Source organism: Benincasa hispida, chromosome 4 (assembly GCF_027475165.1).
Source record: "Benincasa hispida cultivar pf3 chromosome 4, pf3_genome.v1.1, whole genome shotgun sequence".
Taxonomy (NCBI): Eukaryota; Viridiplantae; Streptophyta; class Magnoliopsida; order Cucurbitales; family Cucurbitaceae; genus Benincasa; species Benincasa hispida.
In genome coordinates this window covers 30,000,413-30,072,501 of record NC_143481.1, presented here as the reverse complement: position 1 = coordinate 30,072,501, position 72,089 = coordinate 30,000,413, and the positions used below count along the sequence as shown (strand labels likewise).

The window sequence follows — 72,089 nt, the reverse complement described above, 5'->3', positions numbered from 1 at the left end:
AAATTTTCTGTTCATCTTTAACAACGCACTCAGTGGTCGTGCTATTTTAGAAAAGTCCTTAACAAATCATCTATAGAAGCCAGCATGCCCCAAGAAGCTTCGCACAGCCTTCAGCTGGTTGGAGGTGGGAGTTTTTCAATTGATTCAATCTTTGCTTTGTCCACCTTCAACCCTTCCCAAGAGACTTTATGTCCCAACACTATACCCTCCTTAACCATGAAATGACACTTTTCCAAATTGAGCACCAGATTTGTCTCTTTACATCTTTTCAGAATCTTCTCCAAGTTGACTAAGCAGACTTCATAAGTGTTCGGAGAAGTCATCCATAAATATTTCCACATAGTCCTCGAGATAATCTGAAAAGATCGCCATCATGCAACTTTGAAACGTGCTTGGCACATTGCAGAGGCCAAATGGCATGTGGCGAAAAGCAAACGTCCTATATGGGCAAGTGAATGTGGTATTGTCTTTGTCTTCAGAAGCTATCATGATTTGATTATATCCGACATACCCATCCAAGAAGCAGTAACAATAATTCTCTACTAGTTGGTCCAACATTTGATCGATGAATGGAATAAGGAAGTGATCTTTCTTTGTGGCCACATTCAACTTGTGGTAGTCCATACATATGCACCATCCAGTGATGGTCCTTTGCGGTATTAATTCATTGTTCTCATTTGGAACTACCGTCATTCCGCCCTTCTTCGGCACACATTGTACAGGGCTGACCCATGTGCTATCTGCTATGGGATAGATAATGCCTGCATCCAGCCACTTTATAATCTCCTTTTTGACGACCTCCTTCACCGTAGGGTTAAGTCTGCGTTGATTTTCAATTGTTGCTTTGTGGTCGTCCTCAAAACGAATGTGGTGCATGTAGTACGTGGGGCTAATTCCTCTTATGTCAGCGAGCGTCCAGCCAATTGCTCGCACATGTTTCTTGAGAATGCTCATCAATGCATTCTCTTGCTCTTCGTTGAGTGCAGAGGAAATTATCACTGGCAGTTTCTCATTCTGCCCCAGAAATGCATACTTCAAATGGGTTGGTAGGGTCTTCCGTTCAAGTGTTGGTGGTTCCATGAGGGAAGGTTGCGATGTTTTTCTTTCTTATTTTGGCTTTTCTTCTTGTGTTGCGATCATTTCTTCTTCTTTGTTTGTTTTTGCTACGATCGTATTATAGGCAGCTGTGGATGCGTTGGCATCCTCTTCTTTACACTCTTCATCAGACTTTCCTTCTTCAATCAAATTCAGGTCATCGTTAGAATCTTGTAGGTCTTCCTCATCTAGGAATTTCAGGGCACGAATTATGTTAAATTTGAGCTTTTGTCTGTTAATACTCAAAGTGATTTCTCCCTTGTATACATCAATTTGAGCACGACCCGTTGATAAGAAAGGTCGCCCCAAAATGATGGGAACATCTTTGTCGGCCTTATAGTCTAGAATGATGAAGTCAGCTGGCAAAATAAATTTATCAATCGTGATCAGCACATCCTTCACCTTACCTTCTAGATAAACTAGAGATCTATCAGCCAATTAGAGAGTCACTGATGTGGGCATGAATTACCCCATATTTAATTGTCTAAAGATTGACAGCGACATCAAATTTATGCTGGCCCCCAAGTCACACAGGGCTTGCCCAATATAGAGTCCTCCTATGGAGCAAGGAATAGTGAAGCTTCTAGGATCGCTCATCTTTAGTGGAATAATTGATTTGAAACTTTGCGTTAATGCCACGGTGGCAAACTTTCCAGTGCCTCTTTTCTTAGTTACCATGTCCTTCAGAAACTTGGCATAGGCAGGCATTTCCTCAATCGCTTCACTGAAAGGAATGTTAATATGTAATTTCTTTAACATAGATAAGAAGCGTTGGTACTGTACCTCTTCGTTTTTCTTCTTTTTTAGCCTCTGACGGAAAGGTGGTAACTGAACTTTCACGGTTCCCGTTTCATTTGACTTTGAGGTTGTCGCAACCTCAGGTTCCACTGCTTCATTCTTTCTTTTTTCTTCTTGCGTTACCGTAATCTCGGGATCAGTTGCGGTGGAAGTTGTTCTACTCTGATCCTTCTTTTCTCCCTCCACAGCCTTTCCACTGCGCAATGTCACAACCTGACATTGCTCCTTACCTGATCCCCCTGGGTTATGCAGAAGCTCGGTAGAACTTGGCAACGCACCTTGTGGTCGACTCTTCAGCTTATTCGCAATCTGGCCCATTTGTAATTCGAGGTTGCAGATGGACGTAGTCTGACTTTGAAGCACTGTCTCGTTTTTCTCTATGTATTGCTTCAATAGGCTCTCTAGAGAAGAAGATTGCATTAGTTGTTACGAACTACTTGCTTGGTTGCTTTGTTGACTGTTATTGTGTTGGAAGAATCCTTGTGGCTCTTCTTTTTGTGCCACGGATTGAAAATTTTGTTGTTGATTCTTCCAAGAAAAACACCTGGGGTTGTAAGTGTTTGAAAAGGGATTATTCTTTACAAAATATACAGACTGTGGATTTTGTGGGCAATCTTCCATCGCATGCCCATCACCGCAAGTTACACACCTTGCGGTGTTTTGACTTATTGCGTTAATTTGCCTACCTTGCAGTGTTGGGCTATTGATCGCCATTCCTTGAATAAAATTCATCATTGTGGTCATTTGGTTTTGTAATGAAACAATGACACCATTATTTGCGTCGGAATCTTTAAGTCTTAATCTATGATCACTCTCCCTTCAGTCTTCATGGTTTTTGGAGATGCGGTCCGAAATATTCTTTGCCTCCTCGTAAGTTTTGTCAAGCAGACCACCAGCGGCTATCGCATTTGCAGCGGTCTGCGAAGCAGGGTTCAAACCGTGATAGAAAATTTCCATTTGAAGGCAGTTTGGTAGCCATTATGCGGACAATCTCGCACCAACCTTTTAAACCTTGCCGAAGCATCACTGAGCGATTCGTCCATATCTTGTTCAAAATTAGTAATAAACTTTCTTCGTCTTGCGTTATCGGTAGGTGGAAAATACTTTTTCATGAATTTCTCCACTACCTGCTCCCAAGAAGTAATCTCTCCTGGTTCGAGCGAATAAGCCCATTTCCTAGTCTGATCATAGAGAGAAAATGGGAACAACGTTAGTCGAACTTCTTCAGTAGAGATGTTAGGGAACACAAAAGTATTGCAAATTCAAATAAAACTTTGGAGGGGGGCATGTAGATCCTCGCTATGCCTTCTTTCGAATTGACCTGCAGTCTGGATCATGTACAACATCATCGGTTTCATCTCGAATCTACTTCCGTCGAGGGTAGGCCTCATGATCCCCAGAGAGAAATCATAGAGGTTTGGCGATGCATAGTCCCTAATGGGCCTATTGCGATCGTTTGCCAACAGAATTAGATTTGCCATGACATTATTATCATTTGGTACTCCACCTCTAGGCTGCTCCACCATCTCTTCTTTATCGGATTGTGGTTGCTGTTGGCGGTCTCGTAGTCTCCTTCGAAATGTTCTCTCAATATTCGGGTCGTAGTTCGCCAGAGATTTAGAGTTCTACAAAGAAATCACAAAAATTACCGTTAACAACTACTTTGCCGAAGTCCCCGGCAACAGTGCCAAAAACTTGATGCATTATTTTTATGAATGAAAATATGGATGAAATGTGTTGGTGGATTGCATTGTACACTCAAGTTTCCCCAGCGGAATTCAAGTATAAATTCCTCCGAATTTCCTGGTAAGTCCAGGGTCGAACACAGGGACTTGTGAAAATAGTTGCGTTGGTGATTTTTATGAAAACTTGCGGTAACCAATTAAATAAATCGTTGGGTTTGTTGTTTGCGTTGATGAAAATAAATAACGAATGTGGTAGAGTTTGAAAAGAGTTGGTAAACAAGAAATACGATGAATATGTGGTGAACGGGTTGAGAAATATTTCGGCTAACACTCCCAAGAATGCGTTCATGCTTTGCGATCATGCAACATGTATATAATAGTAAACCACCTCTCGGCGTGAATGCTACGACTTCTAAGGCTAGAACGAATGCGATAAATATGCAATAAGTCTACAGGGTTTACACATAAACCTCTATCTCTATTTATGCGATGACAACATGACATTCACACAAATATGCGACCACATAATATCACTCCCATTCCTAGGATGCATGCGATGCAAGTTGACAAATAGAGTTATCTCTAAGTCCCTATCTCTTGTTTATGCAAGCCTAATCTTGCTCTTTCGAGTCCAGATTCTAACCTAGCTCTCTTGAGACATTAGGTTCTTTTTTTAGATTCTCTCTCGAGTAACTCTAAAGGGTATTTTGCACAACATAAAACAAGACAATCGCAAGCAATGAACTTCCTAGGTCATGTTAGCTTTGTTCTTCTCAACCCATTCAACTAGCGAGCTACTTATGCTTATTAAGAGAGTGAGCAAATGTAGAAATAGAACTTCCATTGAATAGATATGAGATGAGTACAAATAACAATGCAAGTATAGTAAAGAGCCTGGAGCAATTTCTTGCTGATGACATAAAATTTGTTCTTATGCTATGTAACAATTATTCACATTTTATGTGATACTACTTCTAGATATATGCGTTATTAACTATATACTTGTAGTATGCTATGGAGTAATGCGTTCTCACAAATTTCCTTGTGCTGAAACCAAGTATAATTCCAACGCAAGTTTCTCAGAGTAATCCGAGGTCGAAAACAGGGATTGTTGTCGTTAATGTGTTACATTTGTGATACTTGCAACCGGTTTTTACAATTAATAAAGATTGTGTGTACAGGAAAGTAAATTGCGGTAAAGTAAAATTGTGCAGATAAACTAAAGTTGTATGAATAAAATAAATTGCGACGAAAATAAACCTAAGCTAATGTGAAACAAGATACAAGATACATGATATACATGATGCTGAGTTCGAGTTTGACTGTGAAGTTTATACAAAGGATCGTGGTATGCGATGACAAGTCTTTATGGATGAATCAGAAATAGAAAAAATAATTAGTACAAATGTCGCAAGTTTGTTAATTGCGTTAAAGATGTAACTAAGGTTCCGCTTTCCCTTGGCATACACCTCTTGGTGATCGGCCGCGTTCCCATATCTCTATGGTGAAACAGGGATGAACGTGGTGAATGCAAGGTTGCTTCCATCTCTGGAAGTACTTCTTGCTTTAGTGAACGCATTCTTCCAACCCTCTCTCGAATGGCAGAATGACATCTTCACTTCTGCTCTCACAGGTGAAGATACCGTTTAGCATGCTTTGACTAAACTTAATTATTTCCTTATCCCAATTAATTTACTTGCTCAATTATCGCTAATTATCCAAGGGATTAAGAAAACATCGTGGAGAAAGTGAATTATGGATGAGCGGAAATAGGCAGAGATATGATAATGGAAATGCTCATAACATTTAATTATAAAATTAAGCGTCTGATATATGGTGTGAATGATAGACTAAGAAGATGAATACAAGTGATGATAAAGAGATAGAAACAAATACAGAAGAGTGTCAATGTCTTGACACAGATCTAGACGGTGGTTTTGTTTGCCGGCGTGTGGAATGAATGAAGAGAAGAGGTTCCCTCTCAGGCTTGCTCCTCTGGTAGAAGTGACCTTCGTACAGAGCTTCAATAGCGGGGATCGGAAGGATTCTTGCCCGGAGACTCACCTCTCAGCCTTGTTTCTTAATTCTTCCTGGATCTTCGCTCATCCAGTCTCTCTCTCAGATCAGTTTATATATTTTTCTCTATATTCAAGCCTCCCCCCTAGTGGAATTGTCGGAGCTATTTATAGGCTAAACTTTGACTCTTTAACTTGTGGTCCCCACTTTATTGTTATAGCAGCTCCTGAAATGGTGGAGTTAATATTCCTTCTGTTACGCAATCAATCCCATCAGAAATACAATGGCCAGCTGTGCACGCGTCAGAATCCTCCGCATTTGTGTTCCTCTCTACATCTTCGATCGTTTTCCTGCATGCGATGTTATTTTTTATTACCGCATGTGGTTGAGATTGCGTTGATTGCTTAACTCTTGATCGATTGTCGCATGCGCCATCATTGCATTGATCGTCTATTCATTCCTAAATGATGGGCACAATGCGACGTAGATGCGTTGTTCTTTTTATCTTGAGCCTTGAGCGCATGCGGTGACTTGATTTCCTATAAAACAAACTTGAAATATTCTTTTCTACCATCGCAATGGTGTCAGTGGGTGTATTGACGACAATTTATAATTCTCGCATTTCTTAGCTAATTTTCATACAATTGACACAACTTTCCTTTCTTACGCCCCAAGGTTCTCTCTCGAGCTGCCCTAGGCGATCTCTGACGTCACCACTCTTCTCTTGCTCCGCTGTAAAATGGAAAAGAAAACTGTGACAGAAGCACTGATGAATTCGTTAATTGATCAAACCCTTTTCTGAAGAATGCACTTGGTATTTATAGGGCATCAATGGTGAAAGGAGGCTTCTCTCTCCCGGTTGTATAGATGGGACAACTTTAATTCCTTATTGACACGCCGAATGATTGTTACCGATAAAGCTGAATGTACTTGGTGACTGTTATCAGCTGTCAACTTAATTTGGATCCGACTGTCATCAGCTTTCTGTCCCATCGTTCTTAATTATCCTTTCACCCTGATGCGTCCACCATGTTGCGTTGACTAAGTTGCGATGATTCTTCTTCGGCGAATGTTGCGAGCACGATCAACGCAAAGTCTTGCGGTGAAGTTGCGCTCGACCAATGTATTCCTATGATCGCAATCTCTGCATTGCGTTAACGCATATTTTGCACAAAAATGTAAAGATCAATTGCTCTAATGCGTTGGATGCATGCGACCGCAATATTATAGAATTTATGCTTAAGTGACGCAATTTAATATATTTCATCAACGCAATCCAACATTGTTTAAGAACTTAGTACTATGATAACGTGCATTTCTGCCCATTATCAGGGCACCGACGGTGTTGCAATATATCTAAAGATCAGAGATTGGCTACCCATCAGTCTTTGCTAGTTTTCTGCCTTGCACACTTGGTGAGGGCATTAGTTTCATGTCAGTCATCTGTAGCTTGTGCAGTAGGTCATCCACATACTGGGATTGATTTATCAGGAGACTGGATTCTAGATAATGAACTTGTATCCCCATTCCCAGATCTTTAAGTGCAAATTGAACATTGAGAATTTTAATGAGTTGCTCTATTAATTTAGAATTGTTACCTGTGATAATGATGTCGTTGACATAAACAAGTAGAAATATTATTGAGCCCATCGTTTGGTAGATAAATAGTGAGGTGTCCGATCGAGACTGATGAATTCCTCATTTTGTTAGGACAGAGCTGAGAGCAGTAGTCCATGCTCGTGGTGCTTGTTTTAGGACATAAATAGCCTTGTCAAGTTTGCAGACATGGTTCGGGTATAGAGAGTTAACATACCAGGGTGGTTGGCACATATAGACATCCTCGGTGAGTTTTCCATTTAAGAACGCATTGTTGAAGTCAAGTTTCCTGAGAGATCAGCCTTGTGACACAACAACATTGATTCCTACTCGAATCGTGGAAGACTTCATGATAGGGCTAAATGTCTCAAAGACGTCCACTCCATGATGTTGATGAAAGCCCTTCACAACTAGTCGGGCCTTATATCGCTGTATTAAGCCATCCATGTTTCTCTTGAGTCGAAATATCCACTTGTTTCCAACTATAATGTGTGATGGAGATGAGGGAACTAGTGTCCAGGTCTTGTTCTTTATGAGAGCTGAGTATTTCTCATCCATAGCCTTCTTCCACTGAGGAGTTGCAAGTGTAGTTGTGATTCTTGTGGTCTCTGTTTGAGACCAATTAGTAGTTTTGCTTATTATCCAGGATTTGGGTTTAAATATGCCAGCTTTAGCTCTTGTTATCATGGGGTGAGTGGGAACTGGTGAGGGGCAAGAGGAGATGGCAGGCTTTGGCGAGGTGGTAAAGGATGGATTATTAATAAGATGTGGTATATGTGGTATAGTGGGGTTGTCATATCGAACTAGACTGGTTTGAGTCAGAGGCACTAGTGAGTGATGGGTAGAGCTCACCGACGAGAGATATTCGGACTATGGTAAGCATGCATAGCCTGGAGAGGATGTTCAGTTTGTGGAGGTTGGAGCGTGGTCGGGAGCAGATGGAGGTGTAGGATTTATTTGTGGGAACGACTGTGACTGAGGCAGGTTATTGAGTATGGTTTGAAGGCTTGGGACTAAGGACTCAGCTATGATGGGGGTTATCACCTAAGCGATCGTACTGGACGATGGAATTTCAGCGATCGTGGGGTTCTTCGTTGTGGTGATCGTTCTGTACGATGGACTTTTGCTGAATTTTCTAGGTGGTGAATCTCAACGATCTTTGTGTCTTTTGCCTGGGCAATCATTCTACACGATGGAGACTGAGCGATCGTGTTGTCTTTCATCTTGGCGATTGTTCTAGACGATGGGAGCTGAACGATCGTGTTGTCTGTCGCCTGGGCAATTGTTCTAGGCGATGGGAGCTAAACGATCATGTTGTCTTTCGTTTGGGCGTTCGTTCTAAATGATGGTAGCTGAGCAATCGTGTTGTCTGTCGTCTGGGCAATCGTTTTGAGAAATGATGACTCAAAGATCATTTTGTCTGTCGTCTGGCCAGTCGTATGGCGATCGTGTTAAACGATGGAGGTTTAGCTATCGTTTTGTCTGTTGTCTGGGCGATCGTAGTACACGATGGGGATGCAAAGGGGAAGTCATTCTCATTGAATTTCACATGTCTACTGGTGTATATTCGATTCGATGGACTTAGGCATCTGTACCCCTTGTGGTATGAGCTGGGACCAATGTACACACATTTCTCTGAGTGTAATTGGAATTTTTGACTGTGGTATGACCTTAGATAGGGGAAGCAAGCACATCCGAATGTCCCGAGATTGAGAAAATCAAAGTTAGAGCCAAACATTACATTGATGGGTGATTTACCTTGTAGCACGGTGGTAGACATTCCATTTATAAGATAAGCTGCTGTTGATAATGCCTCCCACCAAAAAAACAAAGGCATGGATGCTTGTGCAAGTAGAGTGAGGCCGGTTTTGACTATATGTCGATGTTTGCGCTCGACTCTGCCATTTTGTGCAGAGGTATACGGGCATGATTTTCTGATTAAGATGCCTTTTGACTTACAGAGACGATCAATTCTATCATACTCTTTACCATTGTCTGACTAGAGCATTTTTATCCCTGATTTGAATTGAGTTTGGATTAATTATGTAAAGTGATTGAATGCTGATAGTGTCTCACTCTTCTGTTTCATAGGGTATATCCACACATATCTACTATGATAATCCAAGAACAATATGTAGTATCGGTATCCATCAGTAGATTCAATAGGGGCTGATCCCCATACATTTGTATGTATTAAGTCGAACTTGTTTTATGCTTGAGATTGAGAGTTTGGAAATGGTAGAGCACTTGCTCTTCTTAATTGACATGAATCATAAAATTCATTTCCTTCATTAAATTTGAAAGGTATATTACATTCTCTAATGATATAATCTAGTGTTTTAGTCGACGGATGTCCTAATCTTCTATGTCAGACAGCTCTTGACTCAACCAAAATTTTCCTAATTCTTGATAGAACTAGAGTAGTCGGGTTATTATTTTTGTACAGAGCATTCCCTCTTCTCTTAGCAGTGTCTTTTAGTACTTCAATTCCTTATAGGCGGTATAGTCCTTTGTCAAGCTCCCCTTTTAGCAGTGTTTTGCCCATAGCCTTGTCCTTGATGACACAACAATCAGTGTGAAATTCAACAATCACAACATTGTCATGAGCTAACTTGGATATGCTAATCAAATTCTTTGCAATATTAGGCACACATAGGACATCATTTAGTATAAACTTATTTCTTCCATCAGATAAACAAGATTGACCAGTGTGAGAGATATGTAGTTTTTCACCATGACCTATAATGACCAGTTCATTATCTCCATACTCGATTGGATTATTGATGTTGTTATAGTCGGGAGTTACATGATTTATAGCTCCACTGTCGATGTACCAATTTGGATAAGCTATTGTCTCTGGTGTGGCCATGAAGGGGTTGGAGGTCTGTGAGGCTATGAACACAGCTGCGACATTATTGCTAGGGCCAACCGACCCATGATTTCCTTTTCCTTGTCCACTGTTCTGGGAGTACTCTTTATCAAATCGATGATAGCATACCAGGGCTGAGTGACCATACTTCCCACAGTCTAGACATATCGGTCTATTTGAGTTGTTGTTTCATCCTCTTCCTCGACCCCGACCGCCACTTTGTCCATTGAATGGATTATGGTTAGAATTGTTGCCTTTAGAGTTGTTGCCCTGTTGCCGATTCCCATTGAATGTGGTATTAAACTGTGGCTTCCCTCCATTTATGTGCCTATTGAAAGCTATATTAGCAGAAGGATGCTGGGCAAATGAGCTATGCATTTTAACAGAGTTTTGGTGTTCCAAGCGTTTTTCATAAGAAAGAAGTTCAGATTGCATATCTAACCAAGAAATACCTGGTTTGCCTTGGATGCCCACGACTATTGGGTTGTATTCTTCATCAAGGCCAAGGAGAACTTGCGAGATCAGTGCTCTTGTCGAAATAGAGCTGCCTGTTTGCGCAAGGTTATCGGAGTGTAGCTTCATCAGCTTCAGATATTCACTCATTTTCTGATTGCCTTTTCTTGTCTGTTGGAACACCTGCCTTAGATAGTCTTCTTCAGCTCGGGATTGAACACTGAACAGCTCTTGGATGGCATCCCATAGTTCTTTTGCATTCTCGTACCCCATGAGTTGGACGGCTACATCTGGAGCCATCAAGTTGTACGCCATCCTAGCAGTAGTTGATCGACAGTCAGCCATGCTTCATATTGAGGATTCAGACATCGTTCAACTGACAAGCTTACTCTGTCATCGTTTGGGAGCTGGAGGTTGCTTCAAAGGTGGTCTAGACAAACATCGGTGGACAAAGGATTTTTTCTGAGAGGTGTCCTTTGAGCTTGTAGTTTCGCAAGATGGGCAGCGTGAGCATCTTCCATAACATGAAATTGCCGCGTTCTAGCTTCGTGGTGGTGAGCTGATTGAGGAGCTGATTTAGAGGTGGAGTGCTGAACTTCACATGTTCAGTGGTGGAGGAGCTTCCGGCGAGTGTGGGTAGGCCATGGTGGCTTTGATACCAAGTTGAAGAATAAGAAATTTGGTTTTTGAGAATGCCCTTTCGTCTTCCTTCTCTTTGTATTCAATCAATGCTTAGATATGTACAACTTATTTCTTTATATACACATTGTCTTACAATGTAGTTACATAATAATACAAAAGAATAAAGAATATTACACATGACTTGTTTTGGTTGGTGGAGAGAAATCATTCTAACAAATTCTCAGCAGAATATGGTGAATCATTTTTATTTTTCTTCCACCTTCCCTTTACCTTTTTCCTCTTTATCTCTGTTAGGGTAAAAACTGACCTTAAACAGACCACTCAGAGCCCTAAGTCAACGGTTAGGTAAAAGAAAAAACAAAAAAAATATCAACTTGCCCCTAGAACCAATGTGCATAGCTCTTGCTAGACGTTACATGGCGCTGTAAAGCATTAGCTATCAAGATGTCTAGCGAGGCGTTGCTCTTGAGAAGGAACACCAACGCAATGCCAACCCACACAGTAGGGGTGCTGAGGGATTTGCTGACAATATTATAATGCTATTACTTGCATCACGATGCTATCGGTTGAACTATAAATGTTAATTTTCTTCTCTTAGATCAAAATTAGACTCAATTTGACATTCCTCCTCTATCTTCTCTCATTCTCCACCAATTGTACCTATGTTTCATCAATTTGAGTTGTAATTTTAGCCATTCTACTTCGTATTTTTGATGATTATATGGAGACTATATGTTTGGCTAAAGGTAAGTTCTAGCTTAGGGTTTAAGATTTTTTTTTTCCAATTGTTATAGTGTGAGATTGGTGTTGAAATATGATTTTCTACCTTGCTTATGAATTCTCATTTTAAGCTTATACTTATAAATGTATTTTCTTTGAGTTCTTTGATAAATTAGTCAAAGTAGCATGATCAATCACTATAGATTAAGGCTTAATCGAAGTTGTCCAAAGCTCAAGCTATCATCCACGGTTTAGTCTCTCTTTCCTCTTTTGAATTACCTCTTCCTCTTTCTTTAGTTCGTTGAATCGGATGCGAGGGAGGTGGTGCTCTTAATTAACAACTGCTCAAGCGATTTTAGTGAGGTAAAAAATGCAGTTGCTATTTAAGATTTGAGGATTAGGTTGGGTCCTATCTCCTTCTTTTGTTCCTGTGTATGTAATAGGTCTGCTCATTGTTTGGCTCCATATGCTGCCAGGTTTGCTAATCTTGTTGGCTTTTGTATTTCTTCCACTTCCGAAGATGGGGAGTGCAATTGGGTTTCCAACTTCTTGAATTGGATTTTGGATATAATTTGTAGTGACTTATTACTTCCTTTACATTTAAGGTGGGCTTTAATGAAGTTTTTTTTTTTTTTTTTTTTTTTTTTTTTTAAAAAAAAATAGTCTATATGTTGTCTCCGCAATAGTATGAAGTCATAGACTCATTACATATGAAAAGTTGTTTAGAAATGTTTCGAAAATATTAAATTTCCCTTACTATTTGCTCAAATCCTTAGTCTAATAATAGTTTTGATACTAAGTACAAAATCCATAATCTAGAGTTCCTTCAATGTTATTAATGCTTTTTCCAAACATTTTAACCATGTACTAGTGTTTAATATCTGACCTTCTCATGAAAAAACTTTCTAAAAAAGTTCAAACGTCCTAATCCATTATCTTTGACTTACAAAACTAGAGATGATTGAACAAGCATCAAGAAAAATAGCGTTTTAAAGATCCAAGAAATCTTTAGAACCACCCAACTAGGAGAAAATTTTAAGAGGACAAAAATTTAATTATTTTCCACCACAAATTAGAACAGCAGAGCAAATATATATGATGTCCCTTTAAACATTATATTGATATGACTCTTGTACTCTTAAAAGATAAAACATTATATTGATATATTTTTCCTTTTTATAAAATCCCTAGAGATGAAAATAAAGTTACTCGCAATTTTAGCATCGATCTCGCAATTTACCATCGATCTTTGGTTTCGTATTCAAGGTTTTTCAGAGTCTAAAATGATGCATTTCTAGATTTTGTGCTTCCCCTTATTTTCGAAAAGGGGTGATGTGTGTTGTGGTTTTTGGTAATTGATTTGTGTGGTTTTAATGAATTTCTATTTAAAAAAGAAAGTATGAGAAGATATTTCTTTTGGTCTCCTCTATTAATTGGCTGATCCATGTGGAAATCTAATCCACTTAGGTTGGTAGGCCATGAAAAATGTCCTTTGGAGAAAGATGGACCAATAATTATACTTTGAATCCCAAACTTGTGAAGTAGCATGTTTAATTTGTATTAAAAGAAAAAAGTGCAATTTTTAAACATCTTTAAAATTAAGACTCAGTTCAAGGTTAATATACTTCTTAACATATATATTACTACTTGCGTAGTTAAGTTATCTAGCTGAGATTCAATTACATTAGTAATTAACTTTCTTATTCAAGCATTGGAACTAGAACAATTATGTATCTTATTAGGAAGAGTGACAAAAAATAGTATGATTATAATGGTTTGCAAAAACCTAGCTAAAATCATGTGAATAATGACCAGTGTCAATCTTAAATCCAAACTTCAAGACGTTTGATCGTGCAAGAAAATGAAGGTCCCAGTTGGTAAGGATTTCATTTTCAGTTTTTTTTTTTTTTTTTTCCTTCTCTTTTTAATTCATGTTGATTTCCTCTCTATTTTTTAATTATGGTTTGAAAAAATACTTGAACATCTGGTTAATTTTTTTTACATATAAAAAAGAGTTTTTGAAAATTACTTTTTCTAGTTTTGAAAACTTGACTTTAATAATATTGGCACAAAATACATAGCAAAATAAAATAATTCATAGATAAATGTAATGTTTATAAACTTAATTTGATAAATGTTTAATTTGATTTTTTATTTGAAAAATGTCTAACCGTTAGAAGTGGGCAATTCATTAATTTTAGTTTCCGTTTTTACCCTCAAACCAACGGCACCGTGCATGCCTAAATTTGTGGACATCTTAAAAAAAAGTGTTTGGTTAATTTTATTGGATTTTATTAAGAATCTAGTTGGTTGTGAGGTTTTAAAAGTGGTTATTTTTAAATATAACAAACTGAGTCAAAATATTTAGGTAAAATTTCACTGTCTATTCGATAGACTGCGACAGATTTATAGTAGTCTATTACGATCTATTGTTAAAATGTGATATTTTGCTATATTTTTAAATAATTTTAACGTTTTGTCATTTAAAATAATTTTCTTTTTAAAGAACAAAAAAACAAAATATTTTTTTTATTGATTTTATTGGATTTTATTAAGAATCCAGTTGGTTATGTGGTTTTTTTAAAAATAAAAATGAGTTCTATTGATTTGATTGGATTTGATTTATGGTATGTTTGGAATACATTTTCAAATGTTTAATTTCAAAAGTAAATCATTTTAGAAGAAATTTGAGTATTTTAACCACTCAAAATAATTTTTTACATGTATTTTAATTCATTTTTATCAAAACTATTTAAATTAAAATGATTTTTTTTAAAAAACATTTTTTTCTTAAGTTAATTCAAACAAGCCTTAGATTCTTGGATTTTAGGGTATATGTAGTGGTTTTGAAATTTGGAAACAATATCTTTTTAATTAATGAACCTAAATTTATCTTATTTATTCCTATTTTATAGATTTGGTAGGTTTGAGGTGTCCTTTATTGTAATTGTCTTTCCAGATTTTGTATCATGGTTTTTGATATGTAAGTGTGCCATGACTTCAATTCTTCTTCTTCTCACATTCCACTTGATTCTAGTAGAAAAATTGTACCTTAGTGGTAATGAAGTTGTTGGTTGTCTGGTTATGTAGAGAAAAGGTGGAATTACCTTTTGGTATATGTCAATTATTTCGAGGGGTTTGTCAAATAATTTTTGTGTAGTCATTGAGTTTAACAATATCTCAAATACACCATCTTTGCATAGTAATAACGGGTCACAATTGTTGAACCTATAAATTTATTGTCTATGTATGTTAATTAAGAACGAGAATATAATTATTGGACCTACAAATTCACTAACTATAGAAAAATGGTGGGGGCTTCGACGATGAGTCTCTCTGGGAAGTTTTGAGCATCACTTGGGTACTCAATATTAGATTTTACACTGTCATGGTTAAATTCAAGCTCTTCCATACAAGAACAATGCTAACTTGCAGACATTGGTTTTGACTTTTTTTTTTTTTTTTTTTTTTTTTTTTTTCCCTATTACTCGTTTTTGTTTGGTAGATATTTTAATCTTTTTTTTTTTCATTTTAATTTTGTAATCTAAAAATTTAGATTAGATTTGATTTATATGATTTAATTTGACTTTGTTGTTTTAGATTTTTATGCTTAAATGCCTTTTAATATTATTGATTTTTAGGAGGGTATAATTATTCGGATCAAATTAAATAAAATACAAATTTAATGCATTTAGACATTTTTGAAGTGAAGCATAGCATAGGTTTAGACATCTTTCAAAAATGTGTCTTTTCAAATTAGACATTCGTGACATTTTTCAAAAATATCTTCTAAAATTAGGCATTCGTCTAATCGATCTATTCAAAGGATTGGTAAAGGATATATAAATTTTAGAAGATATTTTCAAATTAGGCATTCGTCTATTACTATCAAAGAGTGGAGGTCTATCGACACAATCATCTGAAGTTACCATAAAACTTTAGCAATTAAGCTTTTAAATAATTTTTCAAAATATTAATAAGATAATTTAGGTATCAAAATAATACTTGAAATATAACTTACGTAGAAGAGCTATCCGTTCTAATACCAATTGTAGGATCGTTATGGCGCGCTTCCGTTATTGCTGCTGGGTTGGCCGTCGGGGTTTAATCAAATTAATTAAAACTTTTTACTAATATGAGCCTAATTAAACAAATTAATAAATTTTTTGCTAACATATAATTTATACAAATATTTTCACTTTGAATTAAACAAGAAATTAACCACCACACTTTAAAACACAATTTTTAAATCTAATAAAAGGATTGGTAAAGGATATATAAATTTAAGAACTATCATGAAAATAAATATATATTATCAGTTAAATTTAAGAATAAAAATTGCAAATAATTTTATGCAATAAAATTTAAGAACAAATTAATTGCAAAATTAAATAGTTGCAATATCATGTGTTAGTGCCGCAGTATTTTATTTTGAAAACCAACAAAAAAAAAACAAATGTGAACCATGGTACAAAACTAGCCATTAGACCTAAACATAAAATAATATTAAATTCAAATTTTTTTTAAAACCAATCCAGAAATCAAATATCTACCATGTGTCATTCCTTTATTGTTCCAAGTGGCACCTTTCAATTGGTCCACTTTGATGAGAAAAATCCTGCCATGTCATCCGAGAATTTTCCCGTAAGCTTGTTTCGACCATATCTTCTGCATTTGAGGTCCGATTTAAGTGATTCAAATTGCATTGGAACCGTTGTTCCGAGCTTTATGCAATGGACACTTCAAAATATTCAAATTGTTAATAAATAAAAATACATTTATTATCATCAAAACATGAATGAATGAATGAATTAAAATTAATTAATCTAAGATTTAGAGAAAAAAAGCCAACAGTATGCCCCTCAATGGTAACCTTATAACATACAAGTGCATCAAATTAGAAGCATAAAAATGGTAAATTCATAAAGTCTACTATGTTTCTCTCAAACACAATTGAAGTAAATTTGTTAATTTTAGCATAGCTCAACTTGGTAAGGCCCATATATCAAGAGATCAAAGGTTCAAGTTCTCACTCCACATGATTTTTAACATTTAACATAATTGAAGTAAACTTTTATGCATCTTACACGATTGAAGAATGTATATATATCACAACTAAACTAGAGCCTTAATAATGGAATATCAAAATAGGCTTTGATAGCCAAAAGAAGATTGTGACATCAAATATAAAAGGTCTAATAGATTGGTGCATGATTTCCAAGATTGAGACTTTCTTGTCTAAATTATAAGTCATATGGTTTTTCTTTGACAGATATTTAACATTTAAGACTACTTGAATTGTTTTATTCTCTCTTTCTCACTTTATACCAAAACTTCAAAGTAAAATAAAGGCTACCTAAGATACATTAAGGTCATTTACTTGATGAGAATTTAAATAATGAAAATCTTGGATGCAAGATTACAAGATTATAGATGTCCAAAATTATGGATTTGATATCTTTATATAGTTGTGTTTGTTTTATAAGAATATTTTTACGAGAATCTAAAAATATTTATATGATCATATTTATTTTGTAAGATTCGTTATTGAAATTGTCTTAAATTTACCTCATGTTTAAAAGATAGCCCTTGGGACTATTCACGTCACTTGCACATTAATATTGAACTATTCACTTTTGTTCAGAGAATAATGTTAATAATGTTCACATAAGTTTAATTTTTTATTATAAGACAATTCACGTAAGTTTGATAATGTTCTCTTTTGTTCTTTTCAATAGTTGTCTTAAATTATAGTTAAATTTGCATAATGTTTAGGATCCGTTTATTTGTTTTATAAACTAATTCCCTCAATTTTACTTCAATTCCTTACTTAAAATGTCTATTTTGATAAGTAAATTCCAATCCCGACACAAATGGAGTTATTTCGAAGAATTTGGAGCTAAATCGAACCAAAAGACACCAAAGAATCACTTAAGAAGAAGAGCCAAGGCAAATTACCACTTTGCTCCTCAAAAGGAACAAGTCAACATACTTCAGCAATACTCGAAGTGTCACAACACTCCTCACAACACTAAGCTCAACACTAGCTCGATGCTGGAGGACAGAATGCACTATTTTACTGCAAAATAGGGCAGCATCATAACGCTCTATGCAGAATTGCAACGCTCTAGAAGTTGACGAAAAAATTAAAAAATGTGCGAGCACTTGCACAACGCAGCGTTGGACTTCTTCAAGGTAGCATTGCAACGTTGCGACCTTCTTCAAAACAAAAAGACTTCAGTTCAGACTTCAACCAGGAGAGAAAAACTCATTATTTTTTGTTGATAGAGAGAGCTTAGATCGAAATTAGAGAGAAAATTTCACAAATTTGTTCTTGTATTGAGAGATTTCTTACAAAATTGACAATTCCCTTGTGAATTGCTTCATGGATTCCATCATATCTTCAAAAATTTCTTTCAAGACTTCTCAATCTCATGGCAAGGTAACTCTATTTCTTGGGAAATCTTAATTCTCTTGAGTTCTTTGTATATATTTTCTTGAATTGTTAGCATTCTTGAATGTTCTTGGACTGGCAAGGTAACTCTATTTCTTGGGAAATCTTAATTCTAGGTTAATTTTCTTGAGTTTTTTTGTATATTTTCTTGAATGTTCTTGGACTGAATTTGAATATAAATTAATGGAGGATAATTGACGCTTTGATTCTATTGATTTCTTGAATGTAATTCTTGCTTGAAACTATTGCATAATAGTGAGATAGGTTAGAAAAATTAAGTTTTCTTGTATTAGTTAGGACTTTTTCCGAATTTAACTCTTGAATTTCTTAATTTAGAACATTCATTCAACCATTCTTGAAAGTTACTCTAATGTGCTTCTTAAATATCATAATCACGATAACCCATGTCTTTAAAGCAATCTAAGAAAAGAACATGATAAATGCTATATGGAAGTGATTTTGACTTTGATTAGGTCTAATTGATATGATTAATGTTAATTGTGTTGAGAATGTCCTAGAACTCGCAGTTCGTGTTAAACATTCTATTTATCAATAATAATAAATTGTTGATTTTTCATTCTATTATGAAAATCCAATAACATATCCATGGCTATAGTCTGAATACTGTAACTTTATGTAGTGACATAAACAGGATTAAGTTAATAGTATATAGCCTAAATGGTCTAATATGTATATGGATGAAATTGGGTATCTCATCTTGGTAACACTATTGGATGCGGCCCACTCTGTAGTTATTACAAAGAGTTGTAAAGTGCTACAAACGATGTGATTCACAGATCGTTCATGTTGAGACATGTGAGTGGGGGCATCCTATGCAATGAGTTTGCATATAGACTGGACTATGAAAATAGTCACTTTTCTTTATAACGACCGTTTACTGTTAAAACTGACTATTTCATTTATTACAGAACCTAGGTTAACTCGATCTTAATCTTGAGTTAGTGATAACTTGTAGAAATACAAGTTATTGTGGCTCAAAAGTTGGAACAATTAGGATTTTTAATGATAAAATCTCATCATTTTTAGAGAAAACGCATGGAATTACTCGAACACTATCAAACTCATGCAAAAGAATGTTTATTGCTAAAATACTGCGGCACTAACACATAATATTGCAGGATCTCAAAAAATATTCTAAGTGTCACAGGAAAAGTCTAACGCATGGGGCATGCGTCGGAGGGATTCAACGCAAGAAAGATTTATTGATTTAGGCTATTTGTGTCAAATCACCACTTGCAAGCATGGGCATCTGCAGCGGGCGGCGTTTGAAAAGCATCTGAATGTCAGGCGGCTGACTAGGGTATGGAATTTAATTTTGCCCATCATCAAGTTGGAGAAGACCGACGCCTATAAATAGAAGAAATCCCACCAGATGAACGGATCTTTTTTAGCTCATTGCATAATTCTGAAATTTTGAGACCTTAGAGCTGTGCTGTGGTGACGAGAAGAACAAGAGGGAAGAGAACCACCACCATCGCCGATCAAGGAGCGAAGAAAGCTGAGCTCGAGAGAGAACTTTCTTCCAATTCTTCCACAAGTGGTTGTACACGAACTAGAATTGAGCCAAACTGGACAAGAGATTGTACTTTGCGGCTTGACTCCTTTCATTTCATCTTACCTATCGTTATTATCATCTCATTTGATTAAGTGTTGGTTTTGTAAAGACAATCAGTTTCTTTATAAATTCACATATTTGATCTATCTCACTTCGCCACTGTTTATTTCTTGTTTTATATTGGATGCATCTATAACTTCATGCAAAATTCCATTTCGAAATGCTTAAACCAACTAAATCAATTGGTAAAAGCAACTTTAGCTTAAATTATTCGAGAGGATAAGTAAGTCAACATTGATTTAGAAATGCTAAGTACATCTAGAGATAGACGCACTGGTGTTTTATTGCAACCTGTGACTGACGCATACATCCTAGAGATATGTATTGTATGACATTCGCATTGAGAAGTGCTGAATAAAAGTCTTAACGCATAAACGAAGACAAGCAAGTCATCTCATACACATCATATTCTTGTTCGTGTACATCTAACTTAGATCGACCTATATCATTTGCATCAAACTCCATTTTCACACGACCCTTTAGTCTCTACTTGACCCTTTTGTATCTTTTTGCACATATACAACAACTTAGTGTAAATAACTCATTTCTACATTCACTTAGGATATTTCTACAATAGTTACAATGCAAGGTCTACGTTAGCTTTAATCTGAATCCCTGAGTTTGACCTTGATCTTACCAGGAACCCGAGTTGGATTTATACTTGGATCTAATTTAGGAAAACTTAAATGCCTAAAGAGGAGTGTCATGTGTCCTGTTGCACATCATTAACGCATCAACGCGTCACTAACGCATCATAAATGCATCAACGCATTTTCACATTTACACTTATTTTTCCAATTACCTTATACAATATCCTAAGCTCAAATCACGAATTCAACGAATAGCTAGCTATGAACTCCTGTTTGTTCGGGATTATCCTTTGATCTGCAAACGATAAGAGTAGTCCAACAACACTGCTCAATAGGCCTCCCATTTTGGGGATAAGATCGGATGAATAGCTGGGGACATAGCCCTGCAAAATGAAATTCACTCTTACTTGATTTAGGGTTAGCAGATAGTTGTTCTCTTAAGTACTGATTCCAGGTCTTGAACAATCGGAGCCCGACCTTTTCATGATAGAGAAAGAACTTGATTCATAGGTGTTATGAATTAGAATTGTTCATTAGAGGGTCATTGAGAACTTAAGGAACAAGATGTATTCACATGGGTAAAACGGTTATCTTAACCCAGTTGTGATTACGAATAGATAGTCTAATGAGTTTAGCTGATTAATCTCAGATCGTTAGAGCCCATGATCTGAAGGTCCGTGAGGATCCCTTACTAGCTCGTAAATGGATAAGCTTTAGAGTAGCTTGAGAAGTTAATTTGAGATGTTCAAACTAAAATTAAACGGAATAGGATAATTTATATTTAAATATGATTTAAATATACGAAGATGGATTTGTGCAAAAATTAATTTAATATTTGATATTAAATGAATTAGAATTATTTAAATGATTATTTAAATAATTATTTATTAATTTTATTAGAAAATTAATAATTTTTTCAGTTTTAAAATCAAAATTGAATTTTGAAATCGATTTTGATATTGAAATAATTGGAAAGTTGAAATTCATGCACAAAATGGAAAATTAAGTTTTTCCATTACCCATCTTCTTCATGCTCACATAAACCCCATTTCCTATCTTCATTTACTCCAAACATGAGCTGTAAGTCATGCAACATTTTTCTTGGCATATTCACTTGCAATAAATAAAGAAGATTATAGTGAATTTGAGGTATGCATTCAATAGAAATTTTAGAGAAAATTTCGGGCTGAAGAAGAAGTTCTTCAAGTGTGCTGGTGCAATGAGCTTCCCTCTAGTTTTCTGTTGCTTCAAGCTGTTCTTGAGTCTCACAACTCGTTCTAAAGCTCCAAGAGAATAGTAGGGAAGATTTTGAGGTGGTTTACGGAGATCTTTCGAGGAGATAGCTGCTATTCATCAAGATCTTGAAGAGTTCTACAAAGGTATGACTACAAACCCTCTTATTCTAGATGAGCATGCTTTAGTTTCTGCCAAAATTAGTGAATTTGAATGCTTATTGATCCTCGTTACTTCCGCTATATGTTATTACACTCTTATAATTGGTATCAGAGCATCATATAAGCATTCAATTCGGTTTAATTTTGGTGTGGTGGGTGTTTTTCATGAGATATATGAAACTGATATGGTTTTTTGAGTTTTGGCATTTTATTTCTCTTTAATTTCTCAATTAAATTTGTAATTGGCTCTTGTTTCATAAGCTTATATGTGTTATCAAGAGTCTCTAATTTATTCGGAGTCATTAGAGTTGAAATTAAGCTTTAATTGAAGAAACAAATGAAGATGACCGAGCTGCTGTTCCAGTTTTTTCAGCTTCTGCTCAAAACCGTTGTTGAGGTTCAGTTGCTAAATGATCGTTTAGTTCCAGGCATTACACGATGTGAAGAAAATCTAGACGACCGTATAGCAATGGGCATTAGTCGTTGTGATGTTGGACGCTAGACGATCGTATACTTGTGGGGCTAAACGATGTGTTGAAATGCTATACGATGGCATTGCGTGATCGTTCAACTTTGCGTGGGAACTAAACGATGCGTTGGAAGTGCGATGGCACTACACAATCGTGTAGCAGTGGCGTGCGCTAAGCGATGAGTTTAAGTGCTATGCGATGGCACTAAGCAATCTTCTGAGAGCTATGCGATGATGTTCTACGCGATGGAACTAAGTGATTGTGTAGCTATGGTGAACACTAAACGATGACATGAAGCGTTAAGCAATGGTGTTAAGCAATCGTGTAGTTCTACCTGAGAGCTATACGATTACACTATGCGATAGGCAGAAGACACTAAGCGATCGTGTACCTCCGCTCAACGCAAGGCGATGGTGTTAGACGATAACCTTCAGAGTTACACGATTGGCCTTAGCGAGATTTTGAGGTTGGACCGAGAGTAGCTGGTTCGACCGGTTTTCTCGAGGTCTAATTCGGTTCAGCCTTAAAGGGTTTTTGGTTGGTCCGATTCAGACTTATCTAGTCCGATTTGATAATGGGCAGAAATGCACGTTATCATAGTGCTAAGTTCTTAAACAATGTTGGATTGCGTTGATGAAATATGTTAATTTGTGTCCATTAGGCATCAATTTCATAATATTGCGGTCGCATGTGTTCATCACATTAGAATAGTTGGTTTTTGTATTTTTGTGCAGAATATGCGTTGACGCAATGTAAAAATTACGATTATAGAAAATCATCGGTCGAGCGCAACTTCACCGCAAGGCTTTGCGATGATTGTGATCGCAAACATTCGCCTGAGAAGGATCGTCACAACCTGATTAGTGCAACTTGGTCGGCGAATTTGGGTGAAAGGTTAATTAATCGTGATGGGACAGAAAGCTGATGACAGTCGAATCCGAATTAAGTTGACAGCCGATAACGATCACAAGTACATTCAGCTTTTCAGTGACAAATATTCGACGCATCAGTCAGGAATTAAAGCCGTTCCATCTGTACAATCATGAGAGAGAAGCCGTCATTCACCTTAGATGTTCTATAAATACTAGAGGCATCCTTTGGAAAAAGGGTTCACTAGTTCACTATTCTTTGTTCCACAAGTTCGCATGCCCTTGTTATAGTTTTCTTTCATTTTAAGGCGGACACGAGAGGGAAGGTTGTGCCAATAGATCGTTCTGGTAAGCTTGAGAGAGCGCCGGAAGCTTTAAGGACAGAGAGAGGGCCGATGCAGAAGCGGGAACATCTTTAAAATCGAATAGAGATTACAGTGTAAAAGCCTCGGTCAGCAAGGAATTGCTACCAAGCTCTCTATCTTTAACTTCCATTGTCATTTTGTACTCCACTAATTTATCGAAATGGAATCTATTTCTCTATATCTGTTCACTCTCTATTATTTACGCATGAGTAGCTAAATTAGTTGAATGAGTTGAGAAGCATTTAGCTAGCACAACTAGGGAATTTTCATGCTATGCGATTATCTTGTATTATGTATGCTTAATTCGTCCTTAGAGATACTCGAGAGGGTAGTCTAAGGATATGATCTAGACTTGGGAAGGTCAGGTTAGAATCTAGGCTCGGGAAAGTCAGATTAGAACGCATAATCAAGTGATAGAAGGTTAGGAATGAGCATTATTTGTTATCAACACATTGCATGCCTCCTAGAGATAGGATACAATTGTATGCGGTCACCTTGCTTTTATGCATTTTGCATCATCCCATAGGATAAGAGTAGAGACTTAGGGATAATCTCTATGGACACTTTTGCATTCAACACATGCGTCCTAGACTTAGGAGCATCGCATTTTCATTGGAAAATGACTTGCTGTGCATGGTGGTAGCATGATCGCATAGTCTGACGCATTCCCAAGTAACGCTAGCTAAAGATCTTCTCAACCCATTCATCGCATACTCAGTGCATCTATCACACAACTAACTTTTCTCAAATCCATTGCATTTTTTTTTATTTTCTTCATTAACGCAATCAACAACAAACCTACAAATTATTTATTTGGCCACCGTAAAGTTTTCATAAAAATTTCCAATGCAATATGTTTTCACAAGTCTCTGTGTTCGACCCTGGACTTACTAGGAAACTCAGTGGAATTTACACTTGGATTCCGCTGAGGAAACTTGAGTGCACAACACAATTTCATCAACGCATATAATCCACATTTCCATTTCAATAAAAATAAGCATCAAGTTTTTGACGCCATTGCCGAGGACTTCGGCAAAATAGAGTGCTAACGGTAATTTTTCTGATTTCTTTGCAGACTCTCAATCTCTGGCGAATTATGACCCGAAGATTGAGAGGAAATTTAGAAGGAGACTGAGAGACCACCAATAGCAGCCACAATCAGTTAAGAAGAGATGGCGGAGCAGCCTGGAAACAGAGTACCAAATGATAACAATGTCATGGCGAATCCAATCCTGTTGGCAAACGATCGCAATAGACCTATCAGGGACTATGCATTGCCAAACCTCTACGATTTCTCTTTGGGAATCATGAGGCTTGCCATCGATGGAAGCAGATTCGAAATGAAGCCGATGATGCTGTAGATGATCTAGACTGTAGGATAGTTCGGAGGAAGGCGTGGCGAAGACCCGCACGCCCACCTCCGAAGTTTTATTGAAATCTGCAATACTTTTGTGTTCCTGAACTTCTCTACCGAAGATGTTCGACTAACTTTGTTCCCATTTTCTCTCTGTGATTAGGCTAGAAAATGGGCATATTCTCTCGAGCCAGAAGAGATCATTTCTTGAGAACAGGTCGAAATACTTTCCACCTACTGAGAACGCTAGACGATAAAAACTGATTACAAATTTTGAACAAGACATGGACGAATGGCTCAGCGATGCCTAGGCGAGGTTTAAGAGATTGGTCAGGGATTGTCCACACAATGGGTTGCTAGACTGCCTCCAGATGGAAATTTTTTTATCATGGTTTGAATCCCGCTTCGCAGACCGCTGCCAATGCGGCAGACGTTGGTGGTCTGCTTGATAAAATGTATGACGAGGTGAAGAATATCTTGGATCGCATCTCTAAGAACCATGAAGATTGAAGAGAGAGTGACCAGAGATTGAGACTCAAAGATAATGACGCAAGTAATGGTGTTATTGCTTCACTACAAAACCAGATGACCACAATGATGAACTTAATATAAGGAATTGCGATCAGCAGCCCAAACCGCAAATAGTCAAATCACTGCAAGGTGTGCGACTTGCGGTGATGAGCATACGATGGAAGATTACCCGTAAAATCCACAATCTGTTTACTTTGTAAAGAATAACCCCTTTTCGAACACCTACAACCCCGGGTGGAGAAACCACCCCAATTTTACTTAGAAGAATCAACAGTAGAATTTCCAACCCATGGCACAAAAAGAAGGGCCACCAAGATTTTTCCTATGCAACAATGGTCAAACGAGAAATCAAGCAAGTAGCTCACAACTACCGCAACCATCTTCCTTGGAAAGCCTATCGAAGCAATACATAGAGAAAAACGAAACGGTGCTTCAGAGTTAGGCTACGTTCATCTGCAATTTAGAATTACAGATGGGCCAGATTGCGAGTGAGCTGAAGAGTAGACTGCAAGGGGCTCTGCATCAATTGAACTTCCACACAACTTGGGGGGATCAGGTAAAGAGCAATGTCAGGTTGTGACATTGCGAAGTGGGAAGATTGTGGAGGGAGAACAAAAGGAGCTTAGTCGAACAACTTCCATTACGGCTGAACCTGAGATTACGGTGATGCAAGAAGAAGAGAAAGAAGAAGAAACAGTAGAACCGGAGGTTGTGTCGACCTCAAAGCTCACTGAAACGGGAACCGTGAAGGTTCAGTTACCCCCTTTCCTGTAGAGACTAAGGAAGTAAAAGAACGAAGAGGTATAGTACCAACGCTTCTTATCTATGTTAAAGCAATTACATGTTAATATTCTTTTCAGTGAAGCGATTGAGGAAATGCCTGTCTACGAGTTTCTGAAGTATATAGTAACTAAGAAGAGGGGAGCTGGAAAATTTGCCACGGTGGCGTTAACACAAAGTTCCAAATCAATAATTCCACCAAAGATGAGCGATCTTGGGAGCTTTATCATTCCTTGCTCCATAGAAGGACTGTACATCGGGCAAGCCCTGTGTGAACTGGGAGCTAGCATAAATTTGATGCCTTGTCAATCTTTAGACAATTGAATGTGGGGCAATTTATGCCCACAATAGTGACTCTCCAATTGGCCGATAGATCTCTGGTGCATCCAGAGGTAAAGGTGAAGTATGTTCTAATAACTATTGATAAGTTTATCCTACCAGGTGACTTCATCATATTGGACTATGAGGTCGATAAAGATGTGACCATCATTCTAGGGCGACCTTTTCTATCAACAAGTCGTGCTCAAATTGATGTGCATAAAGGGGAAATCACTTTGAGCATCAATGGACAGAAACTCAAGTTTAACATAATTCGTGCCCTGAAGTTTTCGGATGAAGAAGACCTGCATGACTCAGATGATGGCCAAAATGTGATTGAAGAAGAAAAGTTTGATGAAGAAAATGAAGAAGAGGATGCCAGCGCATCCGTTGCTGCCTGTAATGCGATCACAATAAAAATAAGCAAGGAAGAAGAAATGATCGCAAAGCAAGAAGAATAGCTAATGGAAAAAGAAGAAAGAAAAACAACGCAACCTTCCCTAGTGGACCACTAACACTTGTATTAAAGACCCTACCAACCCATTTGAAGTACGCATTTTTGGGGCAGAATGAGAAGCTGCCAGTTATCATTTCCTCTGTGCTCAATGAAGAACAAGAGAATGCATTGATTAGCATTCTCAGAAAACATGTGCGAGCAATTGGCTGGACACTCATCGACATTATAGGAATTAGCTCTACGTACATGTTAAGATTAATTTAGGGACGCATTTTGTTTTGCTTTATTTTTATCATTTAAGGATGGATGGGTTTGAACATAAAATCATGCGTTAGACATAACTGATGCGTTTGCTCCCATACGTCTGAGGTCATGCGTCGGAATGATGATGTGTTAATCTTAGCATGCAATAATCGCGCGTTCCTATCATAAGTTTTCTTACGCTTGCGCCAAGTATAACACAAACGCAAGTTTCTTGGGTAATCCAAGGTTGAACACGGGGACTTGTCACTCAATAATATTTGTGAGGTGATGCATTTGAGGCAATAAATAAGAATAACAATAAAGCGAAGGAGGTTTAAAATGATTTACACACTACTCTACTCCTAACTAAATAGATTGAGCAATAGAAGACTTACAATGAGAATAGGTAGAGACACAACAACCATTAACGCATAGTAATGTTTATTATCTTAAATCACCTGAGTAATCCCAGCTCGTTGCACTAACGCATCACACCTCTAGGTGGTCAGCCGCATGACTATATCTCTATAGTGCATGGTTGCGTTGAGCATAAGATTGTGCCTATCTCTAGGAATAATACGAATCTTGCTTAGTGCGTTCCATCCCTTACCTTCTCATGCAGTTAGACGCGGCTATTTAACTTATAGATAAGCAATGCAGCATCCCATAGACAGGCGCTGCCACAACCTTTCACCAGGCAAAGAGGATTAACTCACTATACTTACACAATGCACACCTCTTGGTGGGTTGCTACATGCGTCCTATATCTAGGCTATACGATTAAGCTTTCGATTAACTTTGATAAATAAATGCTGAAGATAAACTATGATAGAGATGAAGATGATGAAGAAGACGGTAATGAAGGAGTTAATATTTGCATTGATCACAAAATATCTTAATATCTCAAGCTAAAATGTAATACAATACAGAGATTAGAAAGGAGATGAAGGACTCTACGTCAAGGCTGTCGGTGGTGCCATGGTTGAATGATGGAGATGTCTCTCTCGAGCTCTATCTCCGACGAATGCTCCGATCGTCACTCGGTTTGGATTGTGGAGATGAAGAATTCTCACTGGAAATCTCTTTCAAGCTCTCATCTGTGATCACAAACATCTGCCTTGAGGCAGAAGCTCGGATGTCTCAAAATGAAGGTCTCAAGGGCTATTTATAGAATTTGGATGCCGACAGCTATAATGATGAAGGTATGGCTCACTGCTGCTTTTGTCACGGTATGGGCATTGTCACATCGACTTATCTTGTTGATACTCCCAAGATATGCGTCCGAGCTGAATTTAGCTGAAGTTATCAACACGTTCTACCCATCTTGTGATCTTCTATTATGGTTGTCAATCCGTGGCCGCAATCTCTATTTGTTCACTGCATTCTCCATGCATTGGACTTGCAACTTTTATATGTTGGACGCATGGGGTTGTCGTCTGGGTTCGTCTTTTGCAGTCGCCTGGCTTCAGCACATGCGTTTGTCTGTGATTGCTTATTACAAATACATGCGTTTGATTCTTGCGATAGCTATAAAAATAGACACTTTGGCACGAAATAACGCATAATATTGGGTTAGTGAGATTTTAGGTGCTTATCGATGCAAAACTCAATTTCTCACAAATTCTAAGCATTATCATTGTGTTTTCTACCAGTTAGCCCTCATAATTCTAAATAAAAGGCTTATAATAACTGGCATTTCTGCCAGTTATAAGTACTGCATGCACTGCATTAGTCTTGAAGATGACCACAAAGCAACAATTGAACATCAACGCAGACTCAACCCTGTGATGAAAGAGGTCGTCAAGAAGGAGATCATTAAATGGTTAGATGCGGGCGTTATCTATCCTATAACAGATAGCACGTGGGTCAGCCCTGTGCAGTGTGTGTGCCGAAGAAGGGCGGCATGACGGTAATCCAGAATGAAAACAACGAATTAATACCGCAAAGGACCATCACTAGATGGCGCATTTGCATGGACTACCGCAAGCTGAATGTGGCCACAAAGAAAGATCATTTTCCTCTATCATTCATCGATCAAATTCTAGACTGTCTAGCTGGAAATCATGTGCCTACGTGGGAATCAAACATAGTATATGCGAAGAGTCCAATGCAGAACATGGTACAACCAAATTATGATAGCTCTAGAAGATCAAGACAAGACCACATTCACCTGCCTATGTGGGACCTTCACTTTTCGCCGCATGTCGTTTGGCCTTTGCAATGCACCAAACACGTTCCAAAGGTGCATGATGGCCATCTTTTTAGATTATCTTATGGACTCTGTTGAAATCTTTATGGACGACTTCTCTGTTTATGGGAACACTTATAAAGTCTGTCTAGCCAACTTGGAGAAGATACTAAAGAGATGCGAAGAGACGAGTCTGGTGCTTAACTGGGAAAAATGTCATTTCATGGTGAAGGAGGGTATAGTGTTGGGACACAAGATTTTCTGGGATGGTTGGAGGTGGACAAAGCAAAAATCGAAGCAATTGAAAAGCTTCCACCTCCAACAAGCGTGAAGGCTGTACGAAGATTCTTGAGGCACGCTGGATTCTACAGACGATTTGTCAAAGACTTTTCTAAAACAACACGACCACTGAGTGCGTTATTAGCGGTTGATAGAAAATTTGAGTTTTACAACAACTGCCTCAACGCATTCAAAGTTTTGAAAGATGCGCTGATTACCGCACCCTTGCGCTGGATTGGACACTTCCTGTTGAAATCATGTACGACGAAACGGGTATGTGATGGGAGCAGCTTTAGCGCAAAAGAGAAAAAAAATCTTGCGTACCATCGGATATGCGAGTAAAACACTAAACCCTGCTCAGACAAATTATACCACCACAGAGAAAGAGCTCATGGCGGTAATTTTTGCGTTGGAGAAATTTCGGGCATATCTGTTGGGAACAAAGGTACTCATCCATACTGATCATTCAGTAATAAAGTACTTAATTACTTTGAAGGAAGCAAAACCGAGGCTGATCAGGTGGGTTCTCCTCCAAGAATTTGATATAGAAATAATTGATCGGAAGGGGACAGAGAACCAAGTTGTGGATCACTTGTCTGGACTAGAAAATCCTAAGGTTGACCATAACGAGTCTGAGGTGAGTGCCGTATTCCTGGATGAGCAGCTGTTCCATATAGAAGAATTGCCCTGGTATGCAGACATAGTCAATTATTTGGTCTGCGAGCAATTTCCTGAAGATTACACCTACCACCAACAGAAAAAGCTCAAACATGAATGTAGACATTATTATTGGGATGATTAGAATTTGTATAAAAGAAGTGCAGACCAGATTTTTCGATTATGCATACCAAATGATGCTTAACAACTCATATTATCGCAATGTCATGACTCACCATATGGTGGGCACTTTTGAGAGCAGGCACCGCAGCCAAAGTCTTACAGAGTGGATTCTTTTGGCCTACATTGTTCAAGGATGCGGCTGACTATGCAATGAAATGTGATCGGTGCCAACGCACAAGTGACATTTCGTGGGAAAATGCAATGCTAATGAACACCATCTTGGAGCTTGAATTGTTTGACGTATGGGAGATTGATTTCATGGGACCATTTCCTCCTTCAAATGGTAAACATTACATTTTATTAGTCGTCGATTATGTCTCCAAGTGGGTAGAGGCAATAGCATGCGCTGCAAGTGATGCGGTGGTAGTTTCCCAGTTCTTGAAGAAACAGAATTTCACTCGTTTCAGCACTCCCCGTGCCATCATAAGTGATGAAGGATCCCACTTTGTCAACCATACTATCAAGGAGCTGCTGCGCAAATACAACATTCTCCACAAAGTGGCCATCGCATACCATCCGCAGACGAATGGTTAGGCCGAGGGGTCCAATCGAGAAATGAAGCTGATACTTGAAAAGGTAGTAAGACCTTAACGAACAGATTGGGCAACAAAGCTTGATGATGCGTTATGAGCATACCGGACTGCATTTAAAACACCAATAAGTATGTCCCCATATGTGTTGGTATTTGGTAAGGCATGTCATTTACCTTTGGAGTTGGAACATAAGGCACTATAGGCGGTAAAGAAGTTGAACTTTGATTTGAAGAAGGCAGGAGAAGCGCGAAAAACGCAATTGGTCGAGCTAGAAGAATGGAGGATCAACGCATATGAAAATGCGAAGATTTATAAAGAGCGCACCAAGCGCTGGCATGACAAATGCATATGTGGTAAGAACCTCCAAGTCCGCTGGTCCAGACCCTTCATTATTAAAGAAATATTCCCACATGGTGCAGTGGAGCTGATCATTGAGGATGGAAGCCGCACATTTAAGGTTAATAGATAGCGAGTTAAGGCATATTGCGGAGGTGACTTCCAGCCAGAAAAAGCCTCCGTGAAGCTAAAAAACCCGGAATACCCCTTGTTTGATTCTTGAACTCTTATTCCTTCGTCACTTTTGTTATCATTTAGCTATCTGCATCTTACTCATCTTTCTTTCTATATATCTAAAAAAAAAAAAAAACTTGTTTTGTTTTAAATCAGTTGACCCTCTCTTTGTTTGTTTACAACGATTAAGGCACAGGATTGTAGAGGTGTTACATGAAGCAACAAATTATCTCACTTTATCACCGCAATCCAAAGAAGAGAGATCGCCGCAAAGATGGATGCGTCAATACACAATACGGGCGAGAATGCAAATTTGGGGGTGTACTCTTCCTTATCTTTATTTCAAATTTTGCGCTATCACATTGCATGTTAGTTTTAAAAGCATTATCACCGCATCCTCTTTGATTACTGCAATCATTTGACATAGATAATTTTAGTAGGTTACCACATGCTGTTTCATTGCCAAGTATGATTTCAATGATGAAAAATATGCTTCTATTTCTTTCGTATATACTAGAGTCAACTTAGTCTTAAGAGTCATCTTATGAAATATTTCTAGAAGTTAGGGGTTTGCTAGCTTTCTTTCAAACTCTCTTTACAACGCATTCTAAGAACATTGCATGATTCATTTCAATCTTTTGGCAATGAGGACATTGCCGCATTTTAAATTTTGGGGTGAGATATTTATTTTTGACCTTGCTATTTTCTTAAAAAAAATTTTTTTTTTTTGAGAATAACAACTCCATTGTCAATGTAATGGAAAACCCATGTTGATAAGAGTTAAGTTGTGAAAGACACTTACCCGTAGTTGGATGTCCACATGACACACATGGGGGCAACCAAAAACGAAAGTAAGTCACCAGGATCAACGCATAAATAAATGACCGCTCCGCTGCCAAGTAGGTATGAGTTTAGTCTGAAAAAGAGTGCATTGCTCGTAGTTGGATGTCCGCATGACACCCGTGGGAGCAAGCCAAAACGAAGGCAAAGCACCTCGATCAGTATAAGGTCAGAAAAAAATATAACAACGACAAGAAATATGCAAGGATAAAATCATTTGATACCCTGGTGAAAAATTTTCTTTTTGATATAAATTATGCAATGTTCTGGAAATTAGTAAAGTCCTTTTAAAGGTTAAACTTGCAGTCCCTAGGTCTTAGAAATATTTTAAGAAGAGACTTGAATAAGACTTAAGGAAATTTTGGCATATAGGATTTGAACAAAGTATCCTTGAGAAATTTTAAAGAACTTTGCGGTTAACTTGCTAAAGGAATCTTTAGCTTATGCTTGAGGACAAGCATTGTTTAAATTTGGGGGTGTGATAACGGGCAGAAATGCACGTTATCATAGTGCTAAGTTCTTAAACAATGTTGGATTGCATTGATGAAATATGTTAATTTGCGTTCATTAGGCATCAATTTCATAATATTGTGGTCGCATGCGTTCATCGCATTAGAATAGTTAATTTTTGTATTTTTGTGCAGAATATGCGTTGACGCAATGCAAGAATTGCGATCATAGGAAATCATCGGTCGAGCGCAACTTCACCGCAAGGCTTTGCGATGATTGTGCTCACAAACATTCGCCCGAGAAGGATCGCCGCAACCTAGTCAGTGCAACTTGCTGAGCGCATCTGGGTGAAAGGCTAATTAATCGCGATGGGATAGAAAGCTGTGTCGAATCTGAATTAAGTTGACAGCCGATAACGATCACAAGTACATTCAGCTTTTCGATGACAAATATTCGGCGCATTAGTTAAGAATTAAAGCCGTCCCATTTGTACAATCATGAGAGAGAAGCCGCCGTTCACTTTAGATGTTCTATAAATACCAGAGGCATCATTCAGAGTTTTAAGGCGGAGTAAGAGAAGAGGGGTGACGCCGGAGATCACTCAGGGCAACTCGAGAGAGAACCTTGACGTGAAGAAGCAGAGAGTGGGCCGACTCTCGCGAGAGCGAGATTATCTTTTGAGCATGAGTAGAAATCAGTGTAAAAGCCTGGGCAGCAAGAGATTGCTTCCAGGCCCTTTATTCTATACTTGCATTGTTATTTTGTACTTCATCTTCATATTTATACAATGAAAGTTCTATTTCTACACCTGTTCACTCTCTTAGAATGCATGAGTAGCTAAACTAGTCGAATGGGTTGAGGAAAACTAAGCTAACATGACCTAGGAAATTCATTGCTTGCGATTGTCTTATTTTATGTTGTGCCAAATACCCTTTACAGCTACTCGAGAGAGAGTCTAAAGAAAGAACCTAATGACTCGAGAGAGCTAAGTTAGAATCTGGACTCGAGAGAGCAAGATTAGAACTGCATAAACAAGAGATAGGGACTTAAAGATAAGCTCTTTTTGTCAACCTGCATCGCATGCATCCTAGAGATGAGAATCATATTATGTGGTTGCTTTATTTGTGTGTGTGTCATTTCGTCATCGCATAAATAAGAATAGAGGCTTATGTGTAGGTCCAATAGACTTAGAGCATATATCGCATGCGTTCTAGCCTTAGAAGCCATGGCATTTGCACCGAGTGGTGGTTTACTGTAGTATGCATGTTGCATGATCGCAAAGCATGAACACATCCTAGGATGTGTTAGCCGAAACTTTTCTCAACCCCTTCACCGCATACTCATCGCATTTCCTGTTTATCAACTCTTTTCGAACTCCGTTGCATTTGTTTATTTTTCATCAACGCAAACAACAATCCCAACACTTTATTTATTTATCCGGTTACCGCAAAGTCTTCATAAAAATTACCAATGCAATTTGTTTTCACAATTCCCTTTGTTCAATCCTGGACTTATCAGGAAACTCAGTGGAATTTACACTTGGATTCCGTTGAGGAAACTTGAGTGCACAATGTAATTTCATCAACACATATCATCCACATTTCCACTTCAATAAAAAGAAGCATCACGGTTCAAGATGCTTGGGTTCGGTTTGGAGTGGTTTGAGCGGTTCAAAGAAGATTTTTGAAGCTGTTTGTAATAGTTAGGCATCTGTTTGCTTGTTTATGCCAAAACTAAAATCATATAAGTTAGTATTTAATTGTTTATGCATGTGATGTATATAATAATTAAATAATTCATGTATATGCATACAGTGTGCCATGTAGATTTAAAACCCCACCGTCGGAAGCATGTTACATGCATTGAAAGTATGTTATAAATGTTATAATATATAGTATGCATGTTAGGGTTATATTTAATATAATGGTTATATTAAATATTGAATGCCTTTGTTGAATGTTTTGGATATTTAGCATGTCTAAAATTTTGTAAGCTATTAGAAAATTGGGTTAGACGTTTAAAATCTATAACAAAGAACAGTTGCATGCCCACTTAAGTTAACAACTAGTTTTAATAGTTACAATAGATTGTTACCTTATAAAATATGGTTACAAACTCATATCGGTTCATAAACCTGTCTAAGGCTGGGGGTACTTAAGTTGACGGTTTACAGAACACCTCCTACCTGGGGATTATGACCGAAAGATTGAGCATTGTTAACTGATTTTATGAGCTTGCGTGAGCGATGTGAGGTAATAAAATGGTTTATCACCTAGACATTGTAGGTTAAGTCTAATTATAAGCGTTATACTTGGATAAACCACTTAGACTTAGGTTGTATAAATTTAGCCATTATACCTAAGTAAAATACCCAAACATTTAGAACACTTCAGTGGGAGATTAACAATATATTTGATATATAGTTATTATCTCGCGTCCTCAATAGTTCACACCGTGAGATCAATGCTCAGCTTCGTGTCGCTTTTATCGCGACTGCTCTATTCGAAAAGTGTTTGCATGGGTCAATAACAAGGTGAATGGGAGAGGTAGTTCATAGTAAGTGAATGAAGGAAATGTGTCAACATTGTCCTACGGTCTCCTCCATTAGTTTGAACCGTGAGATTCTTATGTTGCACCTACTGTCATTTTTAGGTGACACTAGCTAGTCGTTAACCACGGTGATCCCCTCGGAGGGTTGTAACATAGGATTCGGAACAACCTAGGCTTCAGTAAAATGAATAGGGTCTTATAGTTCCGTCTTGGGTATTGTCTTCTATTTCGGAGGCATATTCATACCGTTCTATAAGATCTGAAAATGGCAGGTCACACTTACAAGAATTACTAATTGTTAGTAAAGATCTTGACTGAAAACGATAACCAAAAGAACTATAGGAATATGAGTTATTCTGGAGATAGTATTTGGTTAAGAACTGTCTTGCTTCTGTGAAGGAATTCTTGATTGTCCCTCGGTAGCAATTGTTCTAAATCACTAAAGTATCATCACAAATAAATAAAGATTTATTGGTCACTTTATTATTTTTTTGCTAAAGCATATTCAATAGAGTTTGTTTAAAATATTTCAACAATGTCAAACTCAATCATACAATTGCTTGCTTCTCATAAATTTAATGGAGAGGGTTATTCGAACTGGAAATCAAACATCAATATGATATTAGTTGTAGACGATCTAAGGTTTGTGTTGATAGAGGAATGCCCTCCAGTTCTCAGTTCAACACCCGCCTGAAATGTTCGAGACGTCTATGATAGGTGAGTGAGGGTGAACGAGAAAGCTCGGGCCTATATCTTAGCGTGTATACCTGATGTACTCAGCAAGAAGCATGAGGTCATGCCCACCACCCATGCGATAATGGCATCATTACAGGAGATGTTCGGGTAACCGTCATCTTCTGTTAGACATGAAGCCATTAAGTATGTCTATGTTATGATGGAACACGAGACATACACAGTGGAATTAGGATCTAATTACATTCTAATTGCTCTTAAATTAAAGAAATAAGCATGCGTCATGAAGGGAAAAACAGTGAATTAAAAGTGTAGAATACTACCTTTGAAGCTCCCGAAAACCGCTTTTCCTCATTGAATCTCGACCCGAAATCTTTTGAACCACCACTAGAGTTGACCTACTATCCTCTGGACTCAGAACCGAGTTGTGGGACCCGGTGGATGAAGAGAACCGAGAGAGAGAAAAGAGATGAAAATAAGGAATGGAATTTTGAGTAGGTTTGGGTGTTTCCTTCTTTTTTTCACAAAGTTGTAATTTTCCAGCCCAAGTATCAAAAAACTAATTTTCAAAATGAAAAAAGTCTTTTCACTAAATTGAAAAGCCCAATTTATAGAAAAAAAGGCCTGCAACAATTGCATGAAAAAACTTCAAAACAACATCTAGAATCCACTCACTTAGTGGGTTTAATGTCTCCACTATAAGCCAACTCCTAGCTCACTATTTTGTTAGTGGAATTATCTAACAAAAGTTTGGATTTTCCCACTAACTATAGTCAAAGGGCAAAATAGTCATTTCGTCAAAGTCAAACTTTGACCGAAAAGTCAACATTTTGACTTTTTATGATTTTATCTGTGTTGACTAATTTTGACCTCCCGAGCATGAGTCCGCATTCATTTTTTTGAAATTGAAATCACATTTGAATATAAGGTCGGTCAAAATTTGATTTTTCAAAGTCAAAAGTCAACTCTTTGACTTTTAAAACTTTGACCATTTCCATCATTTTCGAGCTTCCGAATATGAACATATTCATATTCTTGATATTTAAATCACATTTAAATATTAAAGTTGTATCTCTAAGCTAAAAAAAAACCTGACCACTATATCACATATACTTGTCGGTTTCTCTCTTTCTACCTAATTCGAACAATTCAAATCATTCTATCATACTGTTCTAAGTTTATTCCATATGAGCTAGTAGGGGAACCTAATGAACCTATAGATCATGGGCTTCAATGATCCAAGATTAGTTAGCTAAACTTTTTAGACGGAGCTAATCAACATTCATTAACTAACGGGTCATTCCACTAAAGTCCCGTAGTTGCACTCCCCTCACTATAGATATATTTGTGTCCATTTGATATAACCATGATGAGTAAGTTAATCCTTCACAGGTTGTTCGTAATCTCGGTTGGGTCATAAAAACCGTTTTACCCCCAAGACTACATCTTGTTCCTTAAGTTTCACTGATCCTTTAATGAACAATTGGTTTAAGGTCCAACCTACAAACCGAATCCCTCTCGGGCCAAGGAGAGGGTGAGGCCCCTTGTTCAAGACCTGGATTCAGTACTAAAGGGAACAACCTATCTACTATCCCTATAATGGGTAGGAGTGAATTCCTTCTTGTACCCTATGTTTCTAGCTATCCACCCGATCTAACCCCTGAAATGGGAGGCTTATTGGGCCAGCGATATTGAGCTGCCCTCACCTATGCAGATCCATGGATAATTCTGAGTGAACAGAAGTTCATAGTTAGCTTAGGACTAAGATTAAGTTACCTAGGTCGTCAATTAACGAAATAGTAAGTTTTATACATAAAACGGCATTTAGAACGTAAAAAGTGACTATTTCATGGTTCAGTCTTATGTAAACTCTTTACATAGGATGCCCCCACTCACATATCTCTATATGAACGATTCAGGATCACATCGTTTGTACTAACTACAAAGTGGGCCGCATCCATAGTGTCCCTAGAATAAGGCGCCCAACCTTATTCATATACTATAGACTATTTTGGCTATATATTTGAATTTGATCCATCTTTTATGTTACTACATAAAGTTCAAACTACATTCAATAGCCTTAGGACCATAGTTTATTGGATTGAAGATTACAATTTCAATAACAACTTTATCGAAAAGAAAAACAGAACATGTTTATTAATTTACAAACTACGAGTTTTAGGACATAAAATCCAACATGTTACGTGCATGAAAGATGGAACCAATGTAAGAGAACACGTTCTTGATATGATGGTTCATTTGAATGTTACGAAGGCTCACGGGGCAATGATAGATGAGACGAGTCAAGTGAGCATGATACTGAAATCTCTCCCAGAGAGTTATCTGCCGTTCAGAACAAGTGCTATTATGAACAAAATCACTTATAATTTGACGATGCAGTTGAATGAGTTACATACTTATCAATCAATGATGAAATTGAAGGGAAAAGAAATAAATGTTATTTTGAAACCAAAGAAGTTTTATAAAGGGTCTACGTCAAGAACAAAACCCACTGATGATAAGAAATATGGTCCTCTTCTTCTAAGGATAAAACCGTACAAATGAAGAAGAAAGGAAAAGGGAAAAAGAAAGGCACTGCAAAATAAAAAAAAAAAAAAAACAAAAACAAAAATCCCAAAAGAAAATGTTTCCATTGTAGAGAAGTTGGGCACTGGAAATGAAACTGCCCAAAGTATTTGGCTGAGAAGAAAGCATAAAAGGCAAAACAAGGTAATTCTAATTTACTATTTGTTGAAACATGTATAGTGGAAAATTCTCACGTTACCTAGATATTGGATTCAGGCGCCGCTAATCATGTTTGCACTTTTCTACAAGAAATTAGTTCTTGAAGAAGACTTTCTGAACTTGAAATGACTTTCAAGGTGGGAACGGGTGAAGCCATTTCAGCTGAAGTAATGGGAGATGTAAAGTTTTTTTGAGATTCTTTTATCTTACTTAAAAATATATTCTATGTACCTAAGATGAAAAGAAATTTGATCTCCATTTCTTATCTGCTAGAAAATATGTACAGTGTATCTTTCGAATGTAATGAAGTGTTTGTTTATTCAAAAGGTGTTCATATTTGTTGTACAAGACTTGAAAATAACTTATACATATTAAAACCAACCGAAGCAAGAGCTATTTTAAATATAGAGATGTTTAAAACGACTGAGGCTCATAATAAGAAGTGGAAAATTTCTCCTAACGCCTATCTTTAGCACCTCAGACTTGGTCACATTAATCTCAACAGGATTGAGAGATTGGTAAAAAATGGTAATCTAAATCAGTTAGAAGATGTTCTCTACCTCCACGTGAATCATGTCTTGAGGGAAAAATGACTAAAAGATCTTTTTCTGACAAAGGCCTTCGTGCCAAAGAGCCTCTTGAACTTATACATTCAGACCTATGTGGTCCGATGAATGTTAAAGCACGAGGAGGTTATCAGTACTTTGTCAGTTTTATTGATGATTACTTTAGATATGGCTATATTTACTTAATCAGTCATAAGTCAGAAACTCTTGAAAAGTTCAAAGAATTTAAGGTTGAGACTGAAAATCTATTAAGTAAAAGAATTAAAACACTTCGATCTCATTGAGGTGGCGAGTATATGGATCTACAAATCCAAAACTATCTAGTAGATCATGGAATTCAATCCCAACTCACAGCACTTGGAACACCACAACAAAACGGTATTGTAGAAAGAAGAAATCGAACCTTGTTGGACATGGTTGGTCTATGATGAGTTATGCTCAGTTACCTCAATCCTTTTGGGGGTATGTAGTATAGACTGCAGTATTTATCTTAAACGTTGTTCCATTAAAAAGTGTTTTAGAAACACCGTATGAATTATGTAAAGAATGCAAAACGAGTTGACGTCATTTCTGTATATGGGGTTGTCCAGCACGCATGTTGGTATAGAATCCTAAGAAATTGGAAATCTGTTTAAAATTATACCTATTTGTAGGATACCCTAAAGAAACAAAAGGAGGATTTTTTTTATGATCCCCAAGAAGATAAAATATTTGTATCAACAAATGCTACGTTCTTGGATGAGAATCATATTAAAAATCATCTACCTCATAGTAAACTAATATTGCAAGAACTGACTAAAGATACTACAGTAACATCAACAAGAGTTGTTGATCAAGCTGGTCCATTGATGACATGCAGAAATGCATGTCATCTTAGGCCTTTTACTTAGAATTGTGAAGGTTGTTAAACAGAATATGCAAAAATTATGATAGGAATTCATGAGAAAATGAGCTTGCGTCGTTCAATATGATGAATCTCGGCTAACCCCTTATTATGCGTTATTATGCGTTATTATGCATTCAATGTTCTATTTTTGTAGCTAATGCAGGAAGTGGATGCAAAGCGGAAACCGGACTACCACATAGATGAATGCATGCAGAGAAACTCTCCATCGTAAAGGCGAATGCGTTCGATCAACACATGGATGTTGCAGTAATCAGCCGCATGCGTCCATCACATGGGAGTTACGCTCTTCAAGTGATTTTGATCATCGTGTAGAGTTGCGGTATTTAGTGAATGCGGTCACTGAATGACAGCGGCTGTGCGATAACGTATGATAAAGGGATCAACACAAGGTTAGTGGAATGAACGCATCAACGCATCTACCTTGGGAAAATCAAAAGATGATGTTGACATTTCACCTACCATGTCGTTAGCTGCAGAGGTTCAGAAAAGGACTAACGCACCGAATGTCAGAATCAGAGCAGTCCATTAATTCTGTCAACGATCCAAGCTCTATAAATAGAAGCCGATGAGCAGAAATACAAGTCATCCAAGGTTTTCGCCTGAGGTTCACCTAGGGTGGATCCTTGAGATCCAGACAAACGTGTGAGAAGACGCTTGAGAGTTCTTCACCTCCTTCATCCATTCCGAGTGACGGCCGGAGCCTTTGAGTGGAGCTAGATCTCGAGAGAGTCAGCTCCACTGCCCATCCATGGCACCACTGGCAGCCTTGACGCATATCTACTAGAAGCAAGTCTTTGCTTCCAGTTGGTCATTTCATTTTCCTTTCTTTTCTTATATTGTATTGTATGAAATTTTGTGATTATGGAATTAATACAATTTGTTTTCAATGCATTTCTATATTTTCTCCGATTCCATCCCCATCTTTTTTACTTAGCATCTTTAATTTCCATTACATCACTTGGTGAGACTGCTTGAGTATCGCATACTTAGTCATGTTGATTAGGGATATGAAGCATGTAACAAACCACCGAGAGGTGTGCGTTGTGCGAGTATGTGAGAAAACCTTATTTACTTAGTGTGAAGCTGTGGCAATGCCTGTCTATAGGCTAACGCATTACTTTTCTATGAGTAAAGTCAACAACAACCAACTGCCCGGGAGGGTAAATGGTTGGTCGCATTAAGTAATGTATGCATTGTTCACTAGAGATAGGAAAAATCTTAGGTCAACAGAGTTCATGCGATTACCTTGTCCTATGAGTACTTCATTCATCATTTAGGAATACTTAGGAGAGTAGTCTAAAACCCAAATCTAAGACTCGAGAGAGCGGATTGGAACACATAGGTAAGAATGGGGAACTTAGGGATAAGCTCTGTTGCTATCACACAGTGTATGCACCTACAGATAGGATATTACATGCCTCTAGGAAGTAGGATAAGGTGGTATGTGGCTAGCACGCTCATGCGACGAGAGCTAGTGAGCGAGTTATGGAGGTCTAGGCAGGCATAGGCTTCTTGGCAATATCGCAGATACATCGTATACGTCCTAGAGTTAGTCTCAAGAGTGTGTAGCATGATTGCATGACTTGCGTTGACTAAGGTTGCCCTTGAGGTCACTCTTAAGTGTTTCAATGAAATCATCTCCACATTTTATCTGTTTTCCCATTCATTTATTTCATGTCAAGAGTTGTCATGTCTCTACCTCCCATGCATATTCTCATTGCGTTGTCTATTACTTAGGAGTAGGAGTAGGGTTAACTTAGCAACCTCCCTTCCATTCTTTTATTCAAACTGCCGCATACACATTACCGCATTCATTTTGCTACAAGTCCCTGAGTTCAACCTCGGATCACCCGAGAAACTTGCGTTCACGTTATACTTAGCGTGAGCGCAAGAAAACTTGTGACATGATGCATGGTCATCGCATACATTTATTAACGCATATTCATTCCAATGCATGACCATCGACGCATGACTATCAACGCATACACTTAGAACATGCATCGCATATTGTGTCCAAGGGATTTTAGTTGTTGAGTAATTTGACATCTAATTTCCCGTCATCATCCATCAACAACAGTTGTTGTCCCGTCATGTCTATCCCAAGAGTTGAGGATGCCTCAATGTAGTGGGAGGGTTATTCAACAACCTGAATGCTACATGGGTTTAATAGAAACTTAAAACATCATATATAGGATGATGGTTTAGAGGATCCATTAACCTTTAAAAAGGAAATGAAAGATGTTCACAAGGAATAGTGGATAAAAGCCATGGACGATGAAATAGAGTTTATGTATTTCAACTCTATCTAGGAACTTGTAGATCAACCATATGGGGTTACACCTATCGGTTGCAAATGGATCTACAAGAGGCAACAAGACCAAACATGTAAGATACAAACCTATAAAGCCAGACTCATGGAAAAAGGTTTTATCTAAAGAGAAGGAGTTGATTATGAAGAAACTTTTTCTCTTGTCGTCACGATAAAGTCAATAAGAATACTTCTTTCCATTGCCACATATTATGACTATGAGATATGACAAATGGATGTCAAGACAACTTTTTTGAATGGCTATCTTGATGAAAGTATTTTTATGTGTCAACGAGAAGGGTTCATCGAAAAAGGATAGGAACATAAAGTTTATAAGCTTAATCGATCCATTTATGGATTGAAACAAGCATCTAGATCCTAGAATATAAGGTTTGACACTACGATCAAATCGTATGGCTTAGAACAGAATGTTGACGAACCTTCTGTGTATAAGAAGATAGTCAATAAGATTGTAGCATTCTTAGTTCTTTATGTTAATGTTGTCTTGCTCATTGGGAATGAGACAAGTTTTCTTGCTGACGTAAAGAAATGGTTAGCAACACAGTTCCAAATGAAATATTTGGGTGATGCTTAGTATCTTCTAGGAATAAAGATCTTTCGGAACCGAAAGAGTAGAACATTGGCACTATCTCAGGCATCTCATATTGACAAGATGTTTTCAAGATATAATATGCAAAATTCCAAGAAAGGTATGTTACCTTTTAGACATGGAATTCATTTGTCAAAGGAACAGTGTCCTAAGACACCTCAAGATGTTGAGAAGATGAATCGAATTCCATATGCATCTGCAGTTGGGAGTTTGATGTATGCCATGTTGTGTACACGCCTTGATATATGCTTTGCAGTTGGAATCGTCAGCAGGTTCCAACCCAATCCAGGACACAGTTGTTGGACTGCTGTAAAAAATATCCTCAAGTATCTAAGGAGAACGAGGGACTATATGCTTGTGTATGGACCTAAGGATCTGATCCTTATAGGATATATTGATTATAATTTTCAGACTGACGAAGATTCCAGGAAATTTACTTTAGGATCAGTTTTCACTCTTAATAGAGGAGCTATAGTTTGGAGAAGCATTAAGCAAAGTTGTATCGCTGACTCCACAATGGAAGTGGAATACGTGGCTGCATGTGAAGCTGCTAAAGAAGCATTATGGCTACGCAAATTCTTGGCTGATTTGGAAGTAGTTTCAGATATGCACCTGCCTATTACATTGTATTGTGACAATAGTGGTACTGTTGCTAACTCAAAAGAACCCAGGAGTCACAAATGAGGAAAACACATTGAAAGATAGTACCATCTCATTCAAAAGATAGTGCACAGAGGAGATGTGATCGTCACAAAGATTGCCTCTGAAGACAACCTTACTGATCCATTCACAAATGCCCTCTCGGCTAAAGTGTTCGAGGGCCACCTAGTTGGACTAGGACTCCGAGTAGTGTAATCTAAGGCAAGTGGGAGAATATCTATGGTATTCGAGATGCCCTAGTTTATTGTACTTTTCCTTTATGTTTCTCAACATTATATTGTATATATTTGTTCTCATTAGAGTTTTAGTCCAAGTGGGAGATTATTGAGAATGTCCTAGAACTAGCAGTTCGTGTTAAACATTCTATTTATCAATAATAATAAATTGTTGATTTTGCATTTTATTATGAAAATCCAATAAACATATCCATGGCTATAGTCTGAATACTGTAACTTTATGTAGTGACATAAACAGGATCAAGTTAACAGTGTATAGTCTAAATGGTCTAATAAGTATATGGATGAAATTGAGTACCTCATCCTGGTAACACTATTGGATGCGGCCCACTCTATAGTTGTTACAAAGAGTTGTAAAGTGCTACAAACGATGTGAATCACAGATCATTCATGTTGAGACATGTGAGTGGGGGCATCCTATCCAATGAGTTTGCATATAGACTGGACCACGAAAATAGTCACTTTTCTTTATAACGATTGTTTACTATTAAAACTGACTATTTCATTTATTACATAACCTAGGTTAACTCGATCTTAATCCTGAGCTAGTTATGAACTCCTATTTATTCGTGATTATCCTTTGATCTGCAAATGGTGAGAGTAGTCCAACAGCACTGCTCAATAAGCCTCCCATTTTGGGGATAAGACTGGATGAATAGCTGGGGACATAGCCCTGCAAGATGAAATTCACTCTTACCTGATTTAGGGTTCGCAGATAGGTTGTTCTCTTAAGTACTGATTCCAGGTCTTGAACAATCAGCGCCCTGCCTTCTCATGATAGAGAAAGGACTTGATTCATAGGTGTTATGAATCAAAATTGTTCATTAGAGGGTCGGTGGGAACTTAAGGAACAAGATGTATTCACAGGGGTAAAATGATTATCTTGACCCAGCTGTGATTATGAACAACATGTGAAGGATCGACTTACTGATTATAGTTATATAAAATGGATATAATATATCTACAGTGAGGGGAGTTCAACTATGGGTGACCCATTAGTTAACAAATGAGGGATAGATCAGTGTAATGAGTTTAGCCAATTAATCTCGGATCGTTGGAGCTCATGATCTGTAGGTCCGCGAGGTCCACCTACTAGCTCTAAATGGATAAGCTTTAGAGTAGCTTGAGAAGTTAATTTGACATGTTCAAATTAAAATTAAACGGAATAGAAGAATTTATATTTAAATATGATTTAAATATATGAAGATGGATTTGTACAAAAATTAATTTAATATTTGATATTAAATTAACTAGAATTATTTAAATGATTATTTCAATAATTATTTATTAATTTTATTGGAAAATTAATAATGTTTTCAGTTTTAAAATTAAAAATTGAATTTTGAAATCCGTTTTGATATTGGAAAAATTGGAAAGTTGAAATTCATGCACAAAATGGAAAATTAAGTTTTTCCATTGCCCATCTTCTTCTTGCTCACACAAACCCCATTTCCTCATCTTCATTTACTCCAAGCATGAGATGCAAGTCATGCAACATTCTTCTTTACATGTTCACCTACAATAAATAAAGAAGACTAGAGTGAATTTGAGGCATGCATTCAACAGAAATTTTAGAGAAAATTTCAGGCTGAAGAAGATGTTCTTCAAGCGTGCTGGTGCAGTGAGCTTCCATCTGGTTTTCCATTACTTCAAGCTGTTCTTGAGTCCCACAACTTATTCTAAAGTTCCAAGAGGATAGTGGGAAAGATCTTGAGGTGGTTCACGGTGATCTTTCGAGGAGACAACTGTTGTTCATCAAGATCTTGAAGAGTTCTACAAAGGTATGACTACAAACCCTCTTATTTTAGATGAGCATGCTTTAGTTTCTGCTAAAATCAGTGAATTTGAATGCTTATTGATTCTAGTTACTTCTGCTGTATGTTATTACACTCTTACAAACTAGCTATATGGGTCTTTCTTTATTGGATTATTGAATGTTGAGTTTTCAAGTAATTGTTCAAGAACAATAATAGGATTAAACCTAGTAACAAGATTTCTCAAGAATCTTCTTCTATCAACTCTCTTTAAAAGAATAGTAAGTAGAGTAACAAATTGTTTTCATTCTCATTCTAGTTAGTTTCTTTACAACAACATCCCCTCCTCCTCTCCCCCTCCAAATTGCTATCTTTTTTAATTCAAAGGTTATTCTCGACCAATTAATAGAGGTTCCCTTGGGATTGACCTCATACTTTCACTATAACTACGTATTAGTTTTAGTAGTTGTTCGAGCATTATAAATTTCAGTTGCTTGGGTAAGATAGAATTAACAACATCTATTTTACAACGATCAAATTGGTACAGTTGCCAGGGAACCCTGCAATTGGGCTTTTAGAATCTGTGAATTTTTTTTTTTTTTTTTTTTTTAAGAAAAAGAAATAAAAACAAAATAGAATGACCCGCTCCTCTCAGAGTGTACGTTGTGATTTTGTTGTAGATATCAACTGTGAGGAGAGGAGACTACAAAAGGAAAGAATAACAAGGGAAGAAGGAGAATTTAAAGAATCGAGTCAAGAAGAGGAACCAATACAAACAAATACTATGGGTGAGGCAAGGGAGCAAACGTTAAGAGAGCTTGCAGAACTGGATTACACTCAACAACCATTATGTATTATTGGGTTTTATGTCCTAAAACTCGTGGTTTATAAACAATAAAACTTATTCTGAAAAATTCAATAAGTTTTTATTGAATATATGTATTGCTTATTTCGTTTTAGAAATCCAATAAACTAAAAGATCCATGACTATTACATGAGTACTTAAACTTTATATGAAGACATAAAAGTAGATCAGGTTCGAATAAATAGTCAAAATGATCTATAGTATATGAGTGAGGTTGGGTGCCTTATTCTAGTAACACTATTGAATGCGACCCGCTCTTTAGTTGTTACATGGAGTTGTAAAGTGCTACAGACGACGTGATCCTAATCATATATATTATGACATGAGGAGTGGGGGTGTCCTATGGGGTTTGTATAAGATTGGACCACGAAATCAACCACTCTTACTTTATAACACTGTTTACCATTTAAGACTGACTCTTTCAAAGCGATGCCCTAGGTAACTTACGAGCATCTGGGAAGGGTCATCGTACTGATGATTGGTTATATCCAATGGACATAGAAATATATCTATGGTAAGAAGATTTTAGTTGCCGGTCTTTAGTGGAATGTCTGATAGTTAACGGATGGTGGATATCGTGGCTAAAGAGTTTAGTCAGTTATTCACGTACTGTTGGGGCTTTGAGCCATAGGTCCATAAAGTCCCCTTGTTAGCTTGGATACAAGTTGAGAATAAGTTTTTGGGCCTGTTTGAAATGTTCAAATTGACAAGAGGGAGTTCGATTATATATGATATAATTGAACTAGTTAATTATATATGATATAATAGACTTTATGTATGAGATACATTAATTTGGAGGAAATTGAATATAAATATGATTTTATCTAGTGGAGGATAAATACTATGGTTAATATATGATATTAAACCATAAGTTATGAATAGAATGTGATTATATTTATTATCTATTAATTGGACAGTTATGGGATAATTGGCCGACATCTCTTCTTTTTTCATAATGGATAAGTATGATGAAGAATCGTTTTGAGACACTTAAATAGCTCATGATGTGTTAAGCAAAAAGACACAGTGCTAAATGATAGTGCTAAACGATCCCTTATCTTTTACTAAACGATCGTTTAGCTTTTCCTACACGATCGTCTAGACGATCGCTTACCTATTCCTACACGATCGTATATTTCACCTAAACGATCAAGCATTTTGTCTATATGATAGACGAGTCTTTCTCCCACTTGCTTGATCGTTGTATACGATCTCTTTACCTTCTTCCCTCTACCAAATCCGAACAAAGCCCACCATATGGATTCTCATTATGAGAATACTAAGGGCTCTGAGTGGTGGTGTCATCCCTGTTTCCTTCTGTTCATGTGGAGACTGTTTGTGGTAGACGATTGGGTGTTGTTGAACGATAGCTTGCCATTCCAGCGAAAGCGAGACTTGCTGTGAGGAAAAGTCTTCAATTGGTATGATCTTTCAGTCTCTTATTTATTGATCCTTTAAGCACGCTAATAATTTAGCTTTACATTGCATATCTTTATGTTTGAATGTATATATGGAAATTCTGTCACAATGAATTGGAAGGATCTGCTTTCGCTCATAGATACTCTTGAATAAGAGTTCCTTCAAGGTGAAAGTTGGCTTAATAGTATCGGTTTAATAAACCTTCATTTCAGGGGCAAGACCGGGTAGATAGTTGGGGACATAGGGTGCAAGATGGAATTGGCTCCTATTCGCTTTTAGGGATAGTAGAGAGGTTGTTCCCTTAATTGTTGACTTCGGGTCTTGAACAAGTTACCCCACTCTCTAATTGGCCCGAGAGGGACTCGGTTTGTTGATTGAATCACAAGCCAATTGTTCATTAGAGGATTAGTGGGACTTAAGGAACAAGAGGTAATCTCGGGGGTAAAATAGACATTTGACCCAGCCGTTGTTACGAACAGCCTGTGAAGGGTTAACTTACTAATCATGGTTATCGAGTGGACACAATATATCTATAGTGAGGGGAATGCAACTATGGGCTTTAGTGGAGTGACCCATTAGTTAACAAATGTGGGTTAATTTGGTGTAAAGAATTTAGCCAATTAATCTCGAATCGTTGGAGCCCATGTGTAGGGGATGATGCCCTAAACTCTCGTGTCCTATAGTTTGTGAATACAGTTTTGAATTAACGCTTGTGATGTAAAATATATGATATTTTCTTCACTTTGTCTATGAACATTAGATGTTTTATTTGCTTTACCACAAATAAATAAACTAAGATCCCTGATTGTCGTGTGGAGACATACATGTGGATCATGTCTTGAGTGATGACCAAAATGGTCTGTACTACATGGATATAGGAAGGAAACCTTATCCTAGTAATGCTACGGATGTGGCCTGCTTTGTAGAATAGTTACAAGTATTGTAACCTGCTACAGATGATCTAATCCTGATCATTCATGTGGAGACATGCGAGCGAGGGCATCCTATACAAAGGAGTTTTTATAAGATTGGACCACGAAGTGTTATAGTCTCATCATATAACGCCATTCATGATAGAGACTTCACTTCACTAGGATGACCATAGGTAACATGACCTTAATCCTGAGTGAGTTGGAAACTCCTGCCTTTGAGGGCTGTCCTTTGATTTGCATGGGTGCGAGTGGCTAGATCGCCGACTCAAACCTACCACTTTGGGGATTCGTCTGATTTGGGAGCTGGGAACTCAGCTACAAAAGATGAAATTCACTCATTCCCAGAAGTAAGGGTAAGTAGATAGATTGCTCCCTTAAAGGTTGATTCCGGGCTTGAACGATGTGGCGCGACACACCTTCTCATGGCCCAAAAAGTGTCCACACATAGTAGGACTATGTTGTATTATTCATTGGAGGGATTAATGGTACTTAAGAAGTTAGATGTAACTATAAGGGCAAAATGATAAATTATCCCAGCTGTACTTACGAGCATCTGTGAAGGGTTATCGTACTATTGATTGATTATATTTGATGGACACAAAAATATATCTGTGGTGAGAAGAGTGCATCTGTCGGTCTTTAATGGAATGTCTGGTAGTTAACGGATGGTGGATCTCGTGGCTAAAGAGTTTAGTCAGCTATTCACGTACCGTTGGAGCTTCGAGCCATGGGTCCATAAGTTCCCCTTGGTAGCTCAATGGATTCAAGTTGAGAATCAGTTTTTGGGTCAGATTGAAATGTTCAAATTGACAAGAGGGAGTTCGATTATATATGATATGATTGAACTGGTTAATTATATATGATATGATTGACATTATGTATGAGATACATTATTTGGAGGGAAATGATATAAATACGAGTTATATCTAGTGGAGGAGAAAAGACAATTGTTCATATGTTGCATTTGATGTGATATTAAACCATAGGTTAATGAATATAATATGATTATATTTATTATTTATTTTTGGACAATTATAGGATAATTGTGTCGACATTTTCTCCGTAACTGTGTGATAGTGGGAGGTTGCATTCATTTTTTGTAACTGAAGAATAAAATGAAAATCGTTTTCATTTTACAAAGAGATTAGTCATTCACTCACTTTTTGTGTATACTGCCTATCGCATAGCAAACTAGAGCCTATACGATAGCTCAACGTTTCTAAATGATTGTATACATGTGTGCGTTCTTCTAAACATCACACAGGATTTACTAAACGATCATCTAGCCTTTTCCTAAATGATCGTCTATACGATCGCGACCCTTTTACTAAACGATCGTGTACCTCTTTTTAAATGATCAAGCATCGTCTATACGATAGACCCAATATTCTCCCACTTGCTTGGTCGTGGTATACGATCTTTTCTTCCTCCTTCCCTCTGCCAAATCCAATAGAGCCCACACCTTATAGATTCTCACACCGAGAATACTGAGGGTTCTAAGTGGTGGTGTACTCCCTGCTACTGTGTTCGTGAGTAGTCGACCGGGTTTTTGGTGGACGATTTGCTTAGACGTTCTCAGCGAAGAGTGAGAGGAGCAGTCCGTTGGACGAGAACTAGTGTTATGTGAAGAAGGGTTCTTCAACTGGTACGTTTCTCGTTCTCTTTGTCGTTTAAGTTTCAAAGCATGCATGTAATTTGTTGTATAATGCATATCTATTCTGTTAGATTGTAAATGCGTTAATTCTTTCTCAATGAGTTTGGAACGATCTTGCTTCCGTTCAGAGGTACTCTTTGATAAGAGTTCCTTCACCATGATCTGTAGGTCCACGAGGTCCCCCTACTAGCTCGTTAATGGATTAGTCTTAGAGTAGCGTGATAAGTTAATTTGGAACGTTCAAATTAGAATTAAGAGAATTAGTAATTATATTGTGTTATAATTACGCGTTTAATTTTAGAACTAAATGGAATGGAAAATCAATTGATATTTAAATATGATTTAAATATTGAATTCACGAATAGGGATTCATGATGGTGGAAATTGTATAAAATTAATTTAATATTTAATATTAAATTAATTAAAATTAATTAAACTGTTTAATTAATTATTTATTATTAATTTTATTAGAAAATTAATTTATTAAATTAATTTGAAAAATTAATAATGTTTTCAATTTTGAAATCAAATTGATTTTTGAAATCATTTTGTAAATTTAAATCAAAATTGGAAATATACAAAAATGGAAAATTGGATTTCTCCATTAACATCAACCAAGGAGCTCACTCAAAAACCATTTATTCTTGCTTCAATCTTCAAAGCATAAGATGCTCTTCATGCAGTCTTCTCCATTGCATGATTGTCCTGCAATAAATAGAGAAGATTGAAGTGGAAATCAGTAATGAAAACTAATGCAATTCTCGAGTCTTTGCTGAAAAACTTGAGAGGTTGAAGAAGGAGTTCTTCAAGTTGCAGCAGTGTGCTTCTTCTCCAAATTTCCTTCATTCAAGCTTGTTTTGAGTCCCACAACTAAATATAAGGCTCCTTTAAGAATAGTAGAAAAGACTTTGAGGTGGTTCACAAGAAGATGAAGAAGATTTGCAGCTGAATTCGTGATTCAAAAGATTCTACAAAAGTATGAATTGAAACCCTCTTATTATTGTATGAGCATGCTTTATTAATAGCCAAAATTAATGAATTAGAATACTTATTGATCCTTGTTGCTTCCGCTGCATGCTAATATACTCTTGTAATTGGTATCAGAGCATCATTTAAGCATTCAATTTGGTTTAATTTTGGCGTGGTGGGTGTTTTCCATGAGATATATGAAAATGGTGCACTGATATGGTTTTCTAAGTTTTAGCATTTAAATTCTCTTTGATTCTTACGTTAAATTTGTAATTGGCTCTTGTTTGATGAGCTTATATGTGTGTTCAAGAGTCTTTAATTTATTTGGAGTCATTAAAGTTGAAATTAAGTTGTAATTGAAGAAAGAAGTGAAGAAGGCCGAGCTATAGATTTCCAGATCGTAAGCTTCTATCCAAGCAGCGTTGCAACCCTGCCCTTGAGCATTGCAACACTGCTCATAATTTCAGCGAAAGTGAGATTTTCATTTGAATTTCAATCGAGATTTCGAGCAAAGTAGAGAGATTTTGATGGTTTGAGCAAGATTTCCTTCAAAACTAGTGAGATTCAGTGGAGCTAGCGAGATCTTGAACCGATTTTCAACGAGAGATCGAGTTTGAGCGAGATTTCAACCAGAAGCAAGATTCTTGAATCGGTTTTAACAAGTTTGACTCGTTGACTGAGCGAGGATTGACCAGTTTGATCGGTTTTTTTCAAACTTTACCCAGTTCACCTTAAAAAATATTTTGATTGGTCCGGTTCAAGTGGTTCACATCTGGTTCAAGCTGTTTGGGTTCGGTTTGGAGTGGTTTGAGCGGTCGGAAAGGGTTTGGAGGTTTTTCTTGCTGTTTTTGTAAATATTAGGCCTTTGTTTGCTTGAAAATTCCAAAACTAAAACAATATCAGTATATGTTTAATTATTTATGCATGTGATGTATGTTATAATTAAAAAATCTTGTATGTGCATACAATATGCCATGTAGATCTAAAATCCCACCATAGAAAGCATATTACATGCATTGAAAGTATATTATAAAATTTTATAATATATAGTATGCATGTTTAAGGTTTCTTTTATTTAATATAAATGTTATATTAAATATTGAATGCCTTTGATGTATGTTGTGGATGTTTAGCATGTTTAAAATTTTGTAAGTTGTTACAGAATTGGGTTAGATATTTAAAATCTATAACAAAGAACAGCTGCATACTCACATAATTTAACCACTCGTTTTAATAGTTAAAATAGGTCGTTAAACTTGTAAAACTCGGGTTACAAACTCACCTAGTATATAATCCTGTTGAAGGCTAAAGGTATTTAAGTTGACGGTCTACGGAACACCTCCTACCTGGAGATTATGGTCGAATTATTAAGCGTTGCTAATTGGTTTTATGAGTAATATGTGAGCAATGTGAGGTTTTAAAACTAGTTTATCACCTAGACATTTTTGATTTAAAAGGTTCTACAAAGGTATAACTTCTAACCGTCTTATTATGTATGAGCATGCTTTATTAATATCCAAAATTAATAAATTAAAATGCTTATTGATCATTGTTGCTTCCGCTGCATGCTGATATACTTCTGCATGTATAGTATATTCGGAGACTACAGTACCTTTTGAATTGAAACCCGGTTTAGTTCATCTTTTACCCACTTTCTGAGGTAATCCAGGTGAGATCCCATATAAACACATGAAAGAATTTCATTTGGTATGTGATGGTATGCGCCCACATGGTGTAACGCAAGAACAACTTAATCTTAGGGCCTTTCCCTTCTCCTTGAAGGATGTGGCCAAAGATCGGTTATACTACTTGACGGTCGGATCGATTACCACGTGGAATGGTCTTAAGAAAATGTTTTTAGAAAAATTTTCCCCTGCATCTAAGGCTAATAATATTAGAAAAGAAATATATAATATAAAGCAATTGGTAGGGAGTCCCTATATGCGTATTGGGAAAGGTATAAGCAACTTTTTGCTTCCTTTCCCCATCATCAAATTTCTAACCAATACCTTATCCAGTATTTCTATTCAGGATTCTTCCATCTGAGAGGAGCAACATTGATGCAGCTGCCAGTGGAGCTCTAGTTGACAAAACGCCCACTAAAGCTAGTGAGTTAATATCAACCATGACGGAGAATTTACAGAATTTTGGATCAAAGACTCTTGGATATGATGTTGTTTAGGCTAAAGAGGTTAGTGAATTGAGAACTCAAGTATCTAATCTAGTTTCCCTTTTTACTCAGGTTGCTAAGGAGGACTCCCCCAATTTAAAGCATGTGGAACATGTGGTGTGGTTGGACATGCTTCCGTATCTTTCTTACAAGGTCAACCTCAAGTGAATGCAATAGGAGGTTTCCAAAGGAAGTACGATCCCCATGGGCAAACTTATAACTAAGGGTGGCAAGATCATCCCAATTTCAAATAGGGATCTCAAGGGAAATACAGGAACCAGAATCAATATTCTTCAAGCTCCTCAGGTATGTCTCTCGAGGATGTAGTGAAATCCTTTGCTGACCACTCTTTGAAATTTCAACAAGAACTCCACAATTTTCAAAAGGACGACATACAACTTGAACAAGAAACTAAACAACTTTAACAAGACACAAAATCTTTTCAACAAGAGACTAGACAAGGCTTCTCAAATGTGGGCACATAAATCATGCAACTTGAAATTATGGTAAGCAAGCTTGAGAGTAAATCATCAGGAAAGCTCCCCGCTCAACCAAAGCATGCAAATGTAAGTGCAATTATTCTCAGAAGTGGTAACACCACTCATCCTCTCAAGATGGAAACCCAGTTCAATTTCCTCCGAAAAAGCAAGAAAAAGTAATGAAAGAACAAGAGAGCAAGGTAAGTGAACCAAAAGAGACTCCTATTTTTCCCGAGGTATGTGATTACTCTCCTCCTAAAGTAGAGCCATATGTACCCAAGGCACCATTCTCTAGTAGATTAGAAGACCTAAGGTAGAAGATACCGATCTAGAGCTTGTTGAGATGTTAAAAAAGGTACAAATTAACATCCCTTTACTTAATGCTATTTAACATATACCTAGGTATGCTAAATTTTTAAAAGACTTGTGTGCTAAGAAAAGAAAAGGGAAGGAAGAGGAGAGGTTAACTGTTAGCAAGAATGTCCATGCTTTATGTCCCAAAAATGTAGAAAGTCGAGAATGTTTACCTTGCCATGTAAAGTAGGAGATAGAATTATCACTCATGCTATGCTAGATTTAGGTGCTTCAATAAACGTCACGCCTTTTCATGTTCATGAAGACCTAGCAGATAGGTTATACATACAACCTCTAGACATAGTAGAAGATCTTTTGTTGAGAGTTGGAGAATTAATCTTTCTAGTCGATTTTTACATTTTGAAATTGGATGAACCATACTCTACTACTTCTTCTAATATTTTACTTGGTAGACCCTTCATGGAAACTGCAAAAACTAGAATTGACGTAGATAAGGGGTCTTTATTAGTAGAATTTGATGGAGAGGTAAAATCCTTCAACATTTATGATGCCATGAAATTTCCAGAGGAGTATTTATATCTTTGTTCCATAGATACATGCGACATGTTTGATGAATTTTTGTTTTCTATTGATGAAAATTTGGATTGTTTGGTTGCCCCCTCCATTGATCATGATGATGATGACTCTTTGATTGACTCTTTCTTTACTTCGAATGATTTTGATTTGAATGATAATTCTTCTAATAATGATGTTGTGGAATCTCAGGTACAGGGGATCGAGCTTAAAGCTCTCCCTTCTCACCTTAAATATGTTTTCTTAGGAGAAGATAAAGCCTTTTCTGTGATCAAATCTAGAGAACTTACATCTTTTCAAGAATGCTCACTAGTAGAAACATTGAAGGACCACAAGAAAGAAATTGGTTAGACTTTGGATGATATAAAAGGGATAAGCCCTTCCCTTTGCATGCACAAAATTGTCCTAGAGGACGGAGGCAAGGTAACCATTCAACCTCAAAGAAGACTAAATCCTACCATGAAAGAAATTGTTTACAAGGAAATCCTCAAGCTACTTGAAGTCGGAATAATATACCTAGTCTCGAATAGCCAATGGGTAAGTTCGATACACGTGGTATCGAAGAAGACCGAGATGACCATTGTGAAAACTGATAAAGGTGAGATGATTCCAATGAGAGTGCAAAACGGTTGGAGAATGTGTATAAACTTCAGAAAACTCAACGAGGTAACAAAAAAAGATCACTTTCCTATACCTTTTATTGACCAAATGGTTAAACGGCTAGTTAGGAAGCTACAGTTTTGTTTTCTTGACAGTTTTTCTGGATTTTATCAAATACGAATAACATAGGAAGATCAAGAAAAGACTACTTTTACTTGAACTTATGGTACATATGCATTTAAGAGAATGCCATTTGGGCTATGTAACATTCTAGGCATGTTTCAACGATGCATGATGAGCATTTTCTCCGACTACGTAAAAAAGTGCATAGAAATTTTCATGGATGACTTCACTGTGTATGGTAATTCTTTCGAAGATTGTTTGCACAATTTGAGCTGATTTTGAAAAGATGCATAGAAACAAATTTGGTTTTGAATTATGAAAAATGTCACTTCATGGCTTCTCACGGGATAGTTTAGGACACTTTGTATCTTCTAAAGGCAAAGAAGTTGATATAACAAAAATAAATGTCATAGCCAGCCTTCCCTATCCTAAAAACATTAGGGAAGTGTGCTATTTTCTTGGTAGTGCAAGGTTCTACAGGAGGTTCATTAAGAACTTTTCAAAAATTGCACTCCCTTTGTCAAGCCTACTTCAAAAAGTTGCCACATTTGATTTCAATAAGAAACGCAAGGAAGCCTTTGACACACTCAAAGAGAAGTTAACATCAACTCGAATACCACCTCGATGGGACTTTCCATTTGAGATCATGTGCGATGCTAGTAACCTAGCAGTAGGGTCGATATTAGGACAAAGAGTTGACAAGAAGTGCCATATGATATGTTTCGCATCTAGAATACTCAATTCATCTCAATCATTTATTCAACCATAGAAAAAGAATTTCTTTCTATTATGTTTGCTTTGCATAAATTTAGATCTTACATTCTCGGTTTTCCAATAATTGTTTATACTGACCACGCTGCTCTTAGGTACCTCATGACGAAGAAAGAATCAAAGCCCAGACTTGTCAAATGGGTCCTTCTTTTGCAGGAGTTCAACTTGACTATGAAATACATAAAAAGATCCAAGAATTCAGTGGCCGACCATTTAAGTCGAATCATGAAAAAAGAAGAGTTAATTCCAATTAGAGAGGACTTTCCTTATAAACACCTTTTCAAAGTAAATGCTTTCCTACCGTGGTACACCGACATGGTAAATTACCTTGTTACGGGTAAGTTTTCCTTTAACATGTCTTCATCTAGAAGGTCTAAACTAAAAAGTGACTTTAAATACTTTGAATGGGATCCTCCTTATCTATAGAAATTTTGTTCATATCAAATCATTAGGAGATGTGACCCTAACGAAGAATTTGAGTCTGCTTTGTCATTTTGCCATGAACATGCATGTGGACGTCATTTTTTGTCCATAACAATATGCTAGAAAAATTTTAGATTCAGGACTATTTTGGAATTCTCTTTTTGTCGATTCGTGTGCATTGTAAGTCTTGTGAAAAGTGTCAAAAATCTGGATCTTTGTCTAAAAGAAATGAAATGCCTCTCAATTCCATTCTTGTTTGTGAAATATTTGACGTGTGGGGCTTAGATTTCATGGTCCATTTTCTTCTTCGTTAGCCGTACATTTTACTTAGAGTAGATTATATTTCCAAGTGGGTCAAGGCAATCCCCACTAGAACAAATAATTCTTCTATTGTTTCAAAATTCCTAAAAAAATAACATCTTTTCTAGATTTGGAATTCTTAAGGCCATCATAAATGACCAAGGAACACATTTTTGCAATAGAACCATAGAGACATTATTGAAGAAATACAAATTTCATTACCGTGTTGCAACCCCGTATCATACTCAAACAAATGGTCAAACGAAAATTTCAAATAGAAAAGTGAAAAACATTTTAGGAAATACTGTATACCTGAAAAGAAAAGATTGGAGTTATAAACTTAATGATGCACTTTGGGCTTACAAAACCGCTTAAAGTTACCCATAGGAATAACCCCGTACGGAATTATATATGGCAACGCATGCCATCTTCCAGTAAAGGTTGAACACAAAATGTATTGGGTAGTAAAGCAATATAATTTGAATCTAGCCCAAGCTGGAAAAGAAAGACTCCTAGAGTTATAGCAATTAGAATAATTTAAACAAGATGCTTATGAAAATTCAAAAATTTACAAAAAGAAAATCAAAATTTTTCATGACAAAGGCTTAATAAGAAAGGACTTCAAAATTGGACAAAAATTTTTGCTTTATAATTCTACATTACAGTTGATGCTTGGAAAACTCAAGTCCAAATGGCTAGGTCCTTTTAAAATTACTACTGTTTTCTCATATGGTGCAGTCGAAATAAAAAGTCCTAAAACAGGAAAAATCTTCAAGGTGAATGGGCATAGACTCAAAATTTACAATGAAGGACATGTAAACCAAGTCCAAACGACACCCCTCTTCACCAACGTCAAGGAAACGACGCTGGTTTGGTCCGTTTGTTAGCTAGTAGGGGGACCTAATGGACCTACAGATCATGGGCTTCAACGATCCGAGATTAATTGGCTAAATTCTTTAACCCAATTAACCAACATTCGTTAACTACCAGATCACTCCACCAAAGTCCAACAGTTACACTCCCCCCACTATAGATATATTTCTATCCACTTGATTTAACCACGATCTATAAGTCGACCTTTCACAGGTTGTTCGTAATAACGGCTGGGTCAAAAATTGTTTCACCCTCGAGATTACATCTTGTTCCTTAAGTTCCTCTAATCCTCTAATGAACAATTGGTTTGTGATCCAATCATCAAACCAAGTCCCTCTCAGGCCAATGAGAGGGTGGGACCCCTTGCTCAAAACCCGAAGTCCATACTTAAAGAACAACCTTTTTACTATCCCTAAAAGTGGGTAGGAGTGAATTTCATCTTGCACCCTATGTCCTCAGTCATCTACTCGGTCTTACCCTTTAAATGGGGGCCGTATTGAGTCGACACTATTAAGCCAACCTTCACCTATGCAAATCTAAGGATAGTCTAGAATAAACAGGAGTTCATAGTTAGCTCATGATTAAGGTCAAGTTACTTAGGTCATCGCTTTAAAATAGTCAGTCTTATATAGTAAACAACATTATAAAGAAGAGTGACTTATTTCTCAGTTCGATCTTATACAAACTCTTTACACAGGATGCCTCCACTTGCATGTTTCCACATGAACGATTCAGGATCACATCGTTTGTACTACATACAAAGTGGGTCGCATACAATAGTGTCCCTAAAATAAGGTACTCAGTCTTATCCATATACTATAGACCATTTTGGCTATGTACTCAAACTTGATCCACTCTTATGTCTCCACATTAAGTTTCAAGTACTCATGTAATAGTCATGGATCTTATTTATTGGATTTAGTTTTTACAAGTGCAGTTTACATATCCAATAACAATTTTATTTAATAAATCTCAATAACCACTTTATTGTAAATAGAATATGTTTAATTTTACAAACTATGACTTTTAGGACATATAACCCAATAAGTTTATTTTTTGTATAAATATATAACATAAATATACTTCATAATTGATTTTTTTTTTTAAAAAATACAATATTTTATTTTAAACTATACACTACAAAATGCCAATATATATTTATATATATAAATAAAGAAAAAAATCTATGTACTATATTCAAAGGGACTATAAGGGGAGAATTTTCTCCTTCCCTTTTTTGTCCTTAAATATTTTAATAATTCCCTTCTTGCCCTGGGTGATGCAATGTTAAAGGAGGCATGCGACCAAGTAATTGCAAGCGTTGGCTTGAGAGTTAAGCCTTAAGTTGATGACCAAGAGGAAAGGATCAGCCTAGTGAATGATTAGGTAAGCTAGTTGTCATGCTTAGGTTCGTTGTTATCTCTCTAAGGATGAGGTGGCAGCTTATCAATGAATGGTTAGCATGCAACTGCTAATATAAAAGGGAAGTTTGAATTCAAAGAGAGGGTTTGAGCAATTTACTTGTGCAAATATAGTGATTCCAGAGCCATTAAAACCCTGAGTGTTTCTAGTTACTGAGGTTGAATTTCCGTAAGGAAATTCCAGAGGAATTGGGCTAGAGATTGAAGAATCTAATTAAAGGTCGAGCCCTCGGGTAAGCTAAAGCCAGTCTTGATGATTTGAGAATTTCAGCCAAATCACGAGAAGTTCTAGGCTGAAATTTTAAAGTAAGCTTGTTAAGACATTTTAGAGTAAGTTTGTAGAAGGAACTTTGTCGAGAAAAGGCTTGGAAAACTAGTTATTCAAATTGTAAGCTAAATCTAGAACTTTTGAACAAACAGGCAGCTGCTTAGGTTGATAAGCAAACAGCTGAAGGGCCAGACAGGGATGTTGAACGCACGCGTTAAGGAATGAGCTCTGTGCAAGGAATGAGTTGGCGCAAGGATGCACTGAAATGCGATGAACCATGCAACGCATGCCGAAGCCGTAAGTGCAAGTGTTGTGTGGGTGTTGGATTGTGCATAGCTCACATTGAGGCTATTGCCTTCCTCCTTTGGTCGCATACATCTAAGCCAACGCATGTCCTAGCCCACACATAGCTTAATCTTAACATATCATCAACCAAGCATTAAGTCCTCCTCAACGCTCAACCATCGAGCATCACATCGCATGCCTTATGTATCTTGTGTCCAGACTGCAAACGCTTTCCAAACAATCCAATATCCTTCCAGTGTAATCGCATATCTCATCACATCCTTCCTCGCTTCATCACATAGCTCTAGCGTGCATCGAGTATCCAACGCCTTGCGCTCATCATAGCACACTGGTCAGTACGCACGCCCAGCCTCAACATTTAGCCTTGCATTCATTGTGCACCCTAGCGCACATCGTCTATCTCATCTGCTTGTGCTCATTGTCTAGTGCCTATAATGCAACCCCGAATACATTATGCGATCACCCTCGTGCAACTCCCTCATGTTCAGTGCCTTGCTCGTGTGCAACCGACCGCTTCCTCACTCGCGCCTGTCCATACTTGTAAAACCTAAACCCTAATTACTTTAAGTAAGAGTAAGTAATGTGATGTCTTCTAATGAGCTAAATGAAGCCATGCCTTAGGAAGGGTAGAAGAAGGAAGCAAGAAGAAATAGGCACTTGGGTAGCTAAGTGTAAAAGTAGGACAAAACCCGGTTAGGCTAAGAAAGGTCATGATTGATGATGGAATGCATAATAAGCATATGAATGAGACCATGCCATCTAATAAGGTGTAGTGCTAAAGTAATATTGTGAGTGAAGTTAGAAAAAGCAGTTTTGCTAAATCCTAGCCTTCATTACCAATAATGGGCATGGTGGCACAAGGAGGGTTCATGCTGGATTTTGGGCGGTAATATAAGCAAGAAGGTTGAATTCATTGGGTCGGTTTGGACAAACTACTTAGGCTATTTGTGTAATTCTAGTGGCATTAAAAAGCTCTGTGTGTCTATTTTCTGTGGGTGGGTACAGGAAAACTCATTGGAATAAGGCCGGAGGGGAAAAATAAAGATGAAGGGTTCGTTTCTCTAGTGAATCTAGCATCAGTGAATAATTGAAGCTCCAGGATGAATTATGAAGCATTTTGAGCTAAACATTTGAGGTAATATTGCTAACTCAGTTATGAACAACTTTGTAGAATGGAACTTTTTAAGATGAGGCTTGGAAACCGAGTTATATAATTTTTAATTTTGAACTGGAAATTGTTGAACAAGCAGGCAACTACTTGAATTGGAGCCACCGATGAAGTTTTAAATCTCCAGATTAAACGACAAGAAATTTTGAGCTTAAATTTTAAGGTAATGTTGCTACTCAATTTTAAACATGTTTATAGAAAGAAGTTTCTTCAAAAGAGGTCTGGATTTTGAGTTATGAATTTTTAAAGTGTAATAGAGAATCTGTGCATAAGCAGACAGCTGCTTCGGAGGAATAAGCAAACAGCTCACCGTGGAGATTATAGTGAGATTTTGTGATGAGGATCTCGCTAATGAAGGAAATCTCGCTAATTTTGTGATGAGGATCTCGCTCTAGAAGGGAATCTCGCTAGAAATTAGGTTGAGTATTGCTGGTATCGCTGGTAAGGTGAGTATCACTGGTATTGCTGGTAAGGTAGGTATCGTTGGTATCGCTGGTAAGGGAATATCGCTTGGAAAAGCTTGATCTCACTAGTAAGGGAGTATCGCTAGGAAAAGCTTGATCTCGCTCATGAGGATCTCGCTTATGAGGAGAATCTCGCTAGTAAAGTTGTCTTTGATGATGAAAGTTGCATTAGTAAATGAACTATTTGAGGTATTTTGTTAAGAATTCTAAGTAGTTTAACCAGGAGTTATGTCCTTTCAGGCTAAGAAGAGCTAGGAGAGACATATAACCCGTTAAGAGGCCAACGAGCTGTGAGTGACCATGTGATGATTTAATGTTTTAATGATTTAGAAACTAAGAATTCTTGAAGATATTTCCCATGCTAAGTGTTTAAATGAATTGCTAAGCAACATATTTGTGAAACTGTTTCTCATGCTAAGTAAAGCATATTTTCCATGGAATTGACATGATTTAGGTATGTTATCTTGTCCAAATACTCTAAGTATGTTTAAGTAACTCCATTTTTATGACGAACCAGTATGATGGATGAACTAGTATGATGATTTGAGCACTAAGCTTTAGTTTTCAACTAAATGTCTATGACTAGTTATATGACGAATACTGAAGGACAATGAGAAGGTATCCTTTCAACTAAATGTTTATGACTAGTTATATGATAGATATTGAAGGACAATGAGAAGGTATCCTATCAAGTACCTAAGGTATGACAGTACTCAGTTATAACCACGTGCATGAAGGTAATACGACGTCGAGGGATTGAGCAAAAGGGTTCTCCCTGATTAAGGTTGGCATTGAGAGTTAGATCTGATAGTTCACTCTCAACTAAGGATAAAGGTAGTAGTCATATCTTCTTCTAGGCTAGAAGGATAGTTTGGAATTGCTAATGCTTATGAATGTTTATCAATGCAAGATGTTACTAATATTTGAGTTTTCCATGTATGTTTCCCATATCTAACGTATGCTAATAGTTTTACAAGCTAGTTCAACATGATTTAAGCCAACTTATTTTGCAAAGTATGAAGCATGTGTTAGGGTTAAAGCTAAGGTCGTATGAAGCTTGATGTACTATGCTTTAAATACCTAAGATTGTCAAAGTACTTGCGTTAGTATTCCTAAATATACTGAAGGGGATACTGAAGGTAGGGAAGGTATCCTAAAGAGTTTTCTATGCTATATTTGAGAACTATTCTTTAAATGCTTTTCGAGAACTTGATAGCTTGAGTGAGTTGGATACCAAAGGTAAGGAAGGAATCTAAATAAATGTACCTAAGGTGTTGACGGTACATAGAAAACTCCATGAGCATGTAGACAGGTCTGAGTGAGAGGCTGAGGTATGGGTCTCTTAGCCGATAACAGACGTTGGGAGCTAGAGCGATGTATGCTCGTTCTCAACTGAGGAATAATGATTTTAATGGTGGTTTTAAAGGTTTTATGTACATGTTTGCTTGGTACATTCTAGTTTCAGTGTTATGTTCTCAAGCTTTCGGTTTTAAGTATGAGATTTATATTTTTATTAAGTCACTCACTGGGCTTCTAGCTCACGTTTTCGAATGTTTTCCTTTTTCAGGTACCGGTCAGTTCCCAAAGGACTATTTTGCTACTACTCTGCCACTTAAAGAAACAGGTTGAAGGAAGCGTAATTGAGGACCTGTATTAGTTAGTACACATGTGTCTGTCTAATGACTAGTATTCTTGATGGGGCTTACTAGGTTGTAATATCCATGTATAAACAATGCTGCGACACCCTGTGAAGTAAATGTGTTAAGTTCTAAGTTAATATGTATGTATTCAGGGTTTTAGTATTATTTAATAGGTAAGAGAGGCAGTAAGTGCCAGTAAAAGGATTGGTAACTGCTGCAGTCACCATTCCATCCAGGTTAGGAGGGTAATCCGGTGCGGGGTGTGACAATACTTGTTGCATGATGGCTCTTCCTCGCTGCATGGTCACGCAAGCCTCAGCGCATCCCTTGTAGCGCCTGGCCTTGCAACGCCAAGTATTCCTTGCTCGCATGCTCACTAACCTCGAAAGCCCCTTGGCTGCCGCATTCCTTGTCAACGCATAAGGTTGCAAGCACTCAACAAGACCACCTTGGCGTGCACAACTTCAATGCCTAGCTTTCTCCATACTCGGCCACACTTGGCCTCCACAAGAGCTCATCTATTCTTTAAAAGCAAGACTAGCACATGAGAGCTTGTCTCCAACGCCCAACATAAGGCTAACACATAGGCTATACTACCAACATAGCCATTTTATGGCTTGCCTAATCTCCAAGGCAAAACCAACGCCCATTCTTCCAAATCAATATGCCTTGGCCTATAATTAGCCAAATTTTCCTCTTGCTAAGCTATCTAAAACTCACCCGAGACTAGGTTTTTCCATTACTTATCATTTTCTTCCTTCATCTTTCTACTTTCTTACTTCCTTTACAACATTACCTTAACGTATCCTTAGTCTTTGCTTAGCGTACCTATTACTCACTTATGTAGGAAAAATGGAGTACGGGGTTTACAATTACCTCCCCCTTAAGGAAATTTCATCCTCGAAATTTGCTCGGACTTACTTATAATTAGGGTTTCACAACATCCTTTGGTTGTAAAACTTTATAACCTTATTCTTTACTACGCTTCCACTATGCTACTCTAACATTAATTTTGTTCATTCTAAGTAATACTACTATATATGAACAACCTAGTCATAAGAGTTCATTGTACTTGTTACATCATTTGGTGACTCTTCCATTCTTTGCTGAGTCATAACATTCATTTTATCATTAGGATGGTCTTGTTTCCCTTTTCTTGTGATGCAACTGGAACATTTGTTTCCAGTTTTCATACCTTTGATCTATCCTACCAGCTGTGAAATCACTTTTTGTGTCAATTGGACTTCTCGACCTAATTGAGGCCATTCTTCCTAGAATGTCCTGTCTGTCCATACTTGGAAGAAGACATTCTTTCTACTATAACATTTTCTCAACTATGGCTTACCACACTTTACACATAAGGGTTTCTTAATTGTACTAGTCTTGAGCTCATTAAACTTCGAGCTATTACCTAGACCATCAGCAAACTTGGACCTTTTCCATTTCGCCTTCTACTGACCACTTTGTTCCTTAATTTTATACTCAACGTACCTTTAGTACCTTTTGAGCTCACTGTTGCTTATCTTTTTCCTTCCTCTTAGGATTAACTTTAACTAGGGCTTTCTCGATATCATAGCTTTTTCCTAAATTCACCAGAATAGACTCCATATTTGTCACCAACCTCTGGCAAACTTGCTAAGCATTCTATCTCTAGTGAAGAGTCTATTCTTACCTGTGTGACTTCTAATTTCTCTTCCTGAAGTCTCACTTCCTGAGCCACTGAAACTTTATCTTTCACTTACTAGAATCCTCATTCTTTTGAATCTCAGGCTTTCTAAAGGTAGGGTCAGGGAACTCGTTGTTTGTCTGCTTGCTCTGCCTGCCACTTCCGCTCAACATCTTTTTTTTTTTCTTAGGTAGTACACATGTTAGGGACTCACTTAGGACTCAAACTTTATACATAAACTTTCCCTTTCTTCCTAAAATCTTATGCTCTGATACCAACTTGTCACACCCTGCTTCAGATTACCCTCTTAACCTGGAAAGAGATGTGACTGCAGTAGTTACCGACCCTTTTCCTGGCATTTATTGCCTAACTAACTGGTTTAACCTATCTTAAACCTTGGTATACATATATTTCATCAACATACTGAGCAAATTAACTCAAAACTTAACACATTTACATTACAGGGTTTTAAACATTGTTCATACATACACTTATGTATACTACAATTTAGTGAGCCCAACATACAACACTAGTCCCTATATGGCAGACACATGTGTACTAACAAATATAAAGTCCTCAATCAAGCTTCCTTCAACCGAAGTCTTTGAGTGGCAAAGTAGCAGCAGAGATGTCTTCTGGGGAGTGACCGCTACCTGGATGAGAAAACATTTGAAAACCTGAGCTAGAAGCCTAGTGAGTGACTAACTTTTAAAACACATGCATCATACATAAAACTGATAATAAAACTGAAAGCTTTAACTGAAGATATAAACTCAGGCAACCATCATTCACGTAATCATTAACATAACAAAATCACATTTTATGCTTTGCTGAACTATGCCTTTGTTGAGAGTGGCCCTTTTACTCACTTGTTACTATACTTATACTTAACCTATTGTCTAAGAGTGAACCCTTTTGTCCAACTCTCTACTTTACTTAACTGCATTACTACTTGACTGAGAGAAAGAACCCTTTTGTCCAATTCTCCATACCAATCTAGGTCAAGGTGTGTCTCCTTTGTCCATCACCTTTCTCTTAGTTTCAGCTATCCTACATGCATATAGATTGGATCCAATCCTCAGAACTTATGTCTAGGACTTAGTTCCAATACCTTCACATCTAGTCCTTCAGTACTGTACTATTCAAATCTAAGACTAAGCTTCAGTACCTTTTCATTTAGTCGTTCAGTATTGAGCTATTCATACTGAACTCGTATCTAGGGCTGAGCTTTAGTACCTTCTCATTTAGTCCTTCAGTACTGAGCTATTCATACTAATCTTTCAGTATTGAGCTATTCATACTAATCTCATATCTAAGACTAAGCTCCAGTACCTTCTCATTTAGTCCTTCAGTACTAAGCTATTCGTATGTTCTAAGGCACATTCTATATCTCTTTATGACTTAGTTGCCCTAAAGCATTCAGTACTAACACATACTCATGATCATTGAAATGCATAACATGAACATAACATTAAAGAAAGATGTGTTACTTAGAAACTATTTGAGAATAGTTGTCATAAATAGCTTTTAGTAAACATGAATTGCTAAAACATTCATAAAGCATTTGCAATTCATTTAAAGCATTTTAAACATTTAAAGTCACTCACTATCTTTGGCAATCCTCTTAATGCATTCTTTTGATGTCAAACCTGTGGACATCATAATGCATTTTATTCATTAGCATTGGCCCCCTTTTTGGGACTAACATTCTATAACTAGCTTACTTTGTTTTTGTGTGCAACCTTACCTATCAATGCCAAGCTCACTGTACGTTGAACACTTAGCTAAATTCTTAGGCCTCAACTTGATTAGGCAGCAACAACTTCACCATTGCTTATTACCAAGCCAATGTTTGCAATTACTTGGTTGCATGCTTCCTTCAACAATGCATCGCCCAACTTGGCCAATGCATAGTTCACCTTAACGCTATCACATTTCTCCTTTGGTCGCATACTTCTAAGCCAACGTATGTCCTAGTCCATGCATAGCATAATCTTAACATATCATCAACCAAGCATTAAGCCCTCCCCAACACTCAACCACCGGGCATCACATCGCATCCCTCAACCAAGATTGCCAATGCTTTCCAAGCAATCGCACAGCCTTCCAGTTCAATTACATATCTCATCACATCCTTCCTCGATTCATCGTATAGCTCTAGCATGCATCGAGTATCCAGCGCCTTGTGCTCATCGCTGCACACTGGTTAGCACGCACGCCCAACCTCAACGCTCAGCCTTGCGCTCATCATGCACCCCAACGCACATTTCTTATCTTCCTGCGCTCATCGTCTAGCACCTATCACTAGCGTCTATCGTCTAGCGCCTATCGTGCAACCCACATGCCTTATACGATCACCCTCGTGTAATGCCCCACGTCCAGTGCCTTACTCACTCGCAACTGCACGCTTCCTAGCTCGGCCTGGCCCATACTCTTTGAACGATGGCTCTTCCTAGCTGCAAGGTCACGCAAGCCTCGGTGCATCCCTTGCACACGTGCGCTAGGCTTAGCGCCTGGCCTTGTGCCAACGCCCAGCAATTCTTGCCCACATGTTCACTAATCTCGCAAGCCCCTTGGCTGCCGCATGCCTTGTCAATGCATAGGGTTTCTAGTGCTCAACAAGACCGCTTTGGCGTGCACAACTCCAACGCCTAGCTTCCTCCATACTCAGCCACACTTGGCCTCAAGAGCTCATCTAACCTCTAAAAAGCAAGACTAGCGCATGAGAACTTGTCTTCAATGCCCAACATAATACACATAGGCTACAAAACCAACACTTAGCCATTTTATGGCTTACCTAACCTCCAAGGTAAAACCAATGCCCATTCTTCCAAACCAATGCCATCAATGTCTTGGCCTATACTTAGCCAAATTTTCCTCTTGCAAAGCTATCTAAAACTCACCCGAGACTAGGTTTTTCCATTACTTAGAATTTTCTTCCTTCATCTTCCTACTTTCTTACTTCCTTTACAACTTTACCTTAACATATCCTTAGTCTTTGCTACCATACCTATTACTCACTTATGTAGGGAAAATAGAGTACGGAATTTACATTTGCTCTAAAGCAAGTAAGGTTACTCCTAAGTCAAGGTGGACCTTACGGGGTGACAACAAAAGTACAAACTAGATAACCCAATTCTAAGCACATAAGACTTTAATTTTGTCAAACAATGACTTAAAGATGTATGAGAGAAAAGAAAAATTTTTAAATTGGGCTAAAAATCATGATCATGTTTTCCTAACGTTCTTTCATGCAAGTTTTATTACAGCAAGAGTGCATAATAAACCATTGAGGACATAAAATTAGTCTTTATCTTTAAGCATGTGGACAAATATGAATGTGAATGAATGAACAATTCTTTTGCAATAAAGACAATTTTATGCGATACTACGTCTAAATATATACGTTGTTAATGTTATGCTTGTAGTATGCGATGTAGTAGTGCGTGTCACAAGTTTCCTTGCACTGAAACCAAGTATAATTCTAACGCAAGTTTCTCAGAATAATATGAGATCGAATACAGTGATTGTTTTCGTTAATGAGTTACTTTTGTGATACATGCGACCGATTTAACAATGAATAAAGAATTGGGTTTATACATGAATATAAATTGCAATGAAATAAAATTGCATTGATAAAATAAAATCCTAAACTAATATGATACAAGATACAAGATACATGATACACGATACTAAGGTCGAGAACTGACTGCGAAGTTGTACAAAGATTGGATGTATGCGATGGCAAGTCTTTATGAATGAATCAGAACGAAAAAGAGCAAATAGTAAAAACAACGCAAGTTTGCCAATTGCGTTAAAGATACAACTAAGTTTCCGCTTTCCCTTGGCGTACACCTCTCGGTAATCGGCCGCGTTCCCATATCTCTATGGTGAAACAGGGATGAACATGATGAACGCAAGGTTGTTTCCATCTCTGGAAATACTTCTTGCTTTAGTTAACGCATTCTTCCAACCCTCTCTTGATAGGCGGAATAACATCTTCACTTCTGCTCTCACATGTGAAAATGCCGTCGAGCATGCTTTAGCTAAACTTAATTATTTCCTTAACAAAAATTAACTTACTCGCTTAATTCTTTCTATTTACCCATGGGATTAAGAATACATCATGGAGAAAATGGATTATTGATGTATGGAAAGAGACAGTGAGATGACAATGGAAATTATCATAAGATTTAATACTAAAATTAAGCGTCTGATACATGTTGTGAATGAAAGAGTAAATACGATGAATACAGATGATGAAATAAAGATTAGAAACGAATAAAGAAAGAGTGTCAACGTTTTGACACAGATCCCGAACGGAGTTGTGCTTGCCGGCGTGTGGAAGTAGTTGAGAGAAAAGCTTCCCTCTCAAGCTTGCTTTCTCGATAGAATTGACCTTCGCACAGAGCTTCAGCTATGGGGATTGGAAGGATTCTCTATTCGGAGACTCACCTCTTGGCCTTGTCTCGTGGTTCGCCTCGATATAATCTGTAAGTCGCTTCAGACCAGTCTCTCTCTCAGAATGAGTATATGATGTCTCTATGTATACATGTATATTTTTTAATGAATTTGCAGAAGCTATTTATAGGCGAAGCTTGGCTCTTTGACTTTGTGGTTCCCACTGTATGGTTATGGTAGTTCCTGAAATGGTGGAGTGAATCTTCCTTCTATTACGTAATCAATCCATCAGAAATGCACAACTGAAAGCTATACATTTGTTAGAATCCTCCGCAAATGTGTTGCTCTTTACATCTTTGATCTATCGCTGCATGCGGTGTTATTTTTTATTACCGCATGCGGTTGAAATTGCGTTGATTGCTAGAGCTCTTAATCGATTGTCGCATGTGCCGTCATTACGTTGATCATCCCTTCATTCTTGATTGATGGGCGCAATGCGACAAGATGCATTATTTATTTTGCTTTTAAGCCATGATGCATGCGGTGACTAATTTCCTGCAAATAGAAACTAAGACATTCTATTCTACCATCACAATGGTGTTAGTGGGTGTATTGACAACATTTTATAATTTTCGCATTTCTTAGCCAATTTCAATACTATCGACGCAACTTTTCTTTCTTTTAGCCGCAATATCTAAATAAAACAATATAAATAACTTGTATTTCTACAAGTTATCACACCCCGAAATTTAGATATATGCTTGTCCTCAAGCATATCTTCAACTAAGGCAATATCGCTCAATTCTTATCCTTATTTTGTGTCGATTGGTTGCTCCGGATGCTCTACCTGGACAACATTACTTAACAATGCAATTTTCTTCTATCCTAGATAATTCATAAACATGCCCTACTTTATTCTTTTATACAATAAATCTCGACTAAAAAATTCCTTTCTTGTTTTAAAAAGAATGTTTACCTCTTCATGGAAAAACAACTTGGTACGACTGTATGCGGCGGTCTAGTTTGCGTCATTTTATTAGAGACTGTTGATCATGGTTACACCCTTCGTTTTGGCTTGTTCCCACGGGTGTCATGCGAACATCCACGATTGTGTACCAATCTCAACTTCAACTCTTGATTTTTAGCTAAGTTTAACTTTAGCTTGTCAGAGGAGTTGTCCCTTATATTCTTATTTTTCTTCTCATTTTTTTCTCTTTCATATTGCGTCGATCTTGGAAACCCACCTTCGTTTTGGCTTGCTCCCACGGGTGTCATGCGAACATCCAACTACGAGCAGGTTCCTTTCACGACTTAACTCTTATCACGGTGGAATTTTTCCTTTGTGCTGACATTGGAGTTTGTATGAATTTTTTCTTTTTTTTTTTTGACAATGAAGGCATTTTTCTAATGACCGCATCCACTTGATCGCATCTGCTCAGACCTTCCCCACCCCCAAATTTAGAGATGCGCAAGGTCCTCATTCCATTGTTTTGGACAGAATAGATAAAACACTTAATCAAAATTTTGAAAAGAAGGTTTGAGTAGAGTCTTGAAGGATAAAAGGTAAAGCAGTGCTATTGCTATGAATTATCTAAGTGTTAGTCAGAAAATGCAAAGTGTGGGAAATATTTCTAAGGGTATGCATATAACTCATCATGGCAGCGCAATTAATAATGCAAAAGAAAAGATAAAGAACATCGCAATAATTGACAAAGGATGATAAATAAGAGGCTAACGCATACGGAAAGAATTGTTACTCAGTTGTATTAAAAATTAATTAAGTATACAAAGAATTACAAATAACGCAATACAAAATTTGAGCATGTACAAAGAATCAAGTAATAGCTTCTATACATAGAAATAATGAAGTGAATTTATCCTTTGTCTTTGATTCAGATGAGTGCACGGTTAATGATTAACACAATGCATATTTGCAGAGGACGGGCAACAACACATGTATCAGCGTAACACACCCTCAACTCAACGCATTTCTGGAGGACGGGCGCACGGTATTTCTACTGGTACAACTCTACCTCAACATAGTGCTTTTTTGCTAAGGACGGGCAAAAAATACATACGAGCGCAACACACCCCTCAACGCAATGCATTTGTGAAAGATGGACGCAAAGTGATCTTGTTAGCGCAAGATGCACCCATCATCGCAATGCATACCGGATGTTGATTGTTATTATTTTAATTTTTTTTTCATCAATGCAAGTCGCTAGGACTTTGCGGTATTTATTTTCTTTTAAACAATCATTCATAGAGAATTTAAAACAACGCAA

At 37.3% G+C, this 72,089-nt stretch overlaps 1 protein-coding gene across 1 annotated transcript; it reads left to right on the top strand.

The window, feature by feature from the left end:
- Window positions 1-55,011: 55,011 nt before the first annotated feature.
- Window positions 55,012-55,731, top strand: LOC120076165 (uncharacterized). Its single transcript, XM_039029932.1, has one exon. It carries the CDS (start codon window positions 55,012-55,014, stop codon window positions 55,729-55,731), a length of 720 nt encoding a protein of 239 aa, XP_038885860.1.
- Window positions 55,732-72,089: the final 16,358 nt, after the last annotated feature.

Excerpts from the sequence above, each read along its gene's own strand:
- LOC120076165 (XM_039029932.1), top strand. The coding sequence starts at position 55,012 with ATGTTTACCTTGCCATGTAAAGTAGGAGATAGAATTATCACTCATGCT.